General features: G+C 38.2%; 2 protein-coding genes across 2 annotated transcripts; one reads left to right on the plus strand and one right to left on the minus strand.

The window, feature by feature from the left end:
- Window positions 1–866: 866 nt before the first annotated feature.
- On the minus strand, window positions 867–45,848 carry tbck (TBC1 domain containing kinase). The gene is made up of 26 exons (XM_069168047.1): window positions 45,728–45,848; window positions 45,185–45,401; window positions 44,463–44,535; window positions 44,031–44,145; window positions 43,832–43,905; window positions 43,050–43,191; window positions 42,861–42,921; window positions 42,707–42,768; window positions 41,722–41,783; window positions 41,315–41,463; window positions 40,325–40,463; window positions 40,105–40,204; window positions 39,277–39,326; window positions 39,021–39,150; window positions 38,658–38,756; window positions 38,515–38,577; window positions 38,279–38,405; window positions 37,979–38,029; window positions 37,786–37,869; window positions 36,733–36,818; window positions 34,643–34,679; window positions 30,377–30,538; window positions 21,611–21,783; window positions 8,707–8,870; window positions 4,643–4,802; window positions 867–2,091 (listed from the first exon to the last, which is right to left on the minus strand). Exons 2-26 carry the CDS (start codon window positions 45,375–45,377, stop codon window positions 1,981–1,983), a joined length of 2,667 nt encoding a protein of 888 aa, XP_069024148.1. The 5' UTR covers window positions 45,378–45,401; window positions 45,728–45,848; the 3' UTR covers window positions 867–1,980.
- A 357-nt stretch (window positions 45,849–46,205) lies between these two features.
- Window positions 46,206–60,005, plus strand: aimp1a (aminoacyl tRNA synthetase complex interacting multifunctional protein 1a). The gene is made up of 7 exons (XM_069167848.1): window positions 46,206–46,287; window positions 50,233–50,363; window positions 51,054–51,167; window positions 53,760–53,921; window positions 55,797–56,005; window positions 57,627–57,795; window positions 59,706–60,005. Coding segments are annotated over exons 1-7 (954 nt in total). The 5' UTR covers window positions 46,206–46,285; the 3' UTR covers window positions 59,873–60,005.
- Window positions 60,006–69,574: the final 9,569 nt, after the last annotated feature.

The raw sequence follows: 69,574 nt of genomic DNA on the forward strand, positions 1-69,574 counted from the left end.
CATAATGCTCAAATGTTTACAAGCTCTGAGCTCTCACCGATAGTCTTCCTCTCGCTGCTTAAGCTCCTGCTGCCGACTGCACCTGCCAAGATGATGGTTGTCTTCATAGAATCGAAGAGCTTAACTGAAAACAAAGGTTTCAACTCTTGATAAATACAGTATGCTAGGATGAATTTGCTCTATATTCCTGCTGTTTGTTTACATTGTAGTATCTTCTTTGGTCAGTGGTGAGCATAAAGGATATCAGACAAGCAAATTCCCACAAACCTGTTTCCTCTCTGAAGCGGTGCACATCACTAACAGTGATTCAGCGATGGATGGGAAAGTTGTAGGTGTCTCCCTCAGGGGATTTCACATCCACCTGGGCAGGAAACCAAGAGTCCTCTGGAAACAATGGGGCACAGTGTTTGTCTATCTCGATCGGTACCAACTTTCCAATAGAGGTACAGCAGGACACGGTAAAATGTGACACCTATAGAGTAAAGACAAAATGCTTTGAAAAAAACTACAAGATATTAAGATCGAGTATATTTGATAACTAAGAACTAAGCTGCAACATCCCAGTAATCTGTTTACAATTAGGGTAGACAAAATAAAATGTGTATGTGCAATATGATGGCCCTAAATCAAATATAAACTTTCTGAGGGTTATTATGTGAAGTCTTTTTATTTGGTCTTGTTTGTGGCCATATGTTATAACTTTGCAGAGCTTTGCATACCCACTTTCTACACATATTAGTCTGAGTTAGTGTTTTCATCAGCTTGTCTCAATCAGTATTTAATGTGCCTATAATCTCATATAGGCACAGCTAACCAAGCATGTAATGCAATTAAATATGGAGGTAGATATTTCAGACTTACTGCTCCTCTAACGAAGCATAAAGCCCCTTTCAAACTCAAGAGCCACAAGTGTTTGCTCTCCCAATCCCTGCCTACCAGTTTAATGGAGACATTGATACAAGTGGTGGCAGTGACAAGATTGGAAGTGAATACTTTCACTTCATAATCTACCATTTTCACTCTTGACAGTGGTAGAACCCTGTTAGACAGATAATTGTAATATCATTCACAGCACTGATAAACTAAATAAACCCGGTTGTGTAAAAAAAAAAAATGTAAATACTGGAATCACAATGAAAAGATCCATGGAAAATGGTTCTATAACAAATAATTTGTCTTTTCCCATCTGTTTCAGTCCGATCATTGCTAACTGAAATCCTTTCTTAAACATCTCTTTTACCTCTGTTAATAAAACCAAGAATTTCCTTTGAGGAGTTATTTGGTTAAATGAAACAAATCAGCCCCAGTTTGTCTTTTAATACACAGTTTTGTGTCCAGTCAATACCTTTAGTTGAGTGTGATGATGGAAAGTTCACACAATGTTCTTCACCTGAAAAACTACGGAAACAATGTGCAGATAATGACATTTTAAGGCAGCGCAAGTTGATTTAATATAAAATCTATAAATCAGATTTCTACCATTAAATGTTCAAGCCAAAGTCAATACAAATATTAGTCGTGATTACATGCTAAAATGTCAAACAACATTTACTTAATGAGTTTTACATTTAATGATCAACAGCTGTAACATGATAGAAACCAAAATATAGTGCATGGAAAATACACAGTAGAAAGTAGAAAGTAAATTCAGTGACTAAATCAGTACAACAAAATCACCAAATACAGAAATTACTTCTTATCTTCATTGCTTCTCAAACAAACATATCGGTCACAGGCAGTGGAAATTTTAAATGCAAAGCTACAACAGTAGATAGCAGTTTTTCTAGAAAAATAATATTTGATCCTTTGAAACAATAAATAATAAAACAACAGTTCTGTAAGTATTTATGGAAATTAAATCAAACTGGAATAAGGAGAAGATTATTTCATGATTAAAAAAACAAAAACAAAATACAATGTCAACTCAGTAGACTGTCTTTCCATTTGTGTCTTCTGTTAAGATGAAGGTTGAGGATGGGCTCAGATCTGAGGGGAGGGGACAGTCAGGAGTCCAGTGGGCTTCAGCTTGTTGATCCCTCCATCCAGGATACAAACCCGTGGAAAATTCACTTTGACCAGATGCGCAGCAAACTGTGAAGAAAGGAAAAAGTCAGGGAAAAGCTGTCATTTTCCTCAATAATAATAATGAAAAAGGTATTATGCATGATCATTATAGGGCAAAACATCAGAGGTACAAAGCCAAAAATTGCAGAAGCGTTATGACGACATACTCATTACGTGAGCCTTGATAAAGTTACAAACAGTACACGCTGGTAGCTCTGCAGATAAATTCCTCCATTCAAAAAATTAAGGAATTATTTTCTTGCAACCAGGTCAGACTCTAATGCCTCCTAAAATATGCATGCTTTTCTCTTCATTTAAGGAGCCCTACTTATTTTTTGCTTTTAATTTCCAATGTTGCTGAGACTTGAGAATTGCAAGTTTGTTGAATTTATTCCAAAAAGAGCACAAAAGGAGATTTTATAATGAAGTGAGCAATGCTAATTTTGTTCACTGAAACATAGAAGACCATGATTTCTGTAGAATACAGTTTTAGTGTTGGCTAATGCCCTCATGTCTTTTAGATATCGGGTACACACTTAGCCTTATCATGAGCCAAGTTCAGTATCTGTTAGCGGTATGCAGAGGGAGCAACAATTTGGTAAGTAGTGCTCCTGTCAGAACCATCAGGAATGTAAGTCGCTTTTGCATGAGAATATCGCCTTCTGGGCAAAAACACAACAGCTGACAGGTCCTCTATAAACTCAAAAGCTTCAAAACATTTAGTTAAAGAAACTCCATAGAGGTTCCTTCTTAGCCTCAGTGGAATTTCAGAAGAACACAGGTTACACAATGTCAGATAGACAACCTTAAACCATGCAGGAGATTCACTCTTCCTACTTTTATTTCCTGCATTTTAAACCTTGACAGCAAATTACACAACAAGCTCTTGCTCAGCTTTCTCTGGAAAATAGATGATACTTGCTGATGAAAGGGTAACAGGTTCTGCCTTTTGAGTCTGAGCATGAGTCATGACACGATCAGGTTCCATAGATCCAGAAAAGTTTAATCAAACTTTTAGAAGCCACGGGGTGGTCTGTCACAACTGGTGGAGGTAATATCCTTTCACCATCAAGGTCATACCCTACAATTAGACTGACCCTCTTTACTGAGGTGTCAGGGCACAACTCCACTGGTATTGGCCCACTGACCAAACCATACGTCAAATACACAGGATGCAGAAGTGTCCAAAAATGAAACATTTCACAAACAAAACTGTGCCGCTGGACCCCTACAGTTCCCATTGCGACAAAACATATCCACGGAAGATGTCGTTGCCCCCTCACACTGCCCTAACCCACCTGGACAATAAGAAGGAGTTGTAATGAGAATTCTCTTCCTATAGTTCAGTTTTTAACACCATCTCCTCCAAATTCATCAACAAACTCCGGGACCTGGAAATAAACACCTCCCAGTGTAAATGGATCCTTGACTTCCTGACAGTGGACCACAGGTGTTGAAATTAGGCAGCCACTCTTCACCCCGCCTAACCCTAAGCATGGGAATGCCCCAAGGCTGTGTTTTGAGCCCCCTAATGTACTTCCTGTACACGCACGACTGCGGGGATACTTTTGACTCCAACTTCATCGTTGAGTTTGCCAATGGCAAAGCTGTGGTAGAGATGACCACCAACAGCAGAGAGAAGGCCTACTCGGTGCTGCAAGAACAAAAACCTTCTTTGGAATGTATGTAAGATGGAAATGATAATGCACTATGTGGGAAAGCAAGGGAGTGCCTATATTTCTTTAATAATTGATTGCTCCCAGGTTGAGAGTGCATAACTTCAATAACCGGGGTGTCCAGAACAAGATCTGACGTGGACATTAAACACAGACATTGTCTGAGGAAATTTAGAGTGTCTCCCTAGTTACTTTGGGAATTCTATGCATGCATTATTGAGAGCATCTTGACTGGGAACATCACTGCCTGGTAAGGAAGCAGTTTGATACAGGTCCGAGAAGCCCTACAAGGAGTTCTATGGACAACTATAGACATCTATACCAGAGCATGACCAAAGCCAGGAAAATCTTCTACTTCTTCTAGGTCCCAGCCAACCCAATATCAGCTTCTTTTCTCTGCTGCAGTCAGAGGGAGAAGGTACCACATCCATAAGGTCAACTTGGAGAGGCTCAAATTCTACCCAAAGGCCATTAGGATTCAGACTAACCCTGCTCGTTCTTTCATTCGCTGTTCAACTGATAGGTGTATATTCTTGTTCATATTTAACAGCTCATGCAAATCTTGCACATATTGTGTATTTGTACTTTATTTGATAATCTATTTTTTTTAAATACATTCAATACTTTATTACTTGGGACCTGACAACAACAAAAAAACAATTCACTTCTCATTGTAAGATGAAACAAATGCACTTTTTAAATAGACTGTAGAATGCACATCTTGGGCAAGATAACAAAATAGTGCCTGCCAAGTTTAGCCACCCAGCTCAGTCATAATTTCAGTTGCTGAAATATTATGCTTCTGTGATCATTTACGTGTTCATAACACTTCTATCTAGTGTTTGTTTGTTTATTTCTGATGTGCTACATACAGGTGAATTTGTGTGTGACTACTTTCTCACCATTGCAGCACTCTTCATGGCATGACTGATGACCACGATGACACGTCCTCTGTAGTTCTGAAGGACTCCTGTTGCGGGACACTGCACCAGCTCACTGTCAGAGCTGAACGTGGTGTTGAAGGGAATGTTGATGCTGCCAGAAATATGGCCTCTGCTGAAGCTGGAGGCAGTGAAGTTAAGGAGCACAGCTTTAAACAGGTGTGGTAATCACCTTAAAACAAGGCCGAAGTTTGTGGTGAACCCTGTATTTTTGTCATTCAATAAACCCTTATGGGAGCCACAATATTCTTGAGCAACAATTGATACAACAGACAGTATGCAACCAATTTAACAACATCACGTCAGTTTGGCACCGCCTTAATTAGGGTGCTTGTTTAACTTCTTCTCAGACAGACCTTTAATGCAAAACAACAGGAAGACAAACTTTGTGTAATGTAAGACAAAGTTAATAAGGAAGGAGTGGAGCAGAAAAAATAAGACATTTAGGAGATATGCCAGGACGAGAAAAGAAAAGAAAAGAAAAGAAAAGAAAAGAAAAGAAAAGAAAAGAAAAGAAAAGAAAAGAAAAGAAAAGAAAAGAAAAGAAAAGAAAAGAAAGAAGTGACTGTATCTTTTTGAGGGTTTTGGCACAGGAACTGTGAATAACCCCACTTATTTATATAGTAAAATAATAAATTCTTAGAAAAAGAAAATGTCCTATTTTTGAGGGTTAAGCTAATGACAGTATTGCTACAAATAATTACATTTACCAAATCATGCCAGCTGCCACAAAAGCATAGATTATCAGCATGTTACACAATATATTGTATAATAGCTGATAAATCCCACTGTGGTACATTTAGCCTTTAAATTGCATAAGGCATATGCTGTCGTTTTGTCCAGAGGAGCACATATCTATTATTATGCTCAGATGGCTGAATCTAGATTGGTCTGTTTTGCTCCACAGAAGTCTTAATTTTATCCACTTTTTGTGACCATGGACACCCACAACAGAGCTTTGCCTAAGATCACAATAGAGGTGAACAAGGGTCGCTAAATCTTGAGAAAGTGGTCAGATCCCTTTTGTCCATGTGAACTGGCCTGAGGAACGTCTGTCTATCAGGAGGTTCCACAGTAGGAATCTGGCTAGAGGTACTGCCATTTCAAAATCCTTGCTCAACCGACTAATCCTTATTGATTAATAGCTCTTTAACCCCTTAAACAATCACCATTGTTCTGATGAACCAAAGCTTTAAAGCTCTCTCTTTCTGCTACTTCGAATATTTTATATTCAAGGTTGTCTGCGCCATTGTATATCCAGCAAAAGTAAAATTATTGCTTTATGTAATACTGTAATTTTATGCAGAGCTGAGAAAAAGATGGATAAAAAAGGCTATTGGTCGTGAAAAGCAGGAGAAAGTTTCATTTTGAATCTAAGCGATATAGAGGAATGTTTTGTAGATGGGACATACAGCACACCATTGTGTTTCATGCACATCAAAGCCAAACCCTGAGGGTTTTATTTGCTTTTAGCTTAGGAAACAAAAGAAATTTGGTCAAACCATCAAAGATGTTTAAGTTTTTAAAAGATGAAAATTTGCCATTTCTGGAGATACTTGATTTACTTTAGACTGCACAAACACACACACACACACACACACACACACACACACACACACACACACACACACACACACAGTGATTGTAAAGAGTTTTCCCACTTGATATGCTCAGACATAGTAATGTTTAGCTTGTTTACCTAAACAGTACAAACAGCTTGTTTAACCAAAGAAATTACCCCTACATTCTCAACTAAAATGTGTAGAACATAATCATCAGCAGGTTGCGGTTACAACAATAACCATACTGAATAATTCATGAAAAAAACAATGAAGTAAAAAACTAAATTTAAATGAAATTATATTTAAAGAAAAATTAAATACACCACGTAAAAAAATATATTATATTTTTCCCAAAAGGCCAGGGCTCCCATGCTAATTTCCCCTGCTTTATGCCTTCATCTCAGACTGCAGGATTTGGTGGGGCAGCCTGGGTGGATATGAAGGGCCTAACTGAACGTTGCAGAATCTGGCAGCACATAACTAGATTAGATCAACCCTCCTGAATTTTCCCCTACTTGTCTTTGAGGGAAACCAAGCTGTTTTAGTCTCTAAGCCAGCAGTTCAATTCCAAAACTCTGCAAAGCACTGGCACCAGGACAAAAGGTAAGAAAGGATCACAGGCACTCCTTGTATGCCACTGACTTTGTATGAAGTTTGTTTTTGTGTGTCATGACCTTTCAGTCTTGTCATATCATTCATTAGCAAATCAAAACATTTCTTGATCAGCGGAGGCACAGGCTTTACAGTATGTATTTGTGCCATGTACATATAGTCTATATATATAAAAAAAAACACCTGCATAAATTCAATGATGCATGGCATAAATCCTCCTGGAATACAGTCAAGGACTTTGACTCTGCCCTTACAAGAAGCAGCTGAGACTAAAAAGAGAAATACTCAGATCAGAGCAGAGAAAAAAAGTCTATCTGTATATCAGCCAGGTATTGTGTATAATATCACTGTCAAAGGCTGTGCGCACGGTGGAGTTATAGTCAGCATCTAAGTGTGCCAAATTAAGCCCAAAAAGCCTACTGTACTGTATTCACCAGCTAAGGAGACAAATATTTTCCTCAGGAGTTGGAGTAAAGAGAAGACTGACTATTGGACTAACAGTTGATCACCAGGTTGAAACAACAAAAAAACAAGGATGGTGAAGGGCAGCTGTGTCGTGGTTTCTTCAATATGTTTAACCTGAATCTGTCACTGCCAAAGTGTAAAGTGATTGAATTTTGGATGTCTTTGATTATTATTCCTGTCATGCAGAGCATCTTCACTTGAAGAGCTTAAAGACCTTAAATCAGCAAGTTAAGATATTAACTTCTATGGTAATTAAGGCATCTGAGAGGATGGCTAAAGAACCCTTAATAAACTGGATCAAGGTTTCCTTGACTAATTGAATTGAGTTTACAAAGTAAACTGAAAGGTTAGCGATTGAACAGAGCTGTTAATTGTTAGATTAAAAAAAAAAATGTCATGTATTGTTTGAAGATTGGTATTGCTTCAAGCACAATCCAGCCATAAATGTTAGTCAGTAAATTCTCAGTAATATTTGTATGGTTTTTAATGATTGACTTTGTGGTTAAGATCTTTGATCTTAGAGCCAGCTCTTGGAAACTGTACAGTACCACAGTTATTGCTTGTCATATTTCACACTTAAACTTTAACAGCAAGTTATATAATAAGAAAAAATAGCATTTCTTCTTTTTTTTCTTTTATGTCTTACTTGTTCCTTATTGTTTTGACTTATCCTTTTCATTGTTTTACAAAGGCCTAACTACAAGCTACACTCCCCAGTGTGCATTTACACCGGATTCTGCTGCAATTTAGTTCTACGTAGTTCTATGTATGAGATTTATTATACAATATGTCGGGTTAATTTTTGTAGACAAGCTCTATTATTCACAATGTGGACTGGTGCTGTTAACTCGCTAGCCATGCAAGCACTCCATTGTTAATCTTGACAACCCAACCATAATATTTCCTGTAAATCTGCCAGGGAAAATCTGGTCTGACTGTACCAAAAAAAGATGTTGACTGTGCAGATGTGAAAAAGGAACTTCTCTGTAAAGTTACGGTATGTTTTCTTTCCTGACACAACTATTTCTATCACTTTCCATAGGTACAACTGAATCCAACACAATGAATGACTTCCAAGAGAGACCGTCTGAAAGTGTGCGCTTTTATCACATTTAACAGATATGGCATCACCCTCCGTGCTCAACGCCAGCTGTCTTTTGAAGCATGAAAAGTTAAGATAAAAAAATGTCACGCAATAGAAAGCTTAAGTTGGAGTATGTTTGCGAATGTAAACCAGCCTAATCTGAACCTGCCATTTCTATTTATCTCAGTTACATCAAGATGAATGTTTGCAGATCATTTGTTGCTTTTGCAATTTACATGTTAAAACTGGTGAAAGACAGTGAGTGATTAATGCGTCATAGCTACACAGAATGGTAAGGATACTCCTCTATACTGCGAATATCAACAGCAACAATTTTGGGCTTGCCAGCCTTGTTCCTTTTGGTGGGCCCGGCCATTGACAGTTCACAGAGGTCGATTAAGTCCTCAGCCGAGATCCTGGGAGATACTTCTGCTTTCAGGTCACACAGCGCCAGAGGCTCTCGAGACTACAAGAGAGAAAGACAGGGGATCAGAGATAGAGGGACAAAATAGCAGTACATGCTTTCAGAGAATTTCTGAGTATAATTTGAATAATTAATTTTGATAAGTAATCACTGTAAAATGACACAAGAGAAACAGAAAGAATAGTTTACTTGGGATATTATTGTTTCTATAAAACCAATAAACCAGTGATTACACCTGAATGCCCACAATGTTAAATAAATCTCTTCAGGACTAATGACAAATTTGACACCCTCCTTCAAAAACAGCTAATCCCACTTTCCTACCAAAAATAAAATGACATTATTTTTTACCATAAAAATGGTTACTCATTTGAGCACACACGACCAGCAGCTGTGGTCAGAACATGATCCTTTGCCAGGTTCCACCTGAACTGCCAAATAGGTTCATTTAAACAGCCAGCCAGAGGCATGGCTGCAGGGGATTGAACTCTGCAACGCAATGGTGACCAAGAGTTATACCACTGTGATTCCCAGATGCCCTGAAATCAGTATGAGCATGAAATTTGAAAAAAAAAAAAAAAAAAAAACTGAGTAGGCCAACAGTTTGTCCAAGTCTCTCAAAAACACTAACAGACAAAAATATTGTGATATATAATGATGATAATTTGATTAATTATATACCAATATGTTACTTGTGGTCATTGATATGCAAATTAAATGAGAAATGCTAACAGCATTAACTATGAATTACAGCAAATTGTGTAAAACCAATTCACAGAAGAGAGAAGATTAAATGGTCCAACTGCATGACCAGTAGGTTAAATGCCTACGCTCTGCCATCCATGAAATAAAATCTTTAAAAGCCTCCAAGTCCATTGGTCAGTTGAATAATCTACAGCCCATCCAACAGTGAAGAACTCAGAGCTGCAATGACATTTATTTCCATAAGGCACTAAGCACATATTTTATATTCAAACTGATAAATCATATCCCACCTCATGGCCTGCTCAATGACATCTGTCTTCTGAAGCATGACAAGTTAGTTGGAAAAGGTTTTAGGCAGTAGAAGGCTTCAAGTTGGAGCAGCTTCAAATTCAAGTTGGAGCAGGTTTGATTATGTAAAGCTGTCTTCTATGTAACTGCCATTACTATTTTCTCAGTCTTGTAAAGATGAATGTTCGCAAGACATTTGTTGTTTTTGCTTTTTGGAACACAATCCAATGTTTTTATAACCATTTCTAATTTGAGTTTACCATTTCCCAATGTGCCTCAGCAGAGAATTATTGAGCATTGTATCTAAAATCTGAAACTGGTGAAAGACAGTGAGTGACTAATCGCTACCCAGAAATGGTTAATGATGCTCTTCTACACTGAGAACATTTCAATTTCATGGGAAACTTTCACTCCCAGGAAACTATATAACCCCACCCCTTTGGCCTGCAGACATGTGTTGGCCTCCAAAACACACAAGAACAAACAGAGGCACTGTAAGTGAAAATTAATCTTTGATTCCACCTGTTATTTAATTTCCTTTCTTTAATATTTCATGTGTGTTTTATGTCTACTAAATGTCTTTATTATGACTTTAGACCTCTGTTTGTTACCTTTAAAGAGGATGGAAAACCCAAGTTTGTGGATGGATTAACTATGTAAGTTAAACCTTGTTAATCTTATTTACTTACTCATTCAGCAATTTTTTTTTTTTAATGCTGACTCGATATTTAATGTATTTATTTTGTCTCTGTTTTTGATACTTTCATGTTCATCCAACCAATCATCCAATCATCCATCTATCTCTCCTTTTGTTAATCGTGAATCACCAAAATAAACTGTTGGAATGGCTTTAGGATCCAGTCTTTAAATGTGCACACCACATCATCAGTTCGGTCTTGTTGAGGTTGATTTTCAGGTGGTGTGAGGACATCCACTGAGAGATGTCAGTCAGACAGGCAGAGATTCGTGCAGCTATTGTACCTTACTGCTATTTCAAGGATGGCACTCTTCTCTTGGATTTCTTTTTCAACTTTTAAGATGATGTCTACCAACCACTTTTAAGTAAATGTAAAAGTACTAAGTAAAAAAAAAAGAAGTACAAGACCTGTATCTATTCAATGCAATACAACACATCAGCACTGTAACAAATACAACCATATGCATTATGTTCAGTTTTTGTTGAGCCCACCACTAAATTGTCTGTGTTTTGAGTCAGAAATATGGTAACATAGCAAATACGTTTACAATTTAAATAATAAATATTTTGTCGAATGGTGAACTGGATTTTTATTGACAGGTGTTTTGAATATTTTGCTTACCTCATTACCAAATATAGACCAAAAAAAAAAATTCAAGGTTTGTTGAGCCAAAGTAACAAGCCACCCAGATACTGATTATTCTTGTTAAATGATCAATTTAGTAAGTAGATGAGGGACTCAACAATAACCACATTCATTAAGTAGATGGAATTTCCAGTTGGAAATTGTACCGTGGTTTATTTTCCCTAATGTTTTACTTTACAAAAAACTGATTCATGTTCTAAAATATTTGTGGGCTGGGTCCTTCGATCAGGCGCAGAATGCCCCTCTTCATCACAAAACACTGAAGGCAATTTTGAATATATTGCAAGCCAACACAACACCACTGCAAACTGCAGCCACAAAATTGGAGTCACTCAACACCTTTAAGTCACAGTGACAGCATGTTTGAAATGGGTAGCAGTTCATTCTGCACACTTAAATTCCCTATTTCAGCTCTGCAGAGATGGCAAGAGGAAAATAGAAGCAAAAGACAGCGATTTCATGGAAATACTCACACGGTGATAGTGCAACAATCAGGTTTAAAAGTCAGCTTGGCCAATGGCAACACACTTTTCCTGGTTCAGTGAAACAATAGAGTACTGTGTGTGGAAGGAAACCTGCTCCGTAAAATACCTCCCTGTGCAGACTGAGTTTACAAATGAAAACCGACTGCAAAGTGAATATTTTCAGGTAGACAGTAATCACTCATTTCATGCATTTTCACTTCAGTAAAGGAACTTTGGTGGAGGGCAAAATAAAAATAAAAAAAAATGGTGTCTGTCAGAATACTTTGCACTTGACTGTATACCAGTTTTTTTTTTTTCTGCCACTGCATGCATAAAACAGTTGTATCACACAGAATGCAAATATGTTCGTCAGTATAAACAAATTGCTTCTTCTCAAAATCAGCTAGTGACTAAAGCTATTAAGTAAATATTGCAAAAGACAGAAAAGAAATTAGAATAACAATTAGTTAGTGTTTGATCCTTATTTCAGTTTAAGTTTCAATGGTCAATGCGCTCCGTATGTTTTTCTGTATTGTTTCTCAAAAACAAAACAAAAAGAGGTGAAAATGGCAAAGTGGATTAATCGATCTATTCTTAAGTAACGCTTCTGTAGGATTACTCACTTGCTAGAGTAATAATGCCTGTTAAGGAAATGGTATAGGCTACTTCGCAGAAAACCACAGCGCTGTAGCTATAACAACCCACCAATGCTAAGGTGTTCAGTATACATCAGTAAAAAAAACCTGATAGATGGGTGCTCCGCTAATGCGTTGTGTTTGGTAACAATAAATGTTTTGGACAAAATTTCCATTTGGCAACCTCCATGGCTAAAAAATGAAGCCAATGAAGCACCAAAACCTGCTGTTTGTCAAATGGCCACTTGAGGCTGGCTCAGACAGTGAGTCAATCCCCATATGTTTCATCATTGAAAAAAAAAAAAAAAAAAAGAAACACAAAGCCTGGTAGAATAAATGGTTTCGGTCTTGTTTACTAATTCCACAGATTACGACAACCTGCATGGACGTGATTATTCACGTGACTCACCCATTTTAATTGTTTAAATGCTTTTAAAATGATGCATTATTAAGGATGTGGCTGCTTTGAGGAACAGGTTAGTCCTGTAACAGTTAGCAAGCTACCTACAGATTTCAGCAACTAGGACTCAATGGACCCACATAAACTCCATCCACACACCACCTCTTTGCCTATTTTTGCACTAGCCAGGAGTAAGCCTGAGTTAGGCTCTCCTAAGATAATGATGACCAGACACTGAGAACTGAGCTTCAAAACCGCTTTTCAAGAGACCAAAGGATGACATCATGGAGATTACTTCCATTTTATATATTGTCCATTGTAGTTCCTCAGTTTGGTTATGGTGTTTTATTACAAAATGCAGTTGATCCTGATAAAACATACAAAAAACCCCCCCAAAAAAACCATGGGTTTGTTTAAAGGCGCGTCTGAATAAAAGTGGATGAGAACTTTGGAAAGTTCAAGAGAGCTGACGAGGCTCATCTGGCTGGCTGAGCTCATACATGCTGTTAAGCAAAGATGAGTGGCAACACATAGATCTACTTCAGTACAACAAAATAATGTCTTTCATAACATGAACACAAGTATATACACATTCAATGTACTGACACAAATTGGCAAAATATGCAGCTTGTCACTGGTTAGGTCTAATGGAGCACCGCATGTTGACTTAAATGTCATGATGAGCGGTGTGTGCCAGCCAATGAATTGCTTAATGACACTTTGTCATTTCACTGGCCTGACAGTGATGAGGCTGAAACAAAGCCACCAAACAGAAGACACAAATCCTGTCTAGTGGTTTGTGTTAGCGTGCACATCTATGCACTGATTTTCACGGTACAAGGTTGCCAAAAGAAAAAAAAGAAAAAATGAATTTACTATATTGAAGTGGGAATCATCAGACTGTGGTAAAGCTTGACAACAAGGTCAATGGTTTATTTTAAGTGCATTCACACCGCATGCTTATAGCTGTGCTGACATGTTCACATATCAAACAAGACAGTCTGTGATGTGTGAACATAATTTCAAAAACAGAACCACATTTTATCTGCCAAGTATGAAGTCAGACAAAGAGAAGACGAGCATAATTCAGGTCATGATCTGAGAAAAATGGTGACAAGAAACACCCCTCACAGCACCCACACACACAGAATCACGCAATTTTCACATCAAGGAGGGTTTTAAAACAGAATCTTCCAGCTTCTCATATACTTCCTGTTTTAACTCTGGCCACACAGCTGTTCCCACTTGTACCCTAAACAGTTTTTGTTGGGAAGGGCAAAAAAAAAAAGCCACCACCTCTAATGAAAATGAATCTCTATTTTCGCTGACAAAACACAGAATTCAAGTCCAGACTTGCACTTGACTTACAGTGGCTGAAATATAATGTTGCTAAGTGCTGCATAAGCAACTTGCTTTGCACTTTAGTGTAATGACTCAGTTATTAAAAAAATGCTTAATTGAAATAAAAATGTCTAATGAAGACCTTTGCAGCTGGTATAAATCTGTGCCACATTCCATTTGAAGTATTAAAATATGACTTTATAGGCAAATATAATATTACATGTGATTAAGCTTTAATACTTGACAATAAAACTAATAGGGTATGAACACAAATAAACACCTGCAACATGTAAGATGTAACACAATCCAAAACTTTATAAAAATTCAGAAAAATGTCTGACACATAAATGGTTCAGTCACATTCATGGTTCACAAAGCTGGCAATCTGTCAGACAGGTGTTCATTCAATACATACTACTATATATATTGTGCAAAATATGCAAGTCTTGGTTTTACCCATTCACTAAAAATCTTAGATATATTACCTGACCCAACTTGGACTGCTCAATTCTACATGTTCAACATTTAGTGCCCAAGTTCGTAAAAACTGGAACCAGGGTCTTGAGGAAAATTTAAATAAGGCTTTAAACAATTACTAAAGTGAACGGTCATATATACGCATGTACTGTAACTCAGACTTAACCCCAAACAAACTCAAATTAAAAACTTAACTTGTAAGCACTCTTCAAATTAATTGATGAGGCGATCCTCTCTTTCTGCTGTCAAAAACTTTGCCATTTTGATCAGCTTCTAAGAATATGGGATGTGTACGGGTTGTATTTTTCTTTGGTGTTCATTGTTATGATCAATTACATGATTTAAAAAAAAAATTATTTCAGGTATTTGTGGCAGTACAGTTTGGTGCTGCTTTTTGTGCAACAAATCAGTTCACTCCAGCTGCAATGATGACACAACACACAAACCAGTTGTCCCAAAATTAATTTATGCAGTCACTGAGACACCCTCTACTCTGCCATCAGAGATTGAGGGCCTGATTTACTAAGATCTCAAATAAAGGGTACTAAATTGTGTGTTCCTTCTAAAAGTTAGCAAGTTTTTTTGCACCCGTTTTGCGGGTGATTTACTAATATCAATTGCGTCATTGAAATTAAGTGCAAATCGCTGTATTTAAATGAGGGGTTTGCGTGTGTTAAAGTGATTCCAGCAATGGAAAACAGCGACCGCAAAAGGAAAAGGAAATCTGATCCCATTGAAATAAAAAAATATTAATATAATTAAAACTGCAAGCCGTGATATGCGGGCCCTCGCACGCTGTGGATCCAGCGGGTCGGGGAAGCCAGCTTCCCAACATGCAGCACGCATAACCCACCTTGCAGCTTAAATTTTTTTCTCGATCTCGTTCCTTGTTCTTCTTAAAAAAAACAGCTTTAACATCTGCAAAAAGTCATGACAGTTGGTGCCTGACACAAGTTTTGTGATGTTTGGAGCATTGTTTGACCTTAAACATCAACTTCCTATCTCGAACTTAGCCGCATCGCCCTGGCTATACTATGTACAAAAATGACTTTTGGTTCACTTTTTGGACAAAGATTTGTCACAATGCAGAGTGATGCCTGGGAAGATTGGTGGTGCAGTGGTTAGCACTGTTGCCTCTCAGCAGGAACATTAGGGGATTGATTCCCCCCTTTGTTATGACTTCATTAAAAAAAAAATCATACTATAGCATGTCATCCAAATTATGAAAAAACAAAAAGTCATACTATAGCAAAAAGTGACCCAAAAGTCATTTTTGGGGCACTTTTTGGCCGCCATGGAACGGGCACACCGATCGACGAAAACAAGTTATTTTGATAACTTTTAATTCCAAACATGTTAAGAGTGCACAGACTACATTTCAAGTCGGTCTGAAAAAAATCTGTAGGAGTTTGTTAAAGTACAACATGTGTGAATCGCCAAAAATGGCGACTAAATTCAAAATGGCGGACTTCCTGTTGAGTTGACGTAATGTTGCGATGGAACTTTTTTGTACATCTTGGTGTGATACATATGTATGTCCACCGAATTTCGTGCATGTAGGTAAATGTGGCCACCAGGGCATGTGTTTAGGGGGTGCTAGCGAGCCATTTGGCCACGCCCACTCGTGACTCCACTAAAATACAAAACAATAGGGCTTTCGCACCATCGGTGCTCGGGCCCTAACAAGAACAAAACACTATATAGGAAATTATTAGCAAAAAAGTCAATACTGTGGGAAAAACAAAAAAGTGAAAAAAAGGCTTAATAAAACGTCGGCAATAACAGAGGTGGATGAGAATCTCTAACAAACACCGATCAGCAGGTCCAGCTCTTTCTGTGATGAACAGGTGACTTTTCATTCAGAGCCTCGCGAGTGCTCGTGAACCTTATGAAGCTACCTGTGAATTCTGAGGGACACATTCAGGACCTGTGACAGCACACCTGAATATCTGGACTGGGTGGGACATCCAAGCAGCTACACGCTGGAATGACTCAGAAGCAGGACAATGCTGAGTCGTAAGAAGTTTATTAATTGCTGGTATTTCGTGTCTCCTCCTTGTTGTTGGCTGTCAATCATCATTCGGTTCGTTCAATAACGCAGAAATGTCATCGCTGGAAAGACGATATGTCTGAATAATTTTTCCCTCTGACATCTACATTTTTTTTCCACGGGTGTAAAACCACGTTCTCTATGTATTATTTAGTTCCCCTGCATCTCCTTCTCACCACAATAAGAGCAGTCGTCTCTCCAGATTTGCGCATCTGATTAATACATTCCTTTCAGTCGTACTATAATACACACACAATCACTTCTCCTATTTCTACTTTCAGGTTTAGTAAACATCGTTGCCACCCAATTGGCCACCTAGAAGATGCCTAGAGGCAAGAGGTGAGCTGATTTCAAGAAGAGCTCAAGCAAAAAGATGAGCTCCTCAAGAGAGAAATAAGAAAAAGGAGAGCTTGTACCAAAGCTCACGTGGAGATCCTGGACGTCCTTGCTTAAAAAGATAAAGAGCTAAAGAGGAGTGAAGAACGATGGAAGATCAACGGTTATGCTCTAGAGCAGGGGTCTTCAACGTTTTTCAGGCCAAGGACCCCCAAACTGATAGGGAGATGGAGCAGGGACCCCCTACTATATACTGTATATTGTATACAATTGTGTTTTATATTAAACTGGGCCTAGTGCCATGTATAAACATACCTTGTTATTGTGCATTCAATACTAAGCTATTCAAATAATACACAGGTTCATATATAGTGAAAGGGGCGGGTCCTCCTCTTTGTGTGCAGGAGGCTTGGAGGGACAGATCCAGGCTTGTCTCACGCTGTGAGTGAACTGGTGCCCAGCTTGAGAAAGCTCCTGTGTGTCACTGAATGTGTGCATTTCTGACTGAAAGATAACATCTTCTGCCTCCATTTATCCATTCGCTACAATATGTTGGATTCATGTTAATGTGTATTTAAAGACATTTAAATTTGTGGAAAAAAATATTCAAAGAAATATAAAAAATTGTCTAATCGACCAAAAATTTCACGACCCCCTTCAGTACCTCCTGTTGAAGACGTCTGCTCTAGAGGTAAACCTCAATGAGGAGATGGCTTGTAGAAATAAACGATGAAAGAGGACAGTGCAGGAGGTGGAGAAGGAGAAGGACCTGCTCTGAGACACTGTTTACAACAATAACTTGTTGGATCCCAACAGCTTGTTTCAGTCCTCATCACAGTTTAGTAGAATATAAGATATTCTGTCTTTCTTTTTTCTTTTTTTGACAGCTTGCACTCAACGCAAAAGAGAGAAGCTGGAAGAGAGAGCTCAACAGGAGAAAGAGGAGAATAAAAAGAAAGAGGAAGAGGAAAATGACAAGCAAAGAAAGGAAGAGAAAGAACAGATGCAAAATGAAGGGAAAGAAAAGATGGAGAGCAAAGAAACTGAGAAGGTGGAGAAGGAGACACGGAGGAGTGAAGAGAAAAGAAAGACTGAGAAAAAAGAGAAGATAACAAAGAAGACAAAAAGGAGAAGAAAGAACAGGGGTGAAGCTCCAGCAGTGTGTCCTTCCTTCTGAAACCCTCACCCCTATCCCCCCCCCCTTGCTACCTCACCCTCTCACTCTTCCCTTTACTTTTTATCCCCCTACCCCTGATCCAACCCCCTTCACCCTCTTCCCCACAACCCTACTCTTTTACCCCTCCTCCCCCACCACCCAACCCCCCCCCCTTTTTCTCCACCCACTTACAGTAAATATGTAAATATATTGTAAATAGTTCAATACACTTCTTTTAAATTTAATTGCATTTGCCTGTGTACTCATTTTTAAATAGACGTAAAAGTAATTAATGTGTTATGCTCCTTGTTTTAGACTTCATTAAAATTGAAAGAGATTGACTGGCTTGGGCACTCGTTGAAAGCTTCTCAACAGGAGAAGAGCAGGAGTTAATCGATTAAATGGTTCTAAAAAGCAAAGAAAAAAAACTCTGATGGACAAAAAGGAGCACAGTGTCTTCTGAATGTATTTTTCAGGTACAAAACACGGCGACACAAAGTGGCTGCACAGCAAACGGAGCCACGAATAATTTTAAGTCTGGTATGAACTTGAAATCTCGACCTGATGTTTGCCATTTTGTAAAATAGATTTACTTACACACTGATGCTTCAGCATTAAATATCTATTGATGTCATAAATAATAACAATGTATCAAGTAGGGTTGGTCATGCACACTTCTTACTTGTAGGAGTATTTTTTTCATTGCCTTACATTAAATACTACATGACTTTTACCTAAGTAAAGAAGCTGAATAGTTATTGCACTACTGTGCTAAGCTAACAGCCTCTAACACTCTAGCTGTAACACTATAACTACGGCACAGACATGAGATTGATATCTGTCTTCACATTAAACTCTCAACACCTAAGCAAATCAAAGAATATCCCAAAATGTCCAAGTCTTTCAATAAATTGTCTCCATTTATTATAACTGTGCAATCAAAGTGTATTTTTGGATTATATTTGCCATGTTTGTCTTGTGAGAAAAGAAAAGTAGAGCTTGTTTACTCCTATTCAGTCAATCGGACCGAGCTGACTGGACAGCAGCTGTCCGGTGAGATGGATGTCTGTTCACTACGAGGGCTGAGAATCTGCTGACGGGGCCTCCTGCTCTAGAGAGTTACCAGAGAGGGGCCACGGGAAGGCATGTAACACAAACATAAAGTATAAAGAATGCATCCGTACGGTTTCAACCCCACCATATTCTAGAATATTTTTGGCACTGTGGACCAGCACAGGAAAAGGCCGAACAGACTGTATGACATCAGTTCCACATACAGCACCAGTGAGTGTCACCGGAAGTTCAAGCTGACACAAAATGTTGTTATTAACAGCTCGTGTGAAAGGTTTGTCTATTTGGTGTTTCCTTTAATTTTCCTTTCGGAGATTTTTCATGCAAGAAATATTTGTTATTTCGAATAGATTTTGGCTTAAAGGGTAATTTCCCATTCTTTTCAAGACTGTCTTCCAACAACAGTCAGGTGGCCATACAGACATGGAAACAGGTTTTGTTTTTTTTCTGTTCTGTGCAGTCTTAATGTACACAGCGTGTCACTTGTTTTTATGTGTCTGTGCCACTCCAGTTATGAGAGTGACATTTCAACCCAGTACACTCCTGCCTGACTGTTTTCAGCGGACGAGGAGGGGTGCACATAGATGTGATGGATCAATGCCACCACCCATACAAATGAGCCCCAGCTGAATGAGAAAGATTACAGCATACACTCGGGCAAGCAGCAGATCGGGCTGACAAGAGTGTTTGTGAGCTTTCGGGACACGATGCATTCAGGTGTGAAAGGCAAACAGGTCTCTGCCACAAAAGCCAAACAAAGACAAAAGGCTTTTGTGAAAGATGGAATCACATCAATACTAATCACTATAAACACTTTTTACTTTGGTTTGTTTGAATAAATGTTTCCAATGTGTTTAATTTTAATTATATTTATATTCTTGTATCTTAGGAGGGATGGATTTAACATCCAGTGCCTCCTCCTATGGAACTTAAATGAACTTGGCTTTCAATTAACACATCTGCCAAATTTATTTAAATGAATGTATTGTGTTTGGTTTACACCAAGGTAAATACAGTGTCATTTATTCTATTCATATTTTGAATTGGCTTTGTTTGTAAATAGGTTACATTTTAAAAGAAGAGATTTGGAGATTTTGGAAATTAAAGACTGATGTTGGCATGCACTGTAGTATTACACCGTTACTTTAGATTCCATAGGAACATGAAAAATAATACATTTTACCAGGCCAACTGGAGTGACTCTGCTGCTCTACACTTAGATCAGTCAAAAACAATAGGTGCTGATTCAGTTAGTCGATTAGTTACTCTTCATGCAAAAAAGAAAGAGGATGAAAGTGACAACAATTTGTAAGCTCTCTGACCTAACAGAAGAAAAACTGTTTGGAAATGATTTCTCAAAGAAAAAGGTGTCACAAGTCAAATCTACCTCATAGCTTAAATTCAGATGCCGATAAAACACATAAACCTTGTATAAAGTCCCTGACACCTAACATGTCTCGGAAGTTCCAGCCTGCATGGGTGGCAGTGAAAACATTCTAGAGAAAACCAATTGCACACAATGGCAACGTAAACATTAGGATTTATCACTGAAGATAAACGCTGGTATGCATATTTTAAATCATAGGTTACTGCATTTAAAACTGATTAAAATGATCTTAAAGTATAATCACAGTAGAACTCAACATCATTTATGGTAATTGTTGATAGATTTCCTGTTACCCTTTAACTTTTGTAATAAACATCACCCTAACATCAACAAGTATATAACCCTGTTTTTAACCCACTATTGCCTTCTCTTTCATCAAAATAGAACCTCATCTTAATATTACACAATATTAGTCTGATTTTGACTCATTATTACTAAGATAATATGACCTAATAAAGCTTTGCAGTAGATATATATATATGTGTGTGTGTGTGTGTGTGTGTGTGTGTGTGTGTGTGTATATGTACTTACATGTTTCTTTTTTTAGAATGTCATTCTATTACAGAATAAAACCACAATATTACCAATATATTATCATTGTTCCTGCCAAGATAATATTTCTGAAAATTACAAAAACATTGACCCATTATTGCTTTGTTATTACCAAGCTGAAATGTAAAGTATCATCAATAATTTAAAATGTTTAGATAAAGGTTTTTCCCAGAGTAGCAGACATATGGGATGTGATAAATTCCAATCATGTTAAAAGTCCTGTTTCAGTCTGCTTTTAACTTACATTATTATTATTTTTTTTTATTGAAACGTGTGTCTTGATGAGGCAATTTATTACCTCAGATTACAGATACTAAGAAAACAAATAAAAAAAAACTGACATCAGGACAGAAAAAAGGCTTCTCTCTTTGCACTGTGGCATAACCTTAGAGGACATTGACTCGGTAAACGTAGAAAGTACTATTCAGATATTCAGTTCAGAACTTCAGAAACTTCAGATAGCAAAGGCGGACAATTTTAAATGACAATTCATTTAAAATCTACTGCATTTTTTTGAAAAAAAAAAATGTGCGTCTGTGTATGTGACAAATGTGTGAGTGAGATGAGTAAAACTCACCAGGTCTGTCTTTGGCATGTCCTGGTAGTCAGATGAGTAGTATGTTGTTGTTTTCCCAAAGCCATTGTCACCAGCAACCTTTGGTGGCTGAGCATGCTGTCGGTATGTAGCGCTCTTTGGAGTCCAGCAGAAGAGGTTAATGGATTCACGGACGCAGCGCTCAATGTCAATTTCTGTGCAACAAAAACAACAGGACAAAAATATGAAAATGTTACCTGCCATGTTGGAGTTGCTCCTACCCTATGAGCAAAGTCATGAACAACAGTGTCCCAACCAATATTTTTTTCATGGGTTATTCTTAAAAATTTGACAGTTTTAAGATTTAGGTATTTGACAAACCACAATGAACATTGACGTTCCTTATAGGTTTGTGAACTGCCGTTATGAAGCATCAAGTTTGACTTTTTCTGCAATTGCCATGATGCTTGTTTGTACCGTTTTGGAGCCAGAAGAAACCGTATTTAGACAAGCTGAGGAGTAGCGAACAAATCTGACTTGATCTGATTGGAAACCCGAGGAGACTACATCCCGCCCACCTATAGGGGAAACTTGATTGCACCACAGGCCTGTCACTCAAACAGACACACACCCAAAAACATGCCTTCTTGAGGTGTAGTTTAAAACTATTGATAGTATTTAATTAACAACCATAATAACTTGTGGAAACAATTTATTGACTTTGTATTTAATGAGAGAAGTTGAATAGGAGTCTATGGAGCCCGAGGCTTTTTGGAGTCAATCCCTACAGGTATTCTGTCATATTGCAGTTTATGGCACTTCTGCATGGGCCTCATTTTTTTACACTCGAAAGTATACATCCACTTTTATATACAGTCTATGGTATGTAGTCATCTACCAAAGTATTGAACAAGTAAATATTTTGAACAGATAACATTGCTGAATGAAATGTCAGAGAATACTAAACTAAAAGAGAGACTGACTGAATGAAAATAAGTAAGTACAAAAACGGATTCTCTCCCTTGACTGAGGTATAAAGCATACGAGTAATGGAAATGTAGTGTGGGAGGCTTAATTGCAGAAGTGAGCAGCTTGACCTTGGCATTTTGATGCCATTTATAGTCTTAAGTAGACAACCAGCAGTGCCAGTGGCTCTTTCAGATAATAACTGCCCATCACTTAGCTGCCATCCATCATCTATGCTCTGATCCCAAAATAAGTTTTCAGTGCAAAGCAACATTTATTCTCATTCCCTGAATGCATCTGCAGCAGTATACATCATTCCCCTGCTTCTTGCGTTGAGAATAGAGAGGATTTGGGAACTGGGACTCACTGGATTAGCCGAGGATTTGCGTAAATTAGGAATTCTTTCCTTCACAATCTTTCACACTGACAGCCTCTCTCTTTCACTCTGCTTCTTCATGGCTAATAAGCAAGACTGGCTAATGAGCGCTCCTTGGTATGACCTGCACGTGGCTCAGGCTCAAGCGAAATAATATAGGAGATGTATCTTTTTCCCCTCTCTGTCCCACAGCAGTGTCAAGGTTAGGGGGTTGCCAACTCCCATGGGCTAGGACTGCACAAACTCAGTTACAAGGTCCATTCCAGTGAAAAACACACTGGTGGTCTAAGATTCCTCAGCGACAGGCTTGCAGGCAATTCAGGGAAACACATTTTCCCTCCCTGGGGCCATGAATGCTGCATGCAATCACTCCTCCTGCTAAAAGAGGCAGAAATGAGGAAGAGGAGATTGATAGCAGCGCTCAAGCCCTGGGCTCAGCTGGGCATTCCAAGACAGCCAATTTTGTTAACCAGCAATTTTTCTTTTTTGTCAGACAAAATTACATTTCAGTAATTATGTATAGGTGCTGATTGTGGGCTGTGACTTGTCGCCACAAACAGTCGAATTGCATGATTAATTAAGAGCAACCCAGGGTGTTTGTGGAATTGAACTGTGGCGCACATGTATAGTAATGAAGATGAGAGACTTTAGTGAATTAAAATAAATATAGAAAATCTGCTGTATTGTTTCAACCCTTGATGTTATAATAAACATGAAATTAGTAAAATTACTCTAGATTAACCCAGAGATTATAAAGCCAAACATCAAGCCTTGTGACAAACCCTTTCTCCCTTTTTGAATAGTGTAGCTCTTTAATTGTAATCCATGATGACATTGCTCATTTCAGTACAATATCTGGCATGTGGGAAGTGACTTTTTTTTTATCCAGGGGTTTGTTCTTCCATTCATTTTTTATACAGTAGTATTGTAGGTTAATCATATTTGTTTTGTCAAAATTTGAGGTAATACTGAATACTGGGGCTCTATCAAATTAAAAAAAAATGCACCAATATATTGTGTTTGTATGCATAATGCACTATTTTTTTTATTTTTCTTTTAGCATATTTGTGTTCCACTTTCTAAGTATTCCAAGTGTTACTCAGATTAATAATATGCATTGATATTAAATGGCTTTAAGTAAGTCAGGTATCATTCGCAGGAGTTTCCATTATCATATCTTTAGTCAGTCAATGTACTGTACCTTGCTTCTTGTTAATCATCACTAAGAAATAAATTCTAGCTGACCTGGAGTGTTCACTTTCATCATATTTGGTCCTAATGCATAACATTTCTTAATGTTGGATGTTATTCCAAATTCCCACCAGATTTAAAAGAGCTATAGAGGTGCTAAGCCTGTTAGAACACATCAGCATGGACAATAATACCTGATGACAAACAAGCATGTTTGACTCTTATAAGTAGGAGAGGAATAAGAAAAAGATTCTTCAAATATTTTGATTATAAGATATATATCGTACTTGTAGCAAAATCTTTCTGAGTTATTCATAAACTGTGCTCAACGTGCAGGAAACAAATGAATGCAATCCAAACTGAAACTTAACTGAAACCAGAGGAAATACTTGCAGCCAACGTACAGCTGTGATTCATTTTCTTGGATTTGCCTTGGAACATTTATAAATCAAATAAGATAGAACACATTTTTGATTAAGACTGCATAATCCTTGCTGTTGTGGCCAAATGGCCAGGCTGCATATGACACGTAGATGCACCATAAACATTACAGGAATATAATAACAGTGAAAAGGAAAGCCTAAAATATTAATGTAGCCAAGTTGTAGTCATCTTTGCTATAATGTTAAATAATATATGACCATCCATTCATCCATCCCCGCTTTATCCTAAACAGAGTCACAGCGAGGGCCGGAGCCTATCCAAACTGACTTTGCAAAATCAGGGTACACCCTGGACAGGTTACCAGTCCATAACGGCCAACACGGAAAGGCAGACAACCAACCATGCTCACATTCACACTTATGGCCAATTTAAAATGATCAATTAAAATAACATGCATGTCTTTGGACTGTAGGAGGAACCTGTTGCACCCAGAGAAAGCACAGGCATTATATTTGTACAATACAAATAAAATAAGTAAATATAGTATATTTTCTTTGTTGAAGGTACACTTATTCTTTGTCATACAAGTGAAGCTATTTTTAGTTTTTAGTTTTATGTCGTTTCACTGCATAAAACTGTATACAAAGCAGCCTGTCAGGCTTCGAGGGCTGTTGATTGCGCACTGGTACCAGTCAGAAAACTATAAAATGACTTTATTTCTTTAAGTTATGGTTGCAAAATAAAATATGCAGTGTTAGTCACACAAGTCCTTGATGATAGTGAGCGTAGGGACCTTGGTCCTAGTTCAACTCTCAGCAAAACTCCTAGAGTGATTCTGAGATAATTCATAAATATGGCCTCAGGTCAATATAGTCGTGGAACTGTAGATACTGAGGTCCACCTTGATGTTGGTTGCTAGCATTATTAAAAGATGTATGCTTATTTTGTTTGTGTTAAAAAGCTCCACACCAGACTACTGGCCTGAGTCTTAACTAAATGTGAATGTATAGTATGTCACATGCCAATTGTCATGCCGAGGCATTGTTTTTTATTTTCAACATCGATGTACTACTTCTCCTTCTGCTAGTGTTATCGAGGCGTCTCTGCATGCAATGTTGCTGTGGGAAGTTTCAGCAAGTCGAGGCTGTTTTTATCAGAGCTAAACGTCTATAACTAGAGCTCATCAGTTTTGTGCCTATCTCGGCTCATTGAGGCAGATGCTAATGTCCCGTGAAGGCAAATGCCGCTGCATCATCAGTAAACACACAGTTCCTGTCAGCCGCAGAGCCTCTATGGTCCATTGTGAATCAATGAAGTCTCCAAACAGGAGAGAGTTGTATAGATTACCTGAGGCTACAAGACTAAGCAAATGGGAATCACAAAATGAGATTAATGGCCAGCAAATGGCAAGCTGAGATGGATTGCTAGCTGCGAGGCAAAATGTTGCAGCACGAGCTACCTGTTTTACATTTTGTTTTATTTCATACTCTCATAAGGAGTGTCATATCAAAGACGAAACTTAATTGAAAATAATTCAGCAATGTTTCAGTCTTTTTTTGATGGTCTGAAAATGTTGATATATCAAGAATTCTTTATAAGATATATATTTTTTATGAAGATGTATTTGTATTTATATGTACAATGACGACTTACAATATACAGCATATGATTGAACTGACATAATTCATTTCAGGGAAACAAGCACGACTATCACTGTGAATATGGACTTGTCCTCTTTGTCAGAATATTGGCAACTGTAGACTTCTCTGTGTTAAGTGTAATAGGCTTGTCACTGAGAATTATTGTCACGAACCCCATTTACTGCCTAGAAGGAGGGAAAGAGAGTAGTGTGTCTGAATCATTTAAGAGCCACTGTCCGGCAATATTATCTTGACCGTTAACTTTTATCCTGACAGTTGCAGACAGAAAAAGAAGGGGAGTGGACTTTTTTTTTTAAAACTAAATGTCAAGTCTATTTATGTATATTTCCAAAGTTCATCCATCTGTCTAAATGAATGTAACATGCAGGATCCTTTATTTTTTAACCACTGACAAAGTTATTGATGATTAGCACAGGCTTCCATCATGCATAGGCTGAAATTGGCAATAAACATAATAATGTGTGCCTGGTATGAAAGGTCAAAATGGGAAATAATAAGCACCAACTGATTTACATTGCAATGTAAGTACAGTTCTAACATGCCTGCTGAATGAAATCTTTAATTCTTTCCTGAAGCGTTTAACAATGCATATTAAAATCAGCTGGTTCCTATATGTCTGTGTATTTATTCAAAAATAATAAAAAAAATTTTTATCTATCTTATTTCTCATATGTATTTGTAAATTTGTTCACATTGTGTGCACTTTTTAGTTTTCTTTGCTGCTGTGACGACCGAATTTCCCCACTGTGGGATTAATAAAGTCAAATCTAATCTAATCTAATCTAATTTCTTTTAGTATGTTTTCTTGTTCTACTTTTATAATGTCCAGCCAGCAGCAGGGTATGTTTTTCTGGCTCCACACATGCAGTTCCTGTAGTTACAAAATGTGACGCATGTGGAGTCTGCTCTGAAACAAATGAATGTGAGCTTCAGCTGTATGAGGACATCAATTCTGCACACCTGATGGCAGAAAGGAGCAGGTGCTGGCCACAAATCACAGGATATCTATCAGTTTGTGTGTGTATTCATAAACATGAATGTTGTGCGACAGAACACAAACTGACCTTTAAAACCAGTCTCCCAACAAAATCTGAACAGCATTATTAACATGTAAATAACATATTGATATCAAAATGCCAAATCTATGTTTGCTTTCAAGTTTTATGTATTCTGTCACACACACTGCAAGTCAATGAATGATGTGCTTTTTGAATAGTTACACCATTTTACCATTAAGAAAGGCTTGTAAAAGCTGTGTTGCCAGATAGATAATAATTATTGTATTTGTACGCATATGTAGCCCTTTGTATACATGGTAGACAGTATGATAAATTTTTCATTTGACAAGTCATAGTGTGATAGGTTTTTTTAATAAGAGTGAAATAGTAGAAAGCTGATGAGAAACTAACCTGACTATTCATTGCGTGTTAACAATGTCGGTTATCTCCAGAAAATGAACCAGGCCGAGATATGCCATTATTAATATCATTACTATGTTGATATTTTGGTAAGAAGATGATGATTTATTATTCAAAAAAATATTTACTTACACACGAGCATGCATAATATGTCCTGTAACCTGTATTATAACTGCTGGCCTGTAGAGAGAACTCACTGCAGTCAACTGTGCTAAACTGTTGATGTACAACACAGACCTTCACACGCTTGCAATGAAACGAGCATGTTAAAAACTCAGTTTTCGGTGCTCCAAATTCTGGAATTTGAATGTATAAAAGATGACCTTAAAATAAAATAATTCTACAATTATTCAATTTGCAGCAACTGATGACACTTGGTTGTATTTTGGAAAAACACTGCTTTGAGCTAAATACTAATATCACCATGCTACGTGCTCATAATGACATTTCGTACTAACATTGCTAACATTTGCTAATTAACCCTAGACCAAGCACAGCTAAGGAGGATGGAAATGTGGTCATAAACTGAAGTACCAGAAAAGTAAAATTTTGAACTGATGGTGGTGCTAGCAGAAATATCTGAATATCACCAAAGTTAGTATAATTGTGTATATATGAATATAATAACAATCCATCAGCTATTGTTGAGATATCACAGTCTGAACCATTGTGGTGGACTAAAAGACCAACAAACTAGAATTGGCATCTAAAGAGCTGCATTGCTGGTGTGGTTAAAACAGGCCAATAAACCCATAGCAGTAGGGCCTCTACTGTCTTTGAACTGACAAATACTGTGCTAAACTGGTTGGTAGTGGATTTAGCAGTCTGTGTTTGTAAGAAGTTATATAAAACTAACTGTAGTGTGGACCAGAACAAGGCTGGAACTTAAGTAAACAAGTCCTATTTGAGGTCATTCTACAGCCCAGATTTAATTCCTAATATAGTTGAAGGAGCATGCCAGATACTACACTGTAAGTACCCAGGTATACACAGGCTGGGATAATGAGGCTGGCAGTGGTATACAGAAACAAGCTGGCAGAAGCAGCTACTCGGAGGAAATCTTGCCAAAGGAGCTGACTGCAGCTCTTGGCCAACATTTTTTACCTTTATAAGGAGAATTGGATCTCCTTTCGCCTCTTGCCTCAATCACATGAATCTGTTGGACTTGGGCAGTACAACTCAGTGAAGTATGGAAACACTAAAGTCAGGCACAAGGAAAGGCTTAGTTTACAGAGTGCTCCAGCATCCCTTCTGGACAAATCATCCCTGTCTCAATTGGTTTTAAAATCCCAATGTCATACTGCCGTTCACCAAGAAAGAAAAAAGTGCTAAGCAGCATTTGGAAATAGAGTTTTAAAGGAAATTGTGTGAGCTATCCCCCAGGCGAGAGGTACAATCTGAAGACATATATAATGAATGCAGCTCTCAGACTTTATGTCACTGATACTTTGCTGATGTAATGGCTTTGTGCAAGTGAAAAGGAACAGTGAAGTGGCTACATATGAAGAGACACAGGAGTCCTCACTGTGTGGCATAGACAGTGACAAAAACTGAAAAATCCCAGATGCACTGTCAGTGTCTGCCGATACCACATTTAAAAACTCAGAAATGAATTCAATCTGCAAAAAAAAACTTGATAAATACATATCGCCAACAGATTTAACAAAGGTAATAATATGCATTCCATTAGCCCTGTATGAATATATATAACCCACTGAATTCCTCCTTGATTTGTCGGCCCTCCTCTTGTATCTTATTCAAGAGAGGAAGCAGACTTGCTCCTCTTGTCTGTAATGCACTAAAATCTGCAGGGATTCACTATCAGAGTGCTGAGTTAAACACTCTGTTTCACTCCACCTCCCCTTCTCCGACATCTCATTTTTGCACTACAGTGACAAAACACTTAGGTGGTATAGTGAGATGTTAAAACATGTTAATTTGCAGTGTTCCTCATTATTTGTAATTCATTAATTCATTTGGGGAAAAAAATAGAAGTATGTACATCGCATGCGACATTTCCAATTCTCTGTTTTTGCCATTTCACATTGCACCAACATTTACTGCAGTGTTTAATCAAGTGGTATTCATTAAGGGAAATGTAAGGCAGAAGTTCTGTGGAGCCAGCCCCTAGTGGCCCTCAGTGGTATTGCACTTTAAGGCACCTCTGCATTGGCTTCACTTTTCAGACCTGGAGGTGCCATCCAAATTTTTATACAGTTTATATATTTTCACTATGTCTGTGTATCTTTATTTTAGCAGAACACAATGTTTCCTAAGGCAGCTGGCTACCCTCACATCCATGTACTAACCTTTGGCTTTATTCATTTGAGGCTATCACAACTTATTGGATATATAATCATGCAATTGTGACACATTGTACCCTGGTTCATGTTAAATTAATGATATTGTACCGAAGAGGCTAAACAGTTCAAAAAGACTAAATATGGTGTAAAGTCTGAAGAACCACAGAGGATAGGAGCAGAATATTCCCAGGGTGCTGTGACAGACTGTTTAACAGAGTGCAGAGCTGTCTGCTCAACACACATTAGTACGCTGTGGAACAAATAAATCTCCTACAAATGCCAGTTGCTGATACAGATGGACAACCTTATACCCAGGTATAGGAAAGGCAGAAAAAAGTGTTTTTGTGTGATTTTGCTGACAACTGCAGACATCACACACAGATACATTGTGGTAGGCTGTTGTTAATTATCAATTAACATTTCAACTAACAAATATGTAATGGAGCTGAAAAGAGGAATAACGATAAGACTGCATATAAACAGAGGGACATCTCAGCTGACATTCTCACCTGGAAGGTCAGAGAAGAGTAGGATGCACTCATTGAAGCCATTAGCCAGGAGACGGTCTCTGAGCTGCTGCAATATGGCTACGCCAATGCAGAAGGGAAACGACGAGTTACCCAGCAGCAATGTGTCCCACAGGTGGAAGATCTTGTGCAGTGGAAAAACATCTGTATGGCAGGTACATAAATAAACATAACAAAGAGCAGATTTAAAAAATGACTAAGAATATAAGTGCCTGCAATGACAAATCCCTCCAGAGAAGCACAATAGGATCCTGCGAGCGGGACAATACAATGCACTATGCACAAACTGAGAAATGGGGGAATCAGTTTGTATATAATGAGTGTGATTTGCATGTCCATTGCGCATTTACTTAACACGTCTCTGCAGCTTTAAAATGGGAAGCTCACTAAGCAAAATTGTGCTTTGCCAAGGCTGCCTGGAGGGATATCTGATGTGGGGGTGGCAGCTGGGAAAATCTTTTTAGGTGGGTGTTGTTGTGGAAAAATGACAGGAAGAACATCAGGGGGCTGAGGATCTTGAGAGCAAGAAAAATGCACAGGCTTTTTTTTGATCTGAACAAAACCACATCCTGATAACATGTCCAACTGCGGTTATTATTTCAGTCACATTACTTTCAGTATTTTAAAATGTAAGGTTTCTTCTGTTGAGATTTATGCATTAAAACCAGAACTGTCCACCTGTTTATATCATCCCAGGGTTTGTTAAAGTGGATATCTGGCAGTGTGTGTGTGTGTGTGTGTGTGTGTGTGTGTGTGTGTGTGTGTGTGTGTGTGTGTGTGTGTGCGTGTGGGCAGAGTGTGACTGTGATGAGGCAGGCAGAGAGAGCAGAAGTGGGGAGAAAATGCCTCTGAGGATCTGCGCCACATTAGCAGTCAGTTGAGTAGACTGGTGCTTGTGAGTGACAGGCGGTGTGTCTGTGTGTGAATGGAAGATGACCGTCCAACCTTGTCTCATATTGGACCGGGGACATTAGCAGTCAGAAGGGCACACCTCCTGAATACTGGACTCACACACCGCCTCAGGGGGAGGATAAGGGGTAAAAGGGTCACAACTCACACTCTACCCCAGGAGTGGCCTCTGTGTGAGTGCATATGAGTGTGTTTAAGTGAAGAATGAAATATCCCACTGCAAAGTGCAGGGCTCAGATCAATGAATCAAGTATACTCAGACCAATTTGGCTACAATTAATGTAAATCACAGGTTGTATTGTGTCTTTAAAGAGTCTGGTGTCTCAAATTTATATGGAGAAGGCAAGAAATTAATCCAACAGTTTATCCACATGATGGAGCTGCCTAAAAGCAACAAAGGTTAATTGCATATAATTTAATTTGTAACAATGATCTGTTGTTCCTGCTCATATTTCAGTGATGTACCTGCACTCTGTGGAAAGATAAAAGTGTAATTCTGCCATCAACTGACAAACTGCAATCTGAGAATGTGAAAAAACTGAAATCTTTGTGCACCCTTGATACAAGAGGTTAACCACACCCAGGAAGACTCTTGGGTTACGCCAAATTCAGTACACAAAAACCTGCTAATTTCCAACTAATAAAATGTAGAATTTTATGACAAATCAGTTTTTGCACTTTTGCTGGAATAGAATTAAATCTTAAGCAAATTTGCCATGAAACATCTTTACATATTTTGGATACCTACACCTAAAATGTATCAAAAGACTGACAGGTATTTAATCCTTTAGCTGCTATGACCTCATCAATGAAGTGACATCTTGTTGGTTTTTGGTACACACAAAAGTACCATGTTAATGCAGAATAACACAGCGAGTCTACTATTACTACCTGTCTTCACCTACCAAACGCCTCCCTAATTCACAGGATTCAATTCAATTCAAGGCTCAACAGCAGTCCTGACGTCCCAGAACTACTACTTAAGTCAAAGTTCACAAAGACCTGCTAATATCCACCCTAATAAGATCTTGAATTTTGTGAAAAAAAATCTGTTTTTAAACTCCTGTTAGCTCAATGATTAAATCTTAAGCAAATTTGACATTAACCTCATTAAAATATCCAGATATCTGCACCAAAAATGTATTAAAAAAAAAACTCACAGGGCTTTAATCCTTTGGCAACCATGTCACGTCAATGGGAAGTGACATCCAGTTTAATGACATTAGAATGAGCATTTTCCTGTTCTGTACTTGCTGGGGGATGACAACACATACTTAAGACGCTATATCATCGTGCTGTCCAATTTGTCCAACTACACTCTTACATTTGTTTAGAGTTAAACTAACACTTTTCAACACTCTCACAATACAAGCTTGTTAGTCTCCACATAGGCTGGACATTGCAGGGCTGTTAGCGAACAGGTTTAAATAGAGAGGTTCCCTTTGCATATTCTGTCCACCTCAGCACTGTATGGTTGTACACATATTCTCATAGAGAACAGTGCTGCCATTAAGACTTCACAAGCTACTCTAACATTTTTGGATTCTTTGAAATTCAATATAAAAAATGTTCAATGTGACCCATGCATCCAAGGGGTGCTCTTAAAAATACTGTATTACAGAGGGAAAACATTCAATGTGGTATACAAACTCTCAAATTCTCAATATAAAAGAGTCTTCAATAAATATGGGCATAACAAGTTCTAAAAACACATGCAGCCTTCCTCATGGTTCTCTTGAGGAAGCAAGCTTGACGATAAGTGTTTATGCATTTTTATAATGCATTATATCCATATTCATTAAAGCCTTATTTTTACCACCCTGGAGTTGAGCGCCTCAAATTGATTTTGTGTGACCCCATCTTACCAATGGATCGTGTCTTACTGTATTGTTTTCCTTTATAATATCACCCAAAAATATTTTCATGAGCTGCAGGTTGGAATGCATTAATTGTGCGTTTTCAGCTGGATGTAAAAGCATGCAATGTGATTAATAATTTTTTAAATCGCTGTGTGATAACAAACATCCTTGATGGTTGATATACTGTATTTCATGGAGTAATTCGAGCACAATCAGATACTTCTTATTCATCACGTTGATAGTCAATATGCAGAACTGCAGCTGTCACTTTGTTATTACATTACGAGTAACAACGAAGTGACAAATACTTCACTTCAAGAGAAATACTTAACCAAGTAATGTTTGCATGTTGGACATTGGAATTTGAACAGCTTTATAGTTTTTGGACATTTGATTTACTTAATATATTCATCTGATCTTTTAATTCATTATCAAATGATTATATTTTCTGAAAAATATAAGTACAAAAACACACTCAGGTAAATTATGTAAAGTATGTATTTAGTCCTTTTCCATCACTGGTTTTATTCAGTCTGGCTAAATCCTTCTTCCACAGCTTTAGTCTTTGCTGTAACTACAGTCTGGAAACCCTGTTCACGTGAAGGTCTGCTCAGCCACTCTGAAGGGCTGAACAATCAGAAATCAGAGCAATGATGTAGAAGTAGTTCCAACGATGGCGGTGGAGGTAGAGTTTTGGCACATAACATAGGTTACATAGTGGTCAACGCTAATTGGTGAGAGGCAGTTACAATAGTTTCAAAATTAAACCTAGATCAATATCCATTAAGAACAATGACGAGAAAAAAATCACCAGCGTAGCCATACTCATATATTCATACAGTGAATTCGAGTTTTGTAATACCCAGTTAGGTTTTACAAATTCTTCATAGAAAATTAAACTGAGCAAAACAACTGAAACTGAAATGTTTTAACTGTCATGTATCATGTTACAAGTCAACTAAGCTTTGATAACTAAGCAAATTTCTCCCGCTGATGTAGACTGTTCAAGGCAATGGCAAACTCTGGAAAAACCCAGAAGGAGTTAACACTTTCTGTCGAAATATTTGCTGCTGGAGCATTTGAGAGTATTCTGATCTGTTCCCCACAGAAGCAAAAACATTGCTGTGAGCAGCTGTTGTATCAGGTGTATGCTAGGATTTTTTTTTTTTATATATTCTGAAAAATAAATGTAAATATAGATGTGCTGTTGGAAATCCCAGGTAGTGTAGGACTGAGCGACCGAGTCCTGTCCCTTCAGGAGTGGAATTAATTAGCAACAGTTATAAAGGTCACCGAGAGAAAAAAATAAAACACAAAAACCCACAGAAAACGTCCATACTTGAGCCCATGACCTTTTCAGACTCTTTTATTGATAGTCTAATTGAAGCAGATTCAAAATGCTCTCTAAAAGTTTTGGATTATGCTCAGAGCCACATGTTGTCAACATTGTGAGCAAAACAAAAAAACAAAAAATACTTACGTGTAAACATGGTTAGGAACCAGGGAATAGCATAAAGCTGTGAGGAGAAAAGAAAAGGAAAAAAAGACAGAATAAGATAAGATTTACTGGAAGCACATTTGTGGGATAAGATAGCTTTCATTTGTACATAATATTCAATAAGTTAAAATAAAGTGCTTGGAGCTCAAAAGAAATGAATGAACTATTTTTTACTAAAGAGATTTCTGTCCTTATGAAAAGCAGTACATGTCTTTATAGCCTCTGAAAAACAGGGAGAGTAATAAAGAACAAACTGCTGAGTTTTGGTTATCAGTCAATGGGGAGACAGCAAACAATGAATCTCACTATACCACTCTTGTCATCCCTCCGTCTTTTCTCTCCATTTCGCACTTCCCCGGGAGGAAATGCATAAAATTGAAATGAAAGAACACTTACACACTCCGATACTAAAACACACGCACGCACGCACGCACGCACGCACGCACGCACGCACGCACGCACGCACACACACACACACACACACACACACACACACACACACACACACACACAGCCGCTAACCAACTGCTCTAACACCTGCCAATTGCTGGTCACTGTCACCAGGGCTCTGTTATGTTCCGCAGTCGATGGTCTGGTGCCCAGAAAATGAAGCTTATCTCAGCCAGTTAATTGATAGCTAATTGCGAGGGTGCCGGCGACTGTTCAGTGGACCTCTTGTGTGCCCAAGAGTGATGAGCAGGAGAGAAAGCCACTGCACTCCGAATTTCATCATCACTCGCAACAGCTCAGCAGCAAGACTGTTAGTCCAGCCAGATTGGATTAGTGTAGGTGTAAATGGCTGACCCAGGAGAGGAGATGTGGCCAAATTGGAAGTGGCCTGAGTAAAACCACTAGCTACATGCAATCTGACTGAACATGGCATTACTGGGCCAGAGTACTGGTACACCACAAGGTCTCCCAAATTATGTGTTTTTTTGCACAAGATCTGTCTTATCTGACAGAAAAACTGGAGTGTTATTTGTGCATATACAAGAAATTAAATCCATTCATACTGCAGTGACTTTTGGTTTTTTTTACGGCTGATGGATTTATTTATTTTTGTCTCAATAAAACAATGGTTCAGAGTGTTATCTGAAGTTCAAAAGGAAAAAAAGGGAATTATAATCTGTAAAGTGGAATTACTCTTGATTTACATCAAGCATTATGGCTGTATCATCAAAGACAGTTTCAGTATTATGATGGCCTACATGAAAACAGGCATACAAAGTCTCCTTTAAAATGTACTGTACGTGCAGTGTCAAGTCAGAATCATAAGGGCATGGGTGTTTTTGAAGAGCGAAGTGTGAACGACATAGGAGCAACAAATTGAAGGAATCACAACAGGACATCTGTTCAAGATAAGGCTTCGGTTAAAAAAATAGCACCAACACCTAGAGGCAACATCGCTTTTTTTCCGACACACTTTACATTCTGACAGGCAATCAACAAGCACAGTTTGGTGCTTCACTTGCACCACATTAAAGCTGCAGCATCAGAAAGTGACGATAAGGAGGCTTAAATCCTTGACTCCTCTGTGATGAAAGACCACACTTCTCATTGGGTAATGTCTCAGAGGCTGGGCCACAGATGACACACATTCATCAGCACACCAACTGAAACCCTGGAGAGACAGTGGAGACTTTAACCTTGTCACAGTCTGAGCAGAGCTGGAAGAACGAAAGTGAAGGGCAGAAAGAGGTGGCACAAAGTAAGAGAAATAAGGTAAGCCTGGCAGAGGACAATCATTAAGTGTGCCTGGCAGACATTAGTCTCTGTATAAATCATCACCAGTGGACTACGGGGAGGACTTGACCCTTGCTGCGAATTGTGGAATGGAGGATGTGGAACAAAAAATGTCATTGACAATGAAAAGATATACATAGAAATCCATCAATGGCCATTTCCTTTGCCCTTGGCATGGAGCCAGAAACTAAGAATCATTTCTTCGTATCTTTGACTTCCCATTAAAGATAAACTTGCATTAAAAGCAAAAATGCTGCTATCTCAATATATCCTGCACTGCTGCCTAATGTCATCAGTCTGTCTGGACACTTGCACTCCTGGAAACTTACATCTGGGATGAAGCCAATCTCATTTAGATGGTTGCTTAGCTCGGGGTCGTGGAAGGCAATCATTTGGGAGAAGACAGTCAAGTACTCTGTAACACAGATAAAAAGGGCAAAAGGTCTATACTTAATCTATTGTGTAGCTTTTGCACTATAAACTGAAAGAAAGTGGACTTGGGAAATTTATAGTTGTCAGCGGAGAATACAAAAGGTATCACAAAATACGCAAAAATACACAACGTTAACTAATAAATTCTTGCATGCAGTAAATCAGTAATCAAGGAACGGGATCTCTAAGTTTATCTGTTACTTTATGATAAAGAAACTGTGGGAGGAGAGGCAGTTTTGTGACCTTTTAAAGATTAAAAAGAGACAAACGATCACAATGTTGCATTGTGCAACCTTGGAAACTAACTTCTATGAATGTTGAATGAAAACTCATGCTGCTTAAAGCTGTGCTGCCGCCATTCTTCACTCTGTACGTCAACAAAAGAAGCTCTGACCAGACAGATAAACATTAACTAGCTCTCCAGGGCATCTAGCAGTGGAAAGAAATGATAATAGTCACATTCCCTACAGAGTTCAAGAGGTGTATGGGGCAGCTGTTTATCAGTCACATTGGAATTGCTTGTGACATTTCTCTGCAGGCATTTGCAGTTTCATTTGTTTTCCCTATCTCTAAATGATGTGGCTCAGCTGCAAACTCCATTAAGACAGACTGAAATTAGTTTTCACTGCTTTGGAGCAACATGGAGCCAAAATTTAATCAACATTGAGCTAACGGCTTGATGCTCTGTGCTAGCCGATAATAATTTGTTTTTGAACTTAACTGAATGCTCTGACCATGTTTAATACTTATCATTATATTATTTAACATGCAGTGGCAGTTAACTACATGAGCTCAAAAGCACTGGATGGCTAAAGAGTGAACAAGTAGCACAGAAAAGTGGAAGAAAAGTGAGTAATTTATATTGCAATCAGGGGAAACAAAGAAATAAATATGGCTTTGAGATCACTTTACTGCATCGATAACTTCTCCAGTTACACAGTACAGCTCACCTTGGATGACATGCGAGTTATCCTTCAGGAAGAAGTTGTACAGGTACTTGGGGATGAAGGCAGACATGCAGGCATATGCCAAGGCTGTGAAGAGTAATGACAAAAAGATGAAAGGAAGCAAAAGAAAGAAACGTAAAAACACTCAATAGTTATAGAGGTGAGCCACTGGAGATGTTCAAATTGAAATTCTTACCTTCGTTGTTGAAATTCAAATATAGAAATGGGGCACAAAGGGAATCCAAACCTGAAATGAAAAAAAATAACACAGAAGTTCAACATCGTTCTCCCTGTAGGGTCACATTGTTGTGCCAGAGGGCAAATAAGGGAGTTTACAAAATGTGACAGGACCTCCATCTGGTGTTCAGTTATGTATAGTACAACACTGCAAGTCAAAAGGAGAGAAAAGCTGAGGAGAAAAACGACAAGATCCAGACACATAAGACAAACACCAAGTGAGACAGTAATAGAGATTGGTGGTGGTGGGGGGACTGACCCTGCCAGTAAACCAGGTCAGGGTGGGAGACCACCCAGGCTTTCAACACACGCCTGAACTTGATGTGGCCCTGAGGAGATGACAGCAGCTCGTCGTACTGGTGGCAGCGTGGGATGTCCACCTCAATCTGTAAAAGTGCACAAAAACACCCCAAAAAACAGTATAAGGCAAAGTTCTATTAAAATGCATTAAAGATGCAGTGTTTTACTGCATTAAACTATCAAACAGTTGTATACCTGTCTGTCAGTTGGTATGGGAGTATCCTTGTCAATACTTTCATATTTAGCTTGAATGTCACCCTGTTAACAGAAAGAGGGATCCCATAAGCAAAGATAAAATTGCACCTTTTCTCAAAACAGGATTACGGTTTGTTTTGTACCTCGATGCCTAGCAGTGCAGCCCATGCCAGTCCTCGAACAAGAGGGGGAATATCCACTCTGGCCTCTTTCCACACGAGGTTCTTCTTGTAAGGATAGGCCTGAAGACAAAACATCAAACAGAAAATATATTATCCAGATTTAATCCAACAATAACATGTTTAAATAATAAATTGTACTAATAAAGAAAATAATATTTGACTTGAAACAATCACTCTGACCCTGACCCTTTCAGGCTCTCTTTGTAATGAGGAAATAGACACGTATGTGAGGGATCCCATCTACAGACTCTGAGTGCGTCCTTGTGTGTATATCACTTAAAATGTATGCATGTGCGCGTGTATTAATTTGTATGGAGCCCAGACCTTGAGCAGTCTGTCAAAGAGGATGATGCGGATGAGCTGGTACTCAGTGTCTCTCTCGCGAATGATGAGTGGCAGCGTGACGGTGGCCGACAGCTCATTGCTGCTGTTGGACTGGGGCAGGCTTGACTGTCTGGAGGAGGGAGAAGGCAAGGCATTAAGACATTACACCAGCCAAAAGAAATGATGGGGTGATGTGAAAAATAGTGACAAGGGAGGAGAGGATGGCAGCCGTAAGTTAAGGATGGAGAGTGCTTACTCGTCTTCAAGGAGAGGGTAATAGGCTTCTCCTGCAACATCCTTCAGTCTCTGAAAAGGGAGGCCAGTTATTCTCAACAGTTCCTATTATGCAGTTGGATACCAGATACAACATAGAAAAAAATATTGTTTCAGTCTCTCAAGGATTTCATCGAGGTTTTTGTGATTGTTGCAATCATAAATGCTTGATTTAGCGGCATCTTTTCTAAAAAAAAATTGCCCAAAAAAAATTAGATTTTTCTTAATCTACTGCCTAATAAAGAGCTATATGGAATCACGTCCTATGATAAGAACATACTGCACATCAGAAAGAAAAGAAGTATTTTAGTAAAAAGGCTAACTTTGTTGTGCTGTAATACCTTCAAAAGAGCCTGTTTTTGTGGAAAACTTGTGGGAATTTTGCACAATTGATTGCAAAAATTGCTTCAGTTTGCATTTATAATTGCTATCCCAAGACAGCGATTTCCTGGAGGGAATGACTATTACACTATTTACATATGTATCTTTGTTATCATTCTAAATAAAAAAAATTCATGAAAAGGCAAATTTCACAAAGATGTATGATGCAACAAAATGTATTACTGTTCAGCACACTTCTGTCAACTAGGGCAATCAACAAGAACTTATTAATAGATACATGTAAACATAAAACTGATTTATTCCAGTGTAATGATGTAGTGTTGTTGTCATTTCTTTGTCCTTTGTTCCTCCAACAAATTATATAAAAGGAAGGAAGCAAAGATAATTGCAAACAGCACAATGATGCACATGCAAAGTTTACAGATTTACCCCATATGGTAATTGTCTGCTGATTTGTCTGTTGTCTTACATTTCGGAGTTGGCACAGAGACAGTGTCACTGTCGTGTCATCAAGCAGGAAACTCCGATCCCTGCCCTGGCCAAATGACTCCCCATCCTCCAGGACAAAACTAAAAAGAAAACCCCAAAACAGAGAAAGATGGAGACCATTTATCTAATCTTAATATTGCATAAATGTAACAGATACCTAAAGCAGTAATTGTGGGTGTTTGAGGATGTGAGTGACGTACTTGGCCAGTGTGCAGATTGGAGGTTTGGACTGGATGATTTCCTTGTTAGTCAGCTCCTTCTCTAGGTCTCCGCCAGCCAGACACCACAGATGGTACACCTCATCTATGGCGCGCTCCGACAGGTAGTCTTCATCATCATCTAATTACACACACACACAAAATAGTAAAACTCTTCCCGACAGGCGCAGGTAACGCTACAACATAATGTTACTGCATGATTCTTTAGTGGCAAGCAGAATAAAAAAATTCATGACATGAAGGCATTTCATTCATACGACAGAGGAATGTTTGTGTAATTGTCTTAAAATTGTATCCAAATAAATACGACCTTTGAGAATGTATCTGGCCTCCAACAAATAAAACAACTACAGTAAATAAAATAAAATCTCTTACAGGATTAGAGAGCATGTAGAAAACGTTATAATTTCCACTGTTACTTTGTTTTTCAAAATGTTTCTGGATTTAAACACAGAAATAAAGGAGAAAACAAAATCTTGTAAAAGTTATCCTTATCCGGATAAACAAAAACAAAAAAAAACACCTCTTGTATTCAGTCCTGTTTATTTTTAGGTGGGCTTTACATATAGTATGTTTCACAAACTTGAAAAATGGAAATAATTAGATTAAGTGCAATTTAGAAAATAGAGGTGGGAGCAAATGTACATGAAAAATAATAAGGCTGTAGTGAGAAACTCAGTCATATCAAAATTTAATGCAATTATCTTCTAGTCCAATCATATCTTACTTAGAATGAAACCTTCAAGAACATGAAAAATATATTTAAATCAAATGTTATTCGCGATATCAAATGTAAAACTAATATTGATGCCAGCATATTAAATTAAAGCTACTTCAACATAATCAGTTTAGTTTTTAGACAATATTTTTAAAGACTTTTGTCGATAGAGGAGGGGTTTGCCATGCGGTTTGTGAGAATGTAGTGGTGTCAGTGTAAGCCTGTATATTCATTAGTGTGTAAATGGGGTCGACCTTTGCAAAGGTCACTGATGTCGTCTGGGAGCTCCAGATGTGCACAGCGCAGGAAAGAGGAGAACAGGCTAACAGGCTTCTGGAAGGGTGTATAGTGGCAGGAGATGCCATTAAACACGGGGTCTCTCAGGAGCTCTGCAGGAGTTGGCCTGGAAGATGTATAAAAAAACTACTATTACCATAAACATTTAAAGTCATAAAAGTTGCTAAAGGCAGTGTTATGCAAAAGTTTGCATCTATTCATTTTGATATCATTTCACTTGCTTATTTTAGGATTGATGGATCCTCTTTGACGTACGAGCAGCAAGGCTATCTCATAACCTGCATTAGCAAAGTTTTTTGGAAACTAAATGGCAAATGTCCTGCAACAGGATATGATCCCCCAAAAAAACCTGTGCTGTCCTTACCTTTTAGATGGAAGAAAGGCCAAGCATTTCCTTAATAGATCAAGAACATTCTCAGGCAGCTCCTGTAAATATTATGTAAGTATTATTAGCTAGAGTAAACACAGCACAGACTGGTCTCAATTATACTTCCAGTAATAGCAAAGAGTCAAGAGACACATTTAATGCTTTACACAAATATACATGTGTAATGGAGTACATTTAAAAATACATTTAAAAAGTTTAAATTGTGGTATTCTAACTTAGAGGACCATATCAAATTTCTATTAATAATCATTTCTGGGGATTGGTGCGTCAGACAGATGGTGCTGACATACAAATAGCCCTCGATCATGCCAAAAACATCTACAAACTGCAGTGATTACAACGGCTAGGTGTCAAACCAAATCAAAACTAGTTAAGTAACAACAGAAATGTGTCTGTAGCACTGATTTCAATGTGTCAAAAGCTGGCACCAAATGGCTTGTTGATTTACTCGTACATTAAGGGGGAAAAATTAAAACATGTTTATATTCTCAAATAATCTATCTATAGAACAAGACACATTTAAATAAAAAGAAACAGAACTGAATTTCTCTTTCACTGGGAAAACTAGGATACTTTTGGTTTGAACCACCTATTGCACTGCCTACCTGAAAAGAAACCTATACAAGTTTCGATTAATTCTCTCCTACATATCTTATTAAAAAACTTTAGAATTAAAATAATTTATTATTTGTGTGAATAAATAGCAATTTTAGGTTAAAATGTCAGAGTCACTTTCATATAATATTGTTTAATTCTGGCATCCGAACGGAAATTGTTGGTATCTAGTTGGCAAAAATATGGAAACCTATAAAAGACAGCCAGCCCAAGTACTATATAAAAGTGTTATTTCTGAATATTGTAAGTACAATAACATGTCAGAATTTTAAAGTAACTGCAAATGATATGTTCTCTTTTTTTCTAAACCCAAACTGGATTATGTAGACAGTGATATTAAGTTTACCTTAATGGCATCCAAGCAACCGTGTTCCTCAGCAAGGACAGTGACAATGTCATCCATGCAACCTGAGAATGACAAACAATATCACAGCAAAAGCCTGACTGAGTTTAACAGCATGTTGCTCAGTACTTAGAATGATTACATCCTATTCACTTACCCAAGGTTAAGATGAATTTCAATCTCTCACTTATATCAATATTCTGCAGGAGTCGTCTGCCCTGTAATTGATTCACCGCATTAGATTTTAGGGTGCAACTGTTTTAAAGAGCATGAATTCAGGCATAATAAAAAAATATTGTATGAATGTCGTCTTTTTGTATGGAGAGGTTTTTTGAAGGATTCTTACTGCACACAATTCAAAGAGCAAAACCCCAAGCGACCAGACATCAGTCTTGGGTCCTGAGGGGAGAGGTGCTTCATCATGGGAGGGATCACTGGGGTGGAAGGAGCCCTGAGCAATCACCTCTGGAGCAAGGTATGATGGGTACCTGAGGCATAAATATGAGAACAGATATTACTTTGACAGCACTTACTGTTGTTAAATCAGTTAATTAAACCGAGCTGATTAAACAGTTCAATGCAAAAACATTCCTACATTCATTACACAGAGATGTTGAGTTTCTGTTATGCTTTGTCTGTTCCATTTCATGTCCAATATGAGAAACTAATACATGATATTGTCCAAACTACATAATCACTCATGTAAAGCGATGACATTGTTCACATTCCTGTCATTAAGTGATGACTAAAACATCTGTTTCTCAGAACGATCTGCGTAGCTGTTTGACAGTTACATTAATTACACTTTCCCCCCAGATGTTTTACTGAAAGTCATGGGTATGTGCCATCCTTCCACATTTCAATCTGCAAAAGGATATTACACAGAGATACTCGGTGGAGCACAAAGGCCTTTGGATTACAATAAAAGTTGAATGGTTTGTTACAGTTCCTCAACCAGGAAGCAATTATGATGCCTGGAAAGCTGGTTTCTCTGGGAGAGGATGGGCCAATGTGCATCCATGTCATGGTCAATTGCCTGTTTTTTATTTGTCTAAGAGCAAACATACAAGTGAATCTTTAAACCTGTGCAGACAGCTAACTGTGATGAATGAGGAGACAAAGACATACCCGATGGGAAAATCTACATCTGCTCCATGATCAGTCATGTGATAAAGGCCAAACTTTGCCAGCTTGACATTTCCCTACAAAGGCAAAATCCATCGTAGAGTGACAGCATTAAATTCAGGTAAGTATTTCATTGTCTATGAATTGGACAGTCATTTAAACATGAATAAAAAAAAGCTCAATACTCATATTGAAACAGTACCTTGCAGTCCATGAGCACATTGTGTGCGCTGAGGGCTCTGTGCACCAGACCATGTTTGTTCATAAACTCCAGACCTTCAAGAACCTCATAGGCTATCTGCAGCACCTTTTCTGGGCTAACACAAACACAAATCTTTTTGTGGGTAATGGGATGACAGTGTCAAATAAAATATATGTGGATGAAATTATCCACACTTCCAAAACCCAAGTATTAGAACCTCCACTTCTCTTATCCTCAGCCAGTAGATAGCAAGGTTAATGCATAATATTTACCCTGCCATCAAACACAGTATTCTTATTAGCAGTACAAGGTTGGGATATGTAAGTGCTTACCAGTAAAAATGAAAGGAGAAAAAAAACAATGGTTCTCTGATATACAGTACACTGTGATTACTGCTGAACAATAAATGAGGACATTAATGATCATTATTACCTGGCTGTTTTTCCTTGTTTCTGGAAATCACTTAAACCGCTCTCGTAGTGTTCAGCAACAACAATCAGCCGTTCTACACAGCAAGACAAAACCAAACAACTGAGTTATTAAAATCAATAATAATTTGTTATGAGTAAGCATGTATTAATAATACATCTGTTTCTGATCTAAGTCTAACAAGATCAATAAAATGTTGTGAAGCATAGTCATTTGTAAATTTTTTATGTTAAAATGAAAAGAACATATTCATTTTTTATCACATTTGTATGGTACACAGTATTGCAGTCCAAAACAATAGTCTTGATTTTTGACTCTGTCATAGAGGAGTGTATTAGACGATAATTAATTAACTAATTAATTAATTGTAATATTAGACTATAATTGTAATATAATTTTTCCAACAAACTAAAAAGCCGAGGACCAACACAACCAGGGACTACACTTAAAAAAAAATCTCCTCGACTGGGAGAGTACTTTCTGAATGTTCATGAACTTTAGGGGTGGACACAGCCTCAGTAACTCAAATTGTTACTTTACAGGCCATAGTTTTTGGTGTTGGTGTGTTGTAAAATAACATTCATTTACCGCTTATAATTACAAAGCTGATCTGGATAAAGTTCATCAAGGACACAATATAAAATAAAAATGAAAACATACAATTTTATCAAACGTGAGTACAACAGAATTGTGGCCCTGACATGGGGCCAGGCAGAAAGTCATACCATGTTTCCCTCTGGAAATGTCCACATACTGGCAGAGTCTGGGGTGAGTGATGGTCTTGAGGATCTGGAAACGTCCCAGGATTTTAATGGAGTTGGGTGTAAGAGGAAGTCCGTTGCTACCACAGACATCATGTGGGAGAGCAGAGGCAAAGAAGGTGAAGGCCCCCAGCTGGGCGTCTTTGAGAGGCCTCATGGTGCCACTGGCCTGAAACAGAGACTGTGGAAATAAAATGAATTTGATCTACAGCCAATTTCTCATTCATGGTATTCATTGTGAACACGGTTTGAAAACATAACAAAAAAAAAAATCAGGCAAAGATCATCATCAGAGCAAATCGGTTAACATAGATTAACACTGACATTTTATTACAACACATTATATACAACACCATGTACTTGTGATCACAGTATGTTAAGATACAAAAGACCCAGAGTGAGCGTGTAATGATGCTGCAGGTCAAATCCACAGTGTGCATGGAGCTCAGTTATACAAACAACTGCCTTCTCGGCCTGCTAAGAGGCCAATGATGAAGAGTGCATTACCTCAAAAATGTGTCTTCTCACGCTTAATGGGAAGGCTGAATGCTCATGTCGGTAGAGTGAAACTGAAACGACTATTATTGTCCAAATATGTTTGAAATGAATCCTTTTCCTGCCTCTGCGACGTGACGGGAACAGCTGAGTGCACGTGATCCACGACGTATATTTCGCGCGACAAACAAGTGTCTGGCTGACAACTTTCTCAGACCAAAATAATGACTGTGGAACTTAAATCGATCAAAAAACACATCCTCAGCGAAGTTGTCATTGAATATATACTTTTTATTTTTTATTTTATTTTGAATAATAGTTTATTATGCTGTTAATTACAAACAGGCAATTGCTGTTGACTCCTAAAATATCATCGATCTATAAAACATGTGCTAGCGCAGGAAAGCCTGTCTTCATCATTTCCGTATACTGTAAAGATCTATCTTCTGGGTCCTGGTCCGGGTCCTGACGAGCCTCTGCGGCTGGCTGATCCAGAGAGGCTTCCGTAGCAGCTGTCAAGCCCCCTCAGCCCTCCCTGAAACGTGTTGGGGTCGCGGGTGGTCAGAGTCCATGTAAGTTAAAAAAAAAAAAAAAAAGCTCTATTAATATATAACCTAATAATGAATATGTAATAATCGTATTGCTTTACCTTTCTATCGCTGTATTTGATTCGGAAGCTTTCAGTGACGTCTCTAACCTGCCCACGGTGTGAGCTACACGAGAGGTAGCTTCAAGTCCACTTGGTTTTCCTTCTTCATGCGCAACGTTAGTTCATGAAGCTCGAGCTGAACCGGCTGATCGCTTTACTGCTTTAACTTGCCTGCTTTAACTCAACTCATGTTGAGTGCACAATATTGACTGCTCACGATGCACAGTTCATTGTAATGACGTGATTTAGCATTACCTCAACACGTTGTTTGATTACTGTGATTTTCAAACGATTTCATGATTTGATCTTTGTCTTATTGTCTAATTGAAGTCTGAAACAATATTTAGCTGTCCGGGAATGTTGTGTAACAGATAAAAAGAAAATGGGTATTTATTATAGTGTAGGGTTTGCTGTATACTGAAGCCAAAAACCCAAAGCATTACACAGGATCTTGTATAAATAGAACAAATCAAGCAAATGTTCACATTAGAAAAGCAAAGGATTAATAATATTTATCATTCAAATGAACAGATCCCTTAAAAAAAAAACATCTAGACATTTATAAACGGCAGATTAAGCAATTTATTGAAATTGTATTCCTTGTAACCTTGTAATTAAGAATAACAAAACCTCAAACAAAATGTGTTTCTCTATTTTTTTGAAAGTCCAATTAAGTTGTATATGAATTATATATATTTCTAGGTATAAGCTAAAGTATTTTATGTCAATATTGTCTTGGCTCGTGCACAGCCGGCTCTAATTTTTAATATTTTGGCAAAGTGACCAAATTGCGTAATGCACACTGGCCCAAAAAAAAACATTTCACACACGCAATCAGTGGAACAGGAGCATCAGTAAGTCGGAAAATAAGTTTTCGTAAGCATTACAACTCACACAAAACTAGTCCTTTAAAAAAAAAAAATCTAAATGTGACCCATTCTGTCCAATACAAAAACATGTCATTATAATATGTTCTCCCGTTCATATGTGCAGATAGCTAGCTAAAGATTCCCTCATCAGTCCTAACTTTTCTTGGGACTGCTGGATGTATTTTGGCCTATCGGAGCACACACGTGCTTACATTACTTTGTCATTTCCATGCTCTTGTTTTGCTTTTAAATGATGTGATTCATAACACAATTAATCAATGTATTTAGAAAATGCTATTCTGAACTAAACCCATCACCAGCTGCAGCACCATCAGGTTACTGTGACAATAAGTCAAGCAGACATTTAGTACCATTGTTTGTTTTTGGTTTCACCGAGACAGGACAGCCGTCAAGCAGTCAAACTAGAAATTGCCTTCTTTAATTTTCATCCAGCATCGTGTCATTTAAAGATTAAAAACAACCGATTGCTGTTAATGTTATGCTTTTATGACAATTTGACTCCAGAATGTTGTTAAAGACAAATAGTTTGAAGGAATACGAAGGTGCTTGATTGAACAAAGGAAGGAATTAAACAGGTTGTGATATACCAGAGGTTTTTATTTATGGATCCGGTCAAAAGCAAATACCCAATAACTCCTGTAACCAGCTTTTTTTTTTGTCCATGGTAGAACACATTATTAATATAATCAATGACAAGTATCGAAATTCTAATCAATAGATTGTCTGTCAATAATCAAATAATTAATCAACCGATCCTATTAATCGTATTGTATTAATAATTTGATGTTATGTAAAAATACTGTATTTTGAAAATAGAATTTTGCTACAAACAGTAAACATTTTTACTGATTATAATTTAATCAATGATTTCAAAAACAATTGATATACGAACTATTAATGAAAACTGATGAAAGCAGCATACATCATGTGGGAGAGCCTCAGTATTTCTGTTTTGCCATACTCTCAGGTCGTCTGTATTCTTGGCAATGTGTTATATTTTAAGACATTTATAAAACAGCCTGTGAGTATAGCTTATACACAGTTGCCTGTACCTTTTTTACAGTTAAATTATAACTGAACCTTTTGTGTTGACAAGTACAAGTTTAGAAGAGTGTCTCTGTTTTATGCCACTAAAGGCAGAGGAATACGATCGCATGTGTCTTGAAAACCAGTGGCTACATCTGGTGCTGAAGGCAAGATACATCACGCTTTCTTTTTGATCAAAATGTGTAAGGCCTTCTAATGCCTTCAGGTGGTGCTGGCACCCTGCATTCTCATTTCATTCATAATGGTCTGGTGGACAGACAGGTTGAGAAGTATCCCCCTACGGTATTTTTCTAACATGGGAATGAACCATGAAAAAAGGGAAACACTTGTGTCCCAGTGGATCTTCTCACACAGCAGCAACGCACCAGAGAAAGCTAGTGGTTAAATATGACAGATTTACATATTTTATTCAAACCACCTGTGTAGCCTGTGTCTAAGAATGAAGTATTATCTTTGATGTTTTAATTTGAGAATGGATGTAGACATAAAGTGTCTATTTTTTACTAAGACTTAGAGTTCAAGTAGCTCGAGGCCATAAGATAACCAGTAACAGTTAACCTCAGCTGCAAACCACAACATGAGTCCATTTTCATATAGTGAAGACAGGTAAATTGGGCAGGCTTAAGGCTGGTGACAGCCCACGTCACTTTACATTATTAACACATTTGGCTATTTCCATCTAAAATCCCAAACTCGTACCTCAACCTCGCGATCCATTTTCAGAGGTTATCCATATGAGATCAGCCTTTTTATGGCTCTTGTTATTACTCCACCACTGGGCCTGTTTAAATCAATTCAGTTTCTCAAAAAAACTATGCTTTGATCCTTGATTTTATCAACTCCAGCTCTTTTGTGTTTCTAATTTCCTCATCCCCCAACATTTTGTTTTCATCTCAGGCCAGCTGTTGTTTTCCAGTGCCTCCCTGTAATATGTGTAAGAAGTTTTCTTCTCCATGCCTCAGCCTTGCAAAAATCCTTCTTTTCCTCCTTTTTCAAAAAGTAATTTCCAGAGTGCAACATTAGAAAGGAGCATCACCCCAAAGTCAAACTGGTGTCCATCTAAGGATAAACAATCTAAGTGATGATTTAATCACTTACTACTGTAAAAGACAGATGAATATTCAACCAAGAGTTTGGTTTGATGAATCTGATGTGCAACTGAAATGTTGCAGAATCCTTTCGGATTTGTTGATATATTTTCCCATTTTTCTAAAAAAAACAACAACTGGTGTTTGTCTCTCTTAGCGTGACCTGTGAACAGATGTCAAATTTTGTCACCTCAGGCAACGAGCCAAGGTATAGCAGTCATGAAGATCCCACATGCTTCATACCTACTGAGGCTGCACATTATGGAAAACATATGAACAGGTTTGCTCTGTTAGACATATTTCAGTCAGGCATTCACTGTGATTCATACAGTATTTAATGATGGATACATTCTAACACTGCCACAGCATGAATTTATGATACTGTTGCAGTGAAACAGGACAATGTAATGACCTATAGTCCTACAGAGCAGACCTGGAACACATTCCACGTTGTGGAAATTACAATGTTCAATTTATGTTGAGACTATCTGAGAACAGTTCACTAAACTCTGTGGTCATTTTGGAGGCTGTAGTTTGTGGTTGAGTTGTACTGGAATGCAAACCTTGTAACTCAAAGATATCCTTGTTGATGTCCAGCACGGTACTTTAGGACACCATCTATTTTCACAAAGTAGTGTCACCCAAGTTTATTTAAAATGAGGAATGGGGTGACTTCACTGTACAAACCATTTAAACACTTGCTGCAGACTTTACATACATTTTATTTGATGTTTAAAGACAATATTTTTGCTACATTGTTGCTCCATTATGTCTACCACAAGCTTTTCTGATTGCATTTTGTGTTCTTGAGATTGTAGTGTGTCTGTTTTTTTGTTGCTGTAGGTTTTTAGCTCGCTCTTTAGTCAAGATGTCAAGTCATAATCCTTTGTTGAGGCTGGAGCAGCGAGCAGCGGAGGCTGACCAGATCATCGAGTACCTCAAACAGCAAATACAGCTACTAAAGGAGAAAGCCAGTAAGACACACATACACACTCACAAAAATGCTCAACATAGACTGTTTGCCCCCCCCCCCCCCCCCCCCCCATTAAAATGTATTTAGGTTTTTAGTTGGGCTACAACGATAAGTCGATATGTTAACGTTAAGATTCTCTGGTGGCAACATTATCTTAATTTAGAATATTTTTTGTTTCCTTTAGTCCTCCATGATAATAAACTGAATATCTACGTGCTGTGGACTGTTGGTCGGAACAAATCAAAACATTTGCACATTGCTGCATTGCACATTGGGCTTTGAAAAGCACAGGTTGATATTTTTCACCATTTTCTGATGTTTTATAGACAAAATCGATTGATCGAGAATATAACAACAGATTGATTGAGAATGAAAATAAGTGCAAAAATGCAAAAAGTCTTAATGCTGTGTTCCCTTTAAATTGGAATATATAATGAATACTGTACAAATGTCTTTATTATTATTGTAAAAATGTGATAATGTTTGGAAAAAATTGCGTAATTACAAGACCCCTGGGTAGAGTTAATCAAATGTGTTGATTGGAAAGGTAGAAAATCCTTTTTTACTCGAGAATAATCTATAGTCTAATATTTTAGTGCTATTGTTTATTTGTAAGAGTTAAGAAGCAGTTCCTAAAATGTCCTGTGGGAAGTTAAAATTCAATTCTATGCTGTCCGGTTTGCCTTTGCAGTTGTCCAGGCCAGTGTTAGAGAAGAGAAGAAACTGATGGTGGAAAATGCCAAATTAAAGAATGACATTGAGGAACTGAAAAAACAGCTGCTGGAGAAAGAAAAGAGGAGGGGAGGTATGTTAAGTTTTTTTTTCCCAGCACGACTTCCATCACAGATCAACTGTTTGTTTGTCTTTAAAAATACTTTGATGTTGTAGTCCTTTATGTTATAGAGGTGATTGTGTGTGACTGCCTTTGTTTGGTTTGTCCCATCAGTGATGACATCTTGGGCATTTCGCCTCAACCCACTATCAACAGCTCTTTTTTTGTCTTTATTATAAGCGGCAATATTGCTTTAAGAATTCCCATTCGGGTGATGGGGACAACATGTGTCGGCTATACTGCCTCTGACATACGTTGACATTCAAGGGCAAATAGCTCAGATTATTTAATGTTTTCCAGAGAGAAGATGCAGGAATTGAAAGGGGGCTGGAAGAAAAAAGAGATTTCTCAAAAAACTCAACATGCTTTGTAACATTGAAGGAATGTGTTCCAATACACTCAAGACAATGTTTTTTTCCACATGTTGTATATGATTGTGATGTTTATTTTTGAGGTTTCTTTTCAATGGCTTTAAGGTGGTTTAAATTAGCTTAATCAAATCAAGGAAAGATATGGACCTTTTTGAAAAGAACTTCAATCGGCTTTTGCCAATTTGTTTTTGAGATTAGAAAACCGTACTATTCAATGTGTCTATAATAATGCCTTGAAAATTGCAATATTTCTGCAGCCAAGAAAAATAAAAACAGTGACAATTGGTTGATTGTTAAAAATGGATTATCAACTTTTCTGTAACACCATTTTAAAGTTTTAAATCACACCTTTCAGACCCATCCGTGGTTCCATCACATTATGTTGTGTAGTTCCAACCAACAGTTGTTAGAGCTGCCTTAACTGATATTTTTGTCCACTTGGGTTGATGTATTGTTATTTTCCAAAGTTTATGTGGTAAACTTGTGAGAAAATATTTACTTTAAAATTAGAACATTAGAATTAATTTATTGTGGTGTTTTTTGTTGTCTAATGGATGGAGGTTCAAAGTTGACTCTACTTTTTGCTCTGTTTGAATTTATACCAAAGATTGTATATAAATGTGGACGTAGCTCCCGAGTCTGAAAAACGAGGCAGGTGCGGAAGTGCCTTAAGCTGCAATACCACTGAGTGCCACCAGAGTTTGGCTCCAAAAAGCCTCTGGCTCTGCAAACTCCCATTCGACTTGTCACATAAAATATGAAGTCAATAAAAACATTTTCAAGTTGCTTATTAGTTTTTTGACAGTCCATCTGAAAAAAAATCCTGTAATTAATTAGAAAGCAAGCCTCTAAAAGCAGTGTTTTTGGGGGAATGTCTGTTTGATTAACGGGCCTGTGGTGCAATCAGATTGAGTCCGATTCACCACTCGCTCTCCCCAGCTCGTCCAAATATGGTCGCTTTTGCTCCATACCACTCCGGACTAGCAAGATGGCGTTGGCCAAAACTCGAGGCCCCATAACTGCCGGTCACAAACGAGTAGGTGACGTCACTGTTGGTTGCTACTTGATTTATACTAACTCCCAATAAAATATCTGTCTCCTCAGCTGCTAAATGCCCCTCTATAAATCAGCAGCTACTTGCTTACTTTGTCTAGTTTGGGCATGTACCATTGTCTAAATATTAAGAGTTGTTTCACTGAACAGTCGCATAGTGCAGAAAATGTGGGCCAGAAATCCAAAATGAGAAGCCAAACAATTGCTTAAACTAAAATCTGCAGAGCTGGGGACCTACAGAGTTAGGTAATAGTTTACTGTTGGTTTGTCACTGTGAGCCACATTGATTAGTGCAGCTTTAATTTACATTTGTCGTCAGTATCACAATGTTTTCAGGTATTCAAAACTTGTCAGGCTTAGTTTTGGGAAATCTGCCCAAGACATCTAAAACGGTTCCATTTCATGTAATAATGCAGCCATTTTGTCTTGGGGTTAAATATTTAACGCATTGTTTGTATTATACGTAATATTGTCATAAAGAATAGAAAAGGTTAGTTTTAATCGTAAAAAACCTTCAGGTTAAACTTAGTGGACAGTTTGGGGGAACAGGAGTTTAAGAGGTTATTGCCTGTAATTCCAAGGTAAACGGGACAGGTCCTGCTCTTACGTCCTAACATAGAATTATGGTAATTAAAAGCATTATGGTGATGGTGGTGTGCTTGCAGACCGATGTTTGTCAGACACAGACACTAGATTTCGTAGGAATTCAAACATCAGGCGCCTTAAATGAGGTGTTATTGCTTTCTGGGGAGTTATTGTCGGACATTGTTCCCTACTTTATGGGTCCATTTCCTTGTTTCCATCAACTGGGACATTGTGTCATTTTCCCATCCAAACTGTTTGCAGCAGGGGAGCCATCCTCCCACTGGGTGTGTAAATACAGCTCCCCATGTATCATTTCGTTGTATTATGTTGATGCAACCGGCTCTGTGTGTGAAAAGGTACAACTGTAGTGTTGCTTATGTATTTGAAAATTGCATTTTCTCTATTTTGCAGCGGTACAGTCTTTTCAGGCGCACACAATTTAGGATAACAGGAATGTGTGCAGATAATGTCAGACAGCGAAAACATCAGATACTACGTATGATTCCTTATACAACCGTTTCTTTCGACGAACGTTTTTCCTGTGTTCCTCCTGCAGTGCGAGAGGTTGCCATGCCATCAGGTGACACCAGTGTTGAGTGCAATTCGAAGCCCGCCCCTCCCAAACCCTCCGGTCCAGCACCCACTGCTTCCTCTGCCCCTGCTGTCCAGAGCCCCACTCCCAAAGACGAGGGGAAAAAGAAGAAGCCTGAGAAAAAAGGTAATCGCTAAAGAAAAAAGTGCGACTCAATCTAGGATTTTGTTTTTAATCGACTGAAGTTTTCACATCCATAGTCAAAGTTGAAATCAAGCCTGTCTAGATATTTCACATAGTGACATTTGTGTCATTTATTCCTTTTCAGTTTGTTATTAGAACCATATTAAAGCTATAAAGTGACCACCCATCTCTCCCCACTGAGGGATTTATTTGATCTTTAATTAGCATAATGATTCTTATTTAAAAATCCAGTTTTTCTCTGTCAGTAGCGGGCTGGATAGAACATACGGTTCTTCAAAAATAATTTCACCTTCTACAAACATGCTTTTCCATTTTTAAAAGGAAGGTAAAAGTGGAAGTAAAGTCATATAGTGCATCGCAATCATCAAGGTGAGAGTACATAAAAGCATCTACAACTCTAAAAAGTGGTCCAAATTAAAAAAAAATACCTTGAGCAGAAAAGAACATAACGGAGCAACATTTTTGACTTTGCCAGAAAATAAAGTGGTAATTGTTGATGCTTGGATGACAGTCTGCTTTCTGTTGTTTGACAGACGGCTCTTGATTGGCACCAAAACGACTGACAGAATTTGGAGAATCAGACAAAATGACCTCAGACTCAACAGCATTAAATTTAAGGAAGGTTCAAGTTGTGTCAGAAAGTTCAATTTTAAGATTTGCAAGGCTCCTAGGAACTGCGGGTTTTAAATGCACCCCTGATTTGGTGTCATCAGCATTTTCTGGCTCATCTAGGAGCTCCTTGTTAGGTGGAATACCAAAAATGACAGAAAGGGGAATTAGATCCATCACTGCATTTTAAGCCTTTTATAATGTGTCAGAAATTCCAGACCAAAACATATGTTCAAGGTTTGCAAGGGAGTGACCATATCTATTCCAGGCATCACTCACATTGGGGTATATTTTAGACAATATGTGGTTAGTATAATGATTTTCCCTGTACATTGAATCAGCCCTTGTCGGGCACAAACAGAAGATAATGAACTTAGTCTGGGATGTTGCCTTTTTGGTCATCATATATGCTGAGCCCCAGGTCCTGCGCCGGGCCTTCTGTGGTTTGATGGGTAAAAATCGAGCTGGCAGAGAAGCTAAAAGGTAGATGAGATTATATTGTCCGTTTGCACTGATGCCACTGGGGATGAGTATAATAACTTTACCCATGAGATGAAATCGGACCGAGGCCAAATGTTTCAATTATAACTAAAAGATATTTCCACTACACCGTGTCAAATGTTTTCTCAGCAGCCAACAGCACCAGCACTGCTGGAGTGCTGGAGCTGGTAACCTTAAGTGCATTTAATAGTCTCCTGGTGGTGTGGAAGGATTCTCTATGAAATGTATCTTCAACATGTTCTTGTATCCTACCTTAAGCAGTAAAATGGGGCTGTGACTGCTGCATAGTTAGGGATCTTTATCTTTATCTTTTTCTAAATTCTCCATTCACTTATGGATCACATGAAACGCACGCCACCCTGAGGCCAGTCATTGGGGGGCTTTGTTTTCATTTATGGGAGGAAATTAAATCGGATTCCAGATGGATGCCCACTATTGTCTCAACTATGATTTGTTTTGTGTAATATTCCTTGGATAGATACCAGTTGGCTGAAATATTCTCTGTGCTTTTAAACAAACATTTCCTGTAATATCACGCACATTTCTTATAATAACATGAAAACGGTCACAGATGCGGCTCTTCAACGAACATTTTCCTTAGCACATGATGAACAGCTACTGTCTGACTTTCTTTGCTTGAAAATGAAACTTTCCCTCTCTTTGACTAAATTAAACATAAAATTTCAGGGCAAAGTGTGTTTATGCACACTATTTGTGTAACATTATTTCCCAATGTTTTGATGCCAGGAGGGGAAAAAGCAGAGAAGAAGCAGGCAGCCCTCAGCCAAGAGGAGGCCAAGGTGGACGTGTCTCGTCTGGACCTGCGTATCGGACGTATTATCACAGCCGACAAACATCCAGATGCAGACAGTCTCTATGTGGAGCAGGTCGATGTGGGAGAGACCTCTCCCAGGACAGTGGTCAGCGGACTGGTCAAGCACATACCTCTGGACCAGGTACAGTATGAGCACGTCACAAGAATCCCCCACAATGAATGTCGAGATCCATACTCATCTACTGATTCAGTTTGTGTTTATTAGGTTGAAAAGAATAAAAAAAAAGTCACTTCGCTGTTCAAAACCAATACCCTTGTACTCTTAAAATGGTATTGATTGAGCACGAAGGTCCCGGATCATCTTATCAAGCCAGTTTATAGGTGATTAAAACACTTGCCTGCAAGCAGTCTCATTACAGTGTTTAATATTTGACTGTAGCCGATGTAGCATTCGATGAAAGTTTGTTTTGCATTTTAGCTTCATAATTCCCCACACAGGTTGTATTTGAGAGAGTTGTTTTCAGACACAAGAGAAGTGTATTCTGTGTGTATTCTTGAGTATGTCCATGTTTCACTATTATAAGATTATAAGAATGTATTAGTCCATTCACAACGTTTTCTTGGATAAGTTCTTTTGTGATACCTTTTCTTTGTAACTCAATATTTAATGGTAGGGATTCCGTACCTTTCATAGAATATCAGTGCTCGTGTTTATTTTCACAGATTTATGATTTGCTCCTAAAACGGACTAATTTGAAAGCTGTATTTCATTTTAAATGAAAAGCATTATTTACTTTTATGGTCATCAGTATTTGAGTCTAATCAAGACCAGGAAGCCTTTGTGCATTACACTTACATTATGCTCTTTGTAGACACTGTATGTCATTAAAATGGAAAAATACAGTATGCCTGCCAAAATCATGTGTAACAAACACTGTCTAGCTTTTTCATGAAAGTTATTACATTTATATACTTTATACTTGGAAGTGACAGCAGTTTTTCCATGCACACAGGCAAATATTAGACATTAGCTACTTATAATGATTGACTGTGTTGCAGCAATGACATTAAGCAGTGCAGGCTTATTAAGTGCTCCCTGACTGCAGTTAGAAAGAGGGTGAAATATCTGAGGACATGCATGATTGGTTTTGTGACTATACATACTGTATGAGTGTGGGTAAATAAAAAGCACCATTTAGAAATACCACTCCTACACAGGCTGATACAATAACTGTCCCAGTACAAATAAATATTGGTCAAATTGAACAGAGTTTTGTAAATACTACCATAAAACCTTCATGATCCCCCCTGGCTTGGCAATACTGCCCACAGATGAAAAATGAAAACCACCAAGAAAACCCTGTCAAAGCATCATGTGTGTTGTTAAATTTAGATCGAAAGAAATGATTATTTTCTAAGATCTGATATTCATCATCTTATTAAATGCTGATTTATTTCTTCTCAGTTTTTGCAGAAACTGCCTCTGTTTCTTTTTTAAGTTTTGGTAAGCCACAGAGGTCTCTGGGTTCCAGAGTCTAATGTTTTCCTGTTTGCTGCCTTTGGTTTATGAAATGAGGCAAATAAATCAAAGACACAGTCATTGAAACATAATTGATCGGAGCTGGCATTAATTATTGTTTCTGTTGGATTATGAAATTCTCAGTCCTCTTACCAAACAGACCACGAGTCAAAGGTGTTTGTGTTTTTTAATTTAAGTAAATTGGATGTAATTTGTTTTTCTTCTCTGTTGTTAAGGACATATGGGCTGCAGAAATGCACTTAATCCTGTTTCTCCCATGCAGATGCAGAACCGCATGGCAATCTTGATGTGTAACCTGAAGCCAGCCAAGATGAGAGGAGTGGTCTCCCAGGCTATGGTCATGTGTGCCAGCTCACCAGACAAGGTGGAAATCCTTGATCCTCCAAGTGGAGCAGTGCCAGGAGACAGAGTAACTTTCCAGGGCTTCCCAGGTACCCTTTACCCTCATCAGTGTAGTTAATTTGTCAAAAATGTGTTGATCATTGGGTTTAGGAATATATATTCCAGCACACCAACACAACAGGCATTAGAAATGTTTTTCTTCACCCTTGAGTGACTGTGATTGTCACTCACTTGATTCTGAGAAAATTCCCCACTATAGTATCCTCAAACTGCCTCTATCTTTAGGAAATGAAGGGTGTCCTAGAACCTTCTTACTGCCAGAATCAACACAGCAGTTTGAACATCCATTTCTCTGAAGTCACCAATCATTATGTGCTTTCAGACCCCCTGAACGTTCTCATCAGAGGGCTGCTCTGTTCTGTTTGGTGGTGGCTAAATGGCCTGTGACTGCTGATTTGTTGGGCTAATCAACATTCATTGCTAAGAATGTAAACAACACTTTTTTGTAGTCAGTTGGAAAGATAAGTGTCCTAATTGTCCCATTAAGTTCAACTGTTATAATTGAACTTGCAATTGCCTATCAATTAACACATTAACTGGACCATACAGGAGTTCCTTTCCTGTGAAGTATTTCAAACATAATGTCGAATAATGTGTGGCCTGAAAAAAACAAATCACCAACACCATGAGGATCCCAGTGTGGTTGTGAAAATGTGCAAAGTAGAAGGATATGGGAATAACAAGACTAATCCTCTTCTCCTGAGAACAAAAACCACAGTGGAAGTTCCCTTTTAAAACCAGTAAAGAAGAGGATATAATGAAGGTGGATCTGTGGTCCAAGCACCCACAGCCCAGCTGCATCAGTCGAGTCTGTCATCGTGCAGTACATACAGTATGTCCCAAGCACTCTTAAGGGCAGTTTGATTCATGAGGGATCCCTTCAGCTAAAAATAATTTATGGATCCAACATTAAAAAGAGTTGTATTCTAACCAGCCTCTGAAAACATGGTTCATGAGAAAACAAAAGATGTGGAGGACAGAGCAAAAATGGGATTTGCTGTTGGCATGCCAATCTGTTAAGATCATCTTTTTTCTTTTCTTTTTGTCCACAATAAGCTAAAAAAAAAAAAAAAAATAGGCTGTTGAAAAGTACATTCAAAATAAGGAATAAAAGAGGTTTTTGCTCCTTTCTAGTTGTCCTCTTCTCTCCCACCAAAGCTCTTTCCTACAGATTCAATTACAGCTCTACTGGTGTGAGTCCTCTGTCGTAATTGCTCACATTTCCCCCAACTAATGGGGCCCAGCACTTCTGCTTGAACTTAACAATGTACGCAAGTTGCTCATCAAAACCTCTTTCACGCTTCTGATCAAAACGGATTGTGCCCACTCTTGGGTTGTAAACCGGCAGAAATCCCAGCCTTGGGAAATGAAACACATTTGTGTCCCCATACCATGAGATGGTTCTGTCGAGCAGAAAAAGTCAACACCAGACAGAAGCCAACCAGCCACTACTGGCTATGAATTTTAACAAATGCCAAGCAAGATCAAAAACAAAGCCGTCATGAAATGAGAACCTCACCTAATGTTTTTTCCTTGGATGCATATTTCGGTCCTGCGAAATTCCGTTTAGATGGTTTGAATTACGGCTTAGAGCAAATGGCAGTTTCAAAAAGCTGAGGTTCTAATAAAACATGGTCGAAAGTCAGTCACAATTCATACGGGAGAAATTCAATTAGGATTAGCCTGAGAAATCACGAGTACAACTAATGGTTATTTGCTCACAATTTGTACTGGCTTAAGTGTATTATACGGATTGTATCAGTCATGAGGTCATCTATTAATGTGTCTTCAATGAATGAATGCATGGATATGTTAAAACTGTGTGTGGGTAAGTTATACAAGAAAGTGACATGTCATAAAAACTTCATAAAACATCAGACCTGGATCCATCAGCATGTGTGATAGATGAGTAGAAGAAAACAGACTTGTTCCATTGCAGGTGAACCAGACAAGGAACTGAACCCCAAAAAGAAAGTGTGGGAGCAGGTTCAGCCAGATCTGCGCACGGATGACCAGTGTGTTGCAACCTACAAGGGTGCTGCCTTTGAAGTCGCCGGCAAGGGAGTGTGCAGAGCCCAAACCATGAGCAACAGTGGAATTAAATAAAATAACAGAGCTGGTTGAAATAGCTCTGTGTTTACTTTGCAATCATCTCCTGTGATGACCATGATGTTGTTGAGAAACAGGAGGAATGGAAGTAAATGCTTTGAAGATGTTTAATAAAGGGTTTTGAAAATTATTTATACTTTTTCTCAAGTGTGTCCTCAAAATCTGTTCAATGACCATCAGCTCTTTTGGACCTCTAAAGTACACACAATCATGAAAAACAAATGTTATGATTAAATTCCTAATGTTTAACTCTACTCAAGAGGCATGTTAACTTGATTCAGCTTTGATTTTAAGGCTAAAACACTAAAGGACATGCCGAACTGGACTTGAACAGGATTATACTTGAACTAGTACTGGTCATTTTAATGAGCAGGAGAGGAAATGGGGATGTTACTCTACAAAGCCCAACAGAAACATATCAGGTTCTCAAGCTCTTTGCAGACCCTATTCACATGGTTCCCAGCTTGGCACTCTAATCTCCAATGTCATTATCTCCATCTTGATGTAGTGATGCCTGTACAATGTCCTTTGTTTTATTGTCCTCTTGAAAGTGTCCTCTCCGGAAGTATCAGTCTTCACAAAGGAAACGGAGAGCTGTGCACAAAGCCTCTAATGTTACATCAACAGTAATTAAGGCCATCCACCCTGCAAAAACATCTGTCGTGTCAAAGCAGACCGTTGTACAGAACTTGCAGTCCTGTTCTCAAATACTCCAAAAGGTTTGCATTCATGTTCAAACACACATTTTTCATACATGTGTTTGGCTGTGAGCTTAGTGTGAAGGAGGAACAAACAAAAAAAAACCCGTTATTATCAAGAGTTAATGGAGTTAATTTTTTGAAGTGGCTATATTTTTATAACAATGTATGAAGTGACAATGATACAGCGGGAAAGGTGTTTCTCATGTCACAGTGAACCTGAGGAGAGTTATGACATGAATTGGCAGCTTCCCTCGACTTTATGGAGCGTTTATAGTGAGTTTCAGCTCCCTGTTTAGCTAGAAAACTATTCTCTGGAGTCATCTCTGTGTTTAACTTATTTATCAAATAAAAGAAGAATTGTAAATTAGCCAGATCAACCCAAAGCAAATGTTCATATGTTGTCCCTGGCCAGTTGTTAAAATAAAAACTCTAAATTAGAATAAACTGACATCATAAAATGAATGGCACTACAGAGCTAATATTTCTACTAACAACCACAGATAACTCAAATGTAAATTATGTCAACAGCGGAGGGTTTTCTGTTGCAACGTTCAGAATCAAATGCAGAGCTGAGTGAATTCAGTATTACTGGTTACAACTTAATAAAACCCTGGCCTACAATTGGTGCAGATCTGCAGGTCTTAACGTCCACAGTTAAGTCTGTTGGTGACAGACTTAAAGTGCAGTTCTAAAGGTCCAGGTAATCTCTAATGCACACGGAATTTAATAACTGGACCTGTTTTTAGATGCTTCACACTGTCTTAATTTACAGTAGAGAACTTATAGTTTTTTTTGCAACAGTAGCCTAGCTGGTCTTCAAACACCTGCCTGATAACCTCACATTGTCCTTTGGCGGTCATGTGCCTTGGAAATGTTTTTATATTTAGAACCCCTGTACATCTCCAGTAAAATAACTGTTTAGAGATCCTCGGTGACAAAAACTTCATTTAGGTTTTGATGAAATAGACAGCTTTACCAGCTGAACTCTGCTGAAGCGTATTCTCACTTAAACCACAGTGTTCTTCTTGGGTATTCTGCAACCACAAGAACCAACCACTCCATGATTTTTTGAGTCTGATATTTGCTAATTTCCTAACAGATTTTATTTTACTGGAACTGGTGTACCCTAGTTGAAGACTGAAATATGACATACATTAGAGTTTTTCTGACTATTCTGTATGTGGAGTGAGCATGGGCAACCAGGTCTTAAGGTCATATTGGGAGTCCATGATTACTGATTTCACAAATAATTGGTTCACACTTTGCAATTATTCTGTGAGAAGCCATACATCAAAACAACACCTCTGCACTTATCATGCACAGCTGCAGCTGTATTCTCTGTGCTCTATAGACATTGTTGAAGTTTGGTTTTCATTGCCAAAATCTAAAATGAAGAAGTCATGTTGAGGTATTGCTGTTTCATCATTCCCACTTCTTTTTTTATCCTCCAAGTTTTGTCCTCCATCTCACCTGAACAAAGAAAGATAATTCTTCCAGCAGGACTTTATGGAGGTGGATACATACAAATGTGACACCTTCAGATATGACTGAATGTGGACAAAGGGGAAAACATTTTGGAAAAACCCAAATAACTCTCTGATGTGAGGGACCTTAACTCACCAATGAAAACGGGATTTGGTGTATTGGTAACGATGACAAACAGGCTAATTTGATATTACTTTTCTCTAAAAGTTGCATTCGAAACTTCACAAAACAGAGACCCGCCAGCCCAAAAATCATGAAACAGCAGGGCCGTGATGAATATATTTCTCATTTCTGAAGCCAAGTATTCATTTTTTGCAGCAAGGCGTCAAAGTCAACCTATGACAGGTCTTTATAGAGGAATGCAAACCTCCAGGATAAAAGTCATGACTCGTATTGGACAGTGTTATTTGCATTTTTATATGGCAAGATCCGTTTTGGTGTGTCTTGATTACTTCAAGACCCTTTGGACGCGTGTGGGGTCCTGTCAAATTGATAAATGTGTTATTGTTTTTTTACATTTTACCCAACCTTATTTTCAAAAATGATGTATTAGCTGCTGATTCCGTTTGTTGTGTCGCAAAAAAAATCCCCATCATGCAAGCTGACTTGAACTTTTGGATTGTGGCCTCATGTCTTTAATTCATGAAACAAGATTGAGTTTGGTGAAATATATTTTACTTTTCTGCAGTAGCTGTTTACAGTGCGCTTGTTTGATCCTTTCACAGTTTGTGCTCTTTAAATACATGTGTAGAATTTATAAACACAACATACCGCTTTACAATATGTGGCGAGAAATCCTTAGTTTTATTCTGAACTTGAATAATTTTCTTGTATTCTTTAGTATTGTAAAAGCTAAGACATATCAATAATGATTAATACTATTTAGCCTTGAATTTTCAATCTCAACAAGAATGATGATTCTGATGGAAATTCAACATTAAATCAATGTCACCTTACTCAACATCCCTGTTTTAAATGCTAATATTACCCCCCCAAAAAAGCCAATCTGCTGTGACACCTGGTCCCAATTTTGGGAAGAAAAACTAAAACAATTAAGTGTAAGCAATGCACAATTTTACTCCTCTGTGGTTTCATTACTATGAGAAAACACTTTGCCATTACACCTTTTGTTTTTTATTAATAAAAGTGAAGCTTTGGGGGATGAAACTGTTCTTTATAGTATTAACAATACAGCAGATGGAGCCCAAATGGCAGCAATTGAGCCTCAAGTGTCTTCTGTGAATGAATATTCTGCATTAGCCTTCGTTCTGCATTTTGGTCTTGCTGAGTAAAAGCCTCACTGAGACCCAGGACTGTACAACCACCCAGTGTTGTAATTTCACGTTTTATGGATTAATATCATTGGCAGTGGCACCACATAGTTTTGTTTATATCAACGCTGAAGTGTTAATTCAGAACGATGATGTTTATAAATGGAAGTATTATCAAATAAACTTTCCTGTGATAGGCAGTATAACATTATATCCTTGAAATCCGTCCACACTCCATTATCGTGTAGGTAGTTATTACAGAACGGCAAATTAAATGTAACCAAAGAGAATTTGGATCAGATCACATAAAAGAACTACCTTCAAATTAAAATAATCAACAGATTTGTTTCAATAATGGCAGTCGATGGGCAGAAACATGTTTTGGGTGGAAAATAATGTTAAGAGTGCCGAGAGAAAGACAAACCTCCATGGACATACTTTGGCTGCAGTTGAAAGAGCAGCTCTCGCATGCTCCTCAGTGTGTGGTTTCATGCTTCAGTAATGCTCTCAATGAACAAAATTATCCAAGCTTCTCTTTCAACTGGAGGAAATCTATTATCCATATGATGTGCCCCGCTGGACACTTTAAAGTATATTTTGATAGTCATCTAGGGAGCCAAGACAATTTCAGTGGTAGCATTAGTGACCAAACTCCTGCACACTGTCTGTATTTGCTGCTTAATTGCTGTAACTTCCCTGTCAAAGGACCAATTCATCAGGCGACAATAAGACGACTGCTGGAGTCACCGAATATATACACTTTGAGGATAGCCTACAGCTGTTTCCTTTCAAATTACTCTCCCCTTTTGTTGTCTGGCAGGTCCAACTTAAAGCAAGACACAAAAAAAAGCAAGAGGGAAACATTTATCGTAAAAAGGACACAACAAAATCAAATCGTCTTAAAATGTCAATACAATAAGTATAAATAAGGATTAATATGAAACACTGGACCAAAGATTTTCACCACAAGGTCCACGTAGTAGCTGTTCTGGAGCTTTCAGTCGTATCACACCCTCTTCCTCAGCAAATTGAGTTGCCCAATAGTTGTGAAAATGTAAATGTTAAAGTGTTATGGAACTGAAATGGAACTGCATAATCAAAGGTCCACATACTGTCTCTCAGAGCTTTAAAATGGAGTTTACAGTCCTCACCGAGCATATGGAGTTGGCATTACCTAATCAGGTGATGGCATTTCAGATGGCCTGAATATGTGGTTGAAAGCTAGTAGGTAAACCTTTGATATTAGATTGTTTTGTTTTACTGGTCCCAGTGGTCAACAATGAACATATATGCCAAAAACACATTCTGAAGTCATTTATAGACAAAGGTGGAAAAGTATTTGGAAGTTTTAGTTAATTAACTTGTATTTTTAAGTTATTTTACTTAGTTAAAAGGACAAAAGCATGAGTATAAAAAATAAACTTAGTACAGTTACCCGTTGTGCAGTATGAGCTCATTTCAGTGTAATGTGCATAATTTTCAATTGGAGCATTATATAAATTTAATGTTGCATCTAACAAATGCGGGGTTAATTTTAATTACTTCACTGGGTAGCTTGTGAAATTTCATGCAGGGTCTCATTTTATTTTAACCAATAACAATATATTACTAATCTTAATCTGTAGTCTCAATAATTACGAAATGACGTTTCTGAATGTCGTGGTGTAAAAAATACAAGATTTGACTTTAGGGAAGTATTCAATACTAATCAGAAGTAGCCTACCTCAAAACTGTACATGAGTACATTACTGGAGTAAAAATAAATACTTTGTGTCTTTGAGTGTCTGGAGGAATATTTGAAGTTCCATATGAACATGGTTACTTTACATCACTGTTTAAGCAATTGATAAATACTGTAGCCTACTTATAAATAATAGATATTCATACTGCTAAAAGTAAGTAGCTTGATAGTTTCACTGTGAAAAATGGTAAATAGATGGAGCCACTTTAACAAAACAAAATGACACCAGGTCACACACAACAGTTCAACATTTGTCCTTTTAATTAAATAAGGGTATAGGGACATTTGATGTTTGTTTTTACCCTGATTATATTGTAAAATAGCATAGAGTATCTGATATGTTTTTTTATGGCCCTTCTCAAACAATGATTTGACGCACTAAAACGAAACAATATAGATTACTTTGTTTTAGTGCATCTTGTTGTCTCTGTATTATGTCCATTGTTTCTTACTTATCTTCCCAGTTCTTGTCTTGTGACTCACTTCATCAGCCTTTTAAATTTTTCCAAGAGCTTTCCTTACAAATCTACACGTTCATTCATCTGCAAGCATGCTTCTTTACACCTGTGCTTGTCATACGGTCACATGTCAAATATCTTCTGTGAACAAGGTACATATTTGTGCTGACAAGCTGAATAACTTCAAACAAAGGGAAGATTTTAAACCAAATTCAACCAAGGACTCTTTGTCTCTTGGGATAATTGTCCCTGTGTACAGGAGAAAGAGCCGAAACCAAGAAAATGTATTGTTCTTCAGAGACACCTTGAGAGTCGCTGTGCTGACCACAGGAGGGCAGAACCCCACCACAAAATTACCATCCCCACCACACAAAGAATGGGCTTTGTGCACTTCATTGGAGAGTTAAATGTGCTTGATTGAGCTGACCTTTGCTGCAGTGAATGGCCTTTTTTTTCTCTGTTGACATTTAAGACAATTTGAAGTGGCAGAAGGAAAGTCCTGCTCATGCAGAATCTTTCATTTCTGCAGCAAAGAGGATGCAGAGGTGGAGGAAGTATTATATGACTGTATAATTATCTTTGAGAACAAAATGCTTTGTTTGTGCTTATCTGATCCATTTGTGATATTGATCCACACTGGGCTGGTACATCTAGCCATCCATTTCTTATCTATGAGAGAAGTGATGAAAGACTATATTGGAAACAGAAATTTGAGTTTTAAGAAATCTATCAGAACAAAGTAAATAAGGATGTGGTTTTCCTCACTAATTACTGGACCTGTTGCCAGAGAATGAAAAAGGAAAAGGCTGCTGAGACATGTGTTTTGAGTTGCACTCTTTGCTCTTATACCCACATTTGTCTTGGGAGATGGCTGAGAAACATTATAACTCAAAACATTTTGTAAGGGCTATATTTGTCAGCACAGATCCCAGATCAGCTTCATATCCCCAGGCTAAAAATCAAACACCTCACTCAAAAGTGACCCCAGACCAGCTTCTGTTGCTACAACATTAAAACTCTGCTCAGGGTCTGGCATCTTGATGAGCTCATTCTTCTTTCAGCGGTCAACAGGCCCTCAGAGACACTTCCACATGCCAAAGAAGATAAGACAATTGACAGAAAGAGTCTCTAGTGAGACTCCAGCGGAGCTTCACCCTCTCAGACAGCTCGGGCTTGTCTTCATTTTCCTTGACACTTAATGATTCAGTCTGAGTGTGTCTTTAGACCTCTAGGAAGAGGGGGAGGAGGGAAGTTCCCAGGGGGAAACTTTTGAGGTGAGGACCATAATTAGAATCAAACAAGGACACCACTGTCCCCTGCATCCACAAGTGAAACCCAAGCTAACAAGGAGGAGATATGTGAATGGGAGCTTTTTGGACAAATTAAGGCTTGAAGTTTAGACCCTTACCTGTTTTGGTTTATGGCTTCTTGCCTGTTAAAGGCTGATTTGTATGCAACCAGTCAGGCTGATGGGTTGTTGGGTATGATGGCAGATGACAGTCAGAAGTGTAGGGTTAGGGTAATTTTAGACGTCGCAAATCGTAGAACGCAGTTATTTGATTTACAGAGTGAGAGCGGGACAAGGAGCTCTTGTTTCGCTGTGGTCGTTGTCTTATAATGTATTATTATTCAGAGAATGAGATCAGTTTACCTTTCTCAGCTCTGTCGGGGATATTGTTCGAGGACATAGTCCAACACACATGAAAGCAGATGGCACATATATGCAGTCAATTACCATATGTGAACAAGTGATATTGTGATATTAGTGAAAGGCCCCATGTAATCCAATGTTGTCTTGAATAACATGCGGTGCATTCAGTGGAGCAGCTGTTTTAGGTATAAACAACCAAGACAGGCATTGTTGGTGCCCACACTCCTTACTGTAGATGCCACACTGGATATAATGTTCCTGTTTTAATGCTTGTTGATCTGATTTATTTTCCCATAGCATTTTGGGGAAAACCCCCCCATTTATGGACAGGAGGGGAAGTGCTGATGCAGGATTTTGACATCCTGGCGCTGAATCACTAAATACCCACATATGCACACAATCAAACTGTAAACTAGACTGAGACCAGGCTAAACTTTTATATATTAGGAAAAGGCTAGCATGTGCTACAAACTGATCCTTCACTACATTTAGAAGATCACACCAGACTCATATTGTCGTATGAAAATGATTAGTTGAATATCCCAAATAGCAATTCATCATGAGTATTACTACACCATTAATCAGTTGTGGAGCAGGTGACTCCATTGAAACTATTGCTGCTTTCTAAGAGCGTATAAGTCAGCAGCTATGACTAATGCAAACTCTATTTGGGGGAGGGGGGGCTCACACAAGCTCTGTATCACTCCAGTAACACAACATCAGACAATGGAAACACTGAGTGTAATGACTTCAGTGTCTCCTAATAGTCAGACCAAAGGCTGAACTCCAGACCCCCAAAAAAACACACCTGAGCCTCACCCCTCTCTTTCTCTGTGTGTGTGTGTGTGTGTGTGTGTGTGTGTGTGTGTGTGTGTGTGTGTGTGTGTGTGTGTGTGTGTGTGTGTGTGTGTGTGTGTCTGCGTCCTGGTTACAAATGGCACTCAGCAGCCAAGAGGGGCATGGTGGGCTCTGATGACATCCCTGACTGGAAAAACACACAAGCTATGACTGTGCATGACAGATCTCTCACTCGGTGGTGAAGCAACACTCACGTTTGAGGAATAATCTCATCACTGGCTGCCTCACAGTCCTTTTATCCCTAATATAGGTTTTAATGTACCATAGCAGTGTGACATCTTTTGGACGTTCAGTGTGGTGTGAGTCTGTTTTCCCTTAAGTCAGTCCATTCCAGGGTCCAGACTGAAACGTCTCAACAAGTACTGGGTGGATTTGCCGTGACAGTGTGTACACATAATCGTGATGAAGCCCAACAACTTTGGCAATCCCCCGACTTCTCCTTTTGCCACATAAACTTTGACATTTTGGGGTTTTAGTGAATTGTTTCCACAAATGTTGGATTGATAGTCAGGTTGTTTTGTGCATATAGTCATCGTCCCAAGAGAATATATTCTAATAACTTTGTTCTTCCCCTAAAGTCTTTTACTACAACTAACCAACAGCGTTTTCAACATTTATCCAGCAACATAACATTTACAAATCAGGGGAGCACAAAAATTTGCACAAAGAATAATAGTTCCCCCAAAATGATGTCCCATGACCTTGGTGATTCCCTGCCTATTTTTTTTTAGTGTAACTGTAAAGTAGCATTTATGTGATATCTATCAACAACTACTGGATGAAATGTCATTAATTTGGCTCTCATATTCATGGCACTCTCAGGACGATTTGTAATAAGTTTGGTGACCCCTTAAATTTGTATCTGGCACCATGTTTTATGACCGAATACCTACATTTTCCATCACCCTTAGCTGTACTTTATTTAGTGCTGAGGAGCAAATATGAGTAGACTAACACACTAAACTTAGGTAGTGAGCTTGGTAAAAAAGTATTCCTGCTCAACACCAGCATGCTCTGATTTTTATTCATCAGCACAGTAAGAAAATACCAACATCAGTATATTTAGCATTTAGCTCCAAGCACCACTGCCAAGCACAACGTCACAGAGCTGCTAGCACAGCTGTAGACTTCCAGTCTTGTTTCTTCACAATGTTGCCCACAAGCTGCAAGCCAATCTACCACAGCGCCTCAACCAACCTCATGTAATCATGTAATTTAGGGTTTACCACGATAAATCTCAGGCCCTAAATCCTGTATGAGGACCCTCAGTTTAAAACCTGTCATTCATGTCTGCCTTATCATCCAGCAGTTGATTGAGAGATATGCTCTGTGTCACGTAGGAGTATAAAGCCTTCCCTTCCACTGATCTTATCTGACAGGAGGCCTCAGATTATGTTACAGGAATAAACAGAAAAAAAGTCACAGAGATAAATGGAGCTCTATGCAGGCTCATTCCTCCACATAATAATAAAGACAAATCATTCCCCCAGATGAATAGACTATTAGGAGCTGATGTAGATTAACTAAAATATAT

This window comes from Embiotoca jacksoni, unplaced genomic scaffold (assembly GCF_022577435.1).
Source record: "Embiotoca jacksoni isolate LCO1_2020_lvr unplaced genomic scaffold, fEmbJac1.0.p SCAF_4, whole genome shotgun sequence".
In the NCBI taxonomy this organism is placed as follows: domain Eukaryota; kingdom Metazoa; phylum Chordata; class Actinopteri; family Embiotocidae; genus Embiotoca; species Embiotoca jacksoni.

Excerpts from the sequence above, each read along its gene's own strand:
- tbck (XM_069168047.1), bottom strand. The coding sequence starts at position 45,377 with ATGAGGCCTCTCAAAGACGCCCAGCTGGGGGCCTTCACCTTCTTTGCC. Across the intron at positions 44,146-44,462 it reads AAACAAGGAAAAACAGCCAG|CCCAGAAAAGGTGCTGCAGA; the intron begins GTAATAATGATC and ends TGTTTGTGTTAG. Across the intron at positions 38,578-38,657 it reads CTGCACTGCTAGGCATCGAG|GGTGACATTCAAGCTAAATA; the intron begins GTACAAAACAAA and ends TTCTGTTAACAG.
- aimp1a (XM_069167848.1), top strand. Across the intron at positions 50,364-51,053 it reads GCTACTAAAGGAGAAAGCCA|TTGTCCAGGCCAGTGTTAGA; the intron begins GTAAGACACACA and ends TTGCCTTTGCAG. Across the intron at positions 56,006-57,626 it reads AGCACATACCTCTGGACCAG|ATGCAGAACCGCATGGCAAT; the intron begins GTACAGTATGAG and ends TCTCCCATGCAG.